General features: G+C 32.1%; 2 protein-coding genes across 2 annotated transcripts in view; one reads left to right on the forward strand and one right to left on the reverse strand.

Annotated features, from left to right (window-relative positions):
- Positions 1 to 13,409: 13,409 nt before the first annotated feature.
- Positions 13,410 to 41,033, forward strand: LOC127698195 (neuroglobin-like). Its single transcript, XM_052201551.1, has 3 exons — positions 13,410 to 13,726; positions 28,547 to 28,784; positions 40,480 to 41,033. Exons 1-3 carry the CDS (start codon positions 13,563 to 13,565, stop codon positions 40,651 to 40,653), a joined length of 576 nt encoding a protein of 191 aa, XP_052057511.1. The 5' UTR covers positions 13,410 to 13,562; the 3' UTR covers positions 40,654 to 41,033.
- Positions 41,034 to 64,080: 23,047 nt separating this feature from the next.
- The window catches only part of LOC127739443 (uncharacterized), a 17,148-nt gene continuing 9,139 nt past the window's right edge, over positions 64,081 to 72,089 (reverse strand). The window contains exons 2-3 of the mRNA XM_052251214.1: positions 64,757 to 64,885; positions 64,081 to 64,329 (exon numbers count right to left, since the gene is read on the reverse strand). Of these exons, the coding sequence (XP_052107174.1) occupies positions 64,146 to 64,329; positions 64,757 to 64,885 (313 nt within the window). The 3' untranslated portion in view covers positions 64,081 to 64,145. The remainder of the gene's footprint in view (positions 64,330 to 64,756; positions 64,886 to 72,089) is intronic.

Consider the following 72,089-nt stretch of genomic DNA (forward strand, 5'->3'; position numbering starts at 1 on the left):
ACTGGAATGTTGCTACATAATAATCTCTTTTGTCGTAAAGTGCGGTGCTGTCACATTCGAGGAAATGAGGACGGGATTGTGATAACGACAATTGAAACAAGTCGACAAGAAGAGAAGCAAAGTTGGTTCCCATGGAGATGCCGATTGTTTGTTGAAAAAAAAACACGTCATCCAAACGTAACAAATATGTTGTCAAACAAGAATCAAGCATTTTAATAAAGTCAGTTTCTGAGATTTTTTGTTTGATTGAGAGTGAATTTTGAAAAAGTATGATTTATCCCTCCCTTAAACAAAATATTTGTATCTAAGTTGGCCATTCTTTTCTAGAAAACAAAAAATCTTTCAATTTGTCAAATTTGAAAGGGGGAGTAGTTTTTTAAAGGATAGAAAAGTCAAATGTTTTAATAGTATTAACTTGTGCAAACGCCGCCTGGTGATATAACCTACATGTGTATGTCTCATATTTTGCATCAGTCGTCGCAGCTGAGACAAACAAAAAGGTAATTGAATAAGCAAATTATAAATATCAAATTTGAGTACGAAAACAAAAGAAATACTAACAGTATATGGAGCAAGATTTTGTGTATTAACTATATGTTGTATGCAATCCCTTGCTCAATACGAGATAGATGTCGTTTTTTATTCTCAATAAAATTAATTTCACAAAAGATATTATGTGCAGATGGTTTTCTACTTCTAAGAAACAGTTATGAAAGGAAACCCAATTCAATAGCGTCTATCTCTTACACAAAGTTTACGTATTATAAGTCTCCCTACGAGAACGTTAATACAGATAAAAGTACACGACACGGGTTTCTTAAAGCTTAAATTCAAAGGAATATGTAAACATTAAACATGTATCATTTATTTTCTATTTCTCATCACTAATGGCTGTAAATTGACATCCACCTTAATTCAGATGACATCATCGATTTAGAAAACTAAGAATGGAACAGCTTTGTTTACGCCTACACGATGTACAGACTATATTGAAATTAGGAACACTAATTAATATGCTATATATCAACTTTCATCATTAAGTTCTTTTGAAATGACAGCAGTTCTTTGAATAACCATTTTTCATCTCTTCTTTTCTGACAGTGTGTTTAATCTGATCATACAATATATTTGTGGCAAATAATTTTCCTTCTTGAATTGATTATTTCAGACAAGCTCTCGTATATGCTTGCTTAAAATATAATCTTAAAGCATTTAGGTGATTAATTTTGAAATCTATTTTAATCCTTTTGTCGACTTTCTGTCAATGTCCAACTTCCTCAAGTTTGGTTTGATTATTCCTATATAGCTGAGATAAAAGTTTGGGAAAATAACACGTGCTAATCTTAGTCATCTTCAGTAAAAGCTTTACTACGAGAAAAGACACCATGCTACTGCTCATCAAACACAAAATAGAATCTCACATAAGCTAATATAGAATACTTTGCCTCATTGTATATTGATTTGATGGTATTTATTCCGAGTACACTGCACCTAGTACGTACCTCACAAAGATCATTTTTACTTTATTTTGTTTTGACTGGTGTCACAGTTCTTTATAAATATTTCTCGTATATGTTCAGGAAAATACGCTCAAATCGGATATCACTTCACAGCTATCTTTCTTATGGAGTACTCAATTTGATTTCATATCCCCCACCCTCGGAGAAAACAATGAACTGAGTGAATACACAGTTTACGTGGATAATACTGTCCTTTATTAACATTTAAAAGTTTTTTGTTAACATGAAGGTCATCCATCCGTTATTTCTTTAATGTAGATTTTTAAATTTCATCCAATAGAGGTCAACCCTATGAAGGCGTTCCATCGTTCTGAAAAATGAGACAGTATATCACACACCATAATGGAAAAAACTACTATAAAGTGAATAACAACAAAAATGAAGTTGAAAAAGAGCGTTTGTACGGAAGCGTATTAGGGCCATCCTTTTTATTATTATTTTTTCAAATTGTCGACTTTAATCTTGTAATTATCAACTTTAGTCTTGGAATTTCCAACTTTAAACTTGGAATTATCAACTTTGATCTTGGGATTATCAACTTTAATCTTGGAATTATCAACATTAATCTTGGAATTATCAACTTTAATCTTGGAAATTCCAACTTTAATCTTGAAATTATCAAACATTAATCTTGGAATTATCAACTTTAATCTGGGAATTATCAACATTAATCTTGGAATTATCAACTTTAATCATGGAAATTCTAACATTAATCTTGGAATTTTCAACTTTAATCTTGGAATTTCCAACTTTAATCTTGGGATTATAAACATTAATATTGGAATTATCAATATTAAATTTGGAAATTCAAACTTTCATCCTCCGACCCTCGTTATTGCGATACTGGTTTTTCCAACTTTCATTAACCTAGTGACACTCTGAAATGAGAACATCGTGATTTTTGGCTCACTGGACTCTCGCCTCGGCCAAACAGTGCACTTATGTACTTTACTTTTCTTTTTGTTGGTAATTGCGATTGCGATTATTGATGCACATCCGCCTTTTCAGCAATATAATATAATAAATGCATGTACCGCATACATAATTACAAATGGTAGAGAGGGTTACTTCGAATTTTTTTGGTAGGGGTGTGCCATTTTTGACTAAAAAATGTACCCATTTTTATATAACGTTCACTAATATTTGGTACCGATATTTATTCATAAATTTATACAAAGAATGACCTTTACTTATATACAATGTTTTAATTTTAAAATGCATAAATTCAGGGACTTTATATTAATGTAAATATAAAGTCCCTGATTGATTCAATGTAACAAAATTAGCCATAAATAAGATTTTCAATAACATATTCATAAAAGATATGTAAAACAAGACTTGGATACACGTTTTTTTTCTTTTACATTTTACAAAATAATTAGCCGCGAAAATAATTATAAGTAGATTAAGTATATATTGAGAAACACAATAAACTTTGGTCTAGAAGTAAAATATCAGTCATTGTCAGGATTAAAGTTGATAATTCCAAGATTAAAGTTGACAATTCCAAGATTAAAGTTGATAATTCCAAGACTAAAGTTGAAATTTCCAAGATTAAAGTTGATAATTCCAAGATTAAAGTTGATAATTCCAAGATTATAGTTGGAAATTCCAAGATTAAAGTCGACAATTTGAAAAAAATAAAATAAAAGATGGCCCTAATACGCTTCCGTACATTTGACTGTACTTTAATAGAAAATCAATTAACTGAATATTTGGTTTCCGAAATATTATTGGTCTTTATATAGATAATATTATATTATCTATGAATTATTTTTTTATGCTGTAGTACACTGTACTGTATATTTAACAGCTTTATTGTTATTGACCAACAACTGTGCATGTACTGATTTTGTGTCATGGATTGATACTCATATCCTTTGTTTTTCTATTAATTTACAATGGGGAAATGTCGGCTTAAATCGAGTGACAAAAACCTATCACTTGTATTGGGATCGCAAATATTTCAAAAGTTCAGAGGATGCATTGTACGTGAATTCCAGACAAACAAAGCCTCAACCCTGATCGTTTATATAGTAGGATCAATGGTTTACTCCTGGTTTGCCCACTTTTAATTATACCAATTATCTATTAGTAAAGAAAACAAAAAAGACAAAAGGTTTAATGAGCATACAATTGTATAGTCTGTTCCAACTTGGGTATATAGTTTATTAGTGATTTCTATATATTCGGGTATTTTTTATTTTACATTTTCATTTGTAAAGAAAAAAAATAAATAAATCAAATATTTTTTCTCTCAATAATTTTATCAATGCAATCGATTCATTTGTGTACAACAGTTACTAATGATTAAACATTGACATTCAGTTATAAAAGTGTCTTAATAATTCCATAGTTTTTGAATGATTTTCATATAAATACATCAATACAAGTTGTCTTTTATTGCAATCATAATTTATATAATATATGAATCAAGTTTATATAAATGCATTGCATAAGGAAATAAATAAAGCTATATGCTACAATAAGTAATATGGGGCACTATATGTATAATGATGGGAAATGCAATCTTTTTTATATATATATTTCAAAAGTCACAAAATAATATATTCACAAAGTCAGTAATTACAATATTTAACGAAGTTGTTCAGTTCAAATGGAAAAGATGGGATGCTGCGTCAATCATGATTAGTCCTTGTTGGTATCTGTCTTTCAGTAGTTGGAGTCTGGTGTTTATTACTCTGTATATGTGTCTTTTTGGTGGGCGGGCTCCTCCTGCTGCATACTGGATAATGTTACATTCTGTCAGTACCTGGGTCTTCTTCAGTTACTCAATGATCTCGTACATGTTGGGGTTGACATGTTGGAGTCTCCTCTTAATTTTGATGTGCCATCCTTCCAGGTGATTGGTGGTGCGTGGTCCTTCTGTGTAGTTGTGATTCCTTAGAAAGCAATATCCTTCAACCCAGAACTCTGTCACGTCATCAGTAAATGTTGTTGTAGCGGGTATGTTGTCAGCTTCACCAATGTCTTCTGAAGTTTTAAGCTAAACAGCCTCAACAAGGTGGGTTGGAAGGTGTAATACCACCATTGATTTCCCCCTATTAGTCTTTGTAAAATTTGCACTTTTTAAAAAAATGTGCATAATTTATCTGTGTTTCAAATAAAAAATACTTGGCATGAGTAAAGTTTTATCCTGTCCACTACTATGGAAAAAAATTCACATAATGTTTCATTCATATAAGAAAATAACTACCACTGGAGGTTGACCAATCAAATTTCATCCTTTTACTTCCTGTGTACAAACTTTAGTAACCATGTAACCTCAAGTTTCCAAAAGATTCTATAGAAACACTTAATAAAAAAATAATGGTGCTTTGAAACACCATAGATATATATCTATGACACAGATTTTTTTTTACTGTCATGAAATGTAGGATACATTTCCTACAACTGTCAAATTCAAGGGAATATTTTTATTTCTACCCTTTTTCCGCATGTGACTGACTATGATTTGGTGATATTACACCAGGGTTGCGTCCAATATCGTAGCGGCTACGTAGTGCTACGTAGATTTATGACTATTGAACGAGTAGCTAGCCTAGCTGCTATCAATATCAATGTAGCAGCTAGGCTAGCTACACGTTCAATAGTCATAAATCTACGTAGCCCTATGTAGCCGCTACGATATTGAACGCAACCCTGGAACCAGAGGTAATACTGTGGCTCGTCGCATAAGTCGAGTGATGTCTTCATTTTCTTTATTATACGAATGTCTGTACGACTGTGGTCCACATTTCTGTGCCTTTCGCCAAATTCACTGGGTATAATGGAAGAATCAGCGTTTCATGGTTACCCCTGAGAAAACTGTCCGTGCTGCATTGTTGGTTTCTGTTTAGTAGTCAGTAAATTCTGTTTCTGGTGAAGTTGTAACTGATGTTGGTGTGTCAAATGTAAAGCTTGGCTACTGAACAGTTGCATTTATATTCTACATGTATTTGCTAAAATTAATTGGATATTTTTAATATTAAATTTCAGAACAGTATATTTATTAAAAATAAAAAAAAATAAGTTGAATAATAAAGAAAAATTTAAATGACATTTATTCTATTCTTCACTTTCATTATTTTACGTTTTTACTTTTTTTTTCAGAATGTACCAACAATGAAAACTATTTGCTGATAAAGTGTAAAAATAATATACATTTTCTATACACACATTGGTCTATTTTTACTTTTTTTTTGTCAAATACAATACATTTTCCTGCTAAAAACTATATAAAATATGAAATATTTTTGCATTTTTCCTTGATTTAAAAGCAGATTATAGTTCCTTTTTTTAAATTTTACAGGTATAATAAAAGGTAAAAAATATGACTATAATTCAGAAATAAACTATAATTGTTAAAACAACAAATCCCCCTATGTTTACATATGCATGTAATTAAAAGTGGGCAAACCAGGATGACACCAGGATCAATAGTTTGATGCTTTACAAGCCAGTGATAAGTACTTAAAACACATGAATTTAAAACAAGATTATCGAAGGAATTATGGATCAAAATATTCAAAATTTAAAATAAAAAGTAATGATATGCTGCGTTGAATGCACATTGCCCGATATATTTCATCTTATTCCTTGACCGAAAAGCTACGAAAGCAAATGCATATAATACACTGGGATACACATTTCTAGATTTAATCAGATTTTTTAAAGGTGAAATGTAAAGGTTTTTAAACGCTTTTTTGTTTTATATTTTAATCAATTGGCCAAAACAAATACTATACAAAATATTGGTATTCGTTTGTGTGTCCTCGTGTTGTTTCTTTTTTTTTGTATTATAGAACAATATTTTGGTCGACCACATGCAATTTCCAAATGGGAAAATCCAAGCAACAACTCCCTTTTTCTTTCAACAGGTAGCCAGTTTCGGTACTAGTCAACAGGTCTGTCATCCGCTCAGTAGTTAGTTTGGTCAACAGGCCTGTCAATCAACAATTAGTCCAGTTTTGGTACTAGTCAACATGCCTGTCAATCCGACCAGAGCTAGTTTCGGTACTAGTCAACAGGCCTGTCATTGGACCAGTAATCAGATTCTGTACTAGTCATCATTTCTACAATTTGAAATTTCCACAAAATGAAAATGCAATTCACAAACTTGAAGTTAAAGGGTTTCAACTCTCTCTGGCTTGATGATTTAGACTTTCCCGAGAATATATATTTTTCGAAATTTGCACAATTACGTAGGCAAGTTTAAAATCATTTAATGTTTTAAAATTTTTAAATTATAAAGAAACTAAGGTTTCAACTCCCACACGCAAAGTTGACATTCGATGGATTTGGTTATTTTTTTATGTCCTTTTTGGTCATATAGCCCTTCAACCGTTTCGGTTCTTATACATCCTTGGCTTTCAAATATTCGGCTTTAAGCGTTCCTGATCCAGAAAAGCGCTTCGGACGCATGAAACTCATAACGTGTTGGTTTTTTTTTAATTTTTAAAGCAATAGTAATGACCATCAATAGGTTGAGATGGAATTTAAAACATTTTACGTTTGCTGTTCCCGAATATACCATTTAAATAATTCCGAAAAATTGATAAGTTTGGAAGTCCCATTATACTGTTTGGTGTATATTTCAACAAAATTATTTTGAATTGAATATCAAATTTTAAGCACCCATAAAGTTCGAATTTGCCCTTTAGAAATTCATATTCCTAACTTGTTGGACTGTCATATTCTGTACTGAAGCTGGTATTCTATTCACTAAACATGAAAATTTACCTCTTTTCTGTTGCTTGTATTCATTCTAAAAAAAATACGTAGATTAATTGATCAAATATCTAGGTATGAAATATATAAGCTTTTGTTTGCTTCTGAACTTTCAACTGTTGAAACATATAATATAAAAATAAAAGATTGTGATATATTTTTTTTATTTTTAATGGTATTAAATCTAAATTTAAACACCCTACTTTCCCTTAAAAAATGAACGTGCCAAATAAGGAATTTTATTATTATACTTAAATAGTTCAAAGGTTGTGAATGTTAATTGCATCTAACTTACTGAACATGAAATTAAGGAAACCATAGATTCTGCTATGTTTCTTTACATAAATATGTCAAGTTTTACCAGACTTAAATGTCAATAAGTACACATCCGAAAGAATCATGAAATAGTATAATACGTCATACACAGCCCGAAAAAAGTACAAACTTGCGCAATGCAAAAATATTAGTATCGACAGGATATAGGTCAATAAGTTACGATATAGTTAAGTCGTAATATCGAGTTATTAAGTCGTTTTAACTAGTTAAATATTCATAATAACGATTTAGCTACGTCGTTGTAACGAGTTACTTAGTCGTTATTACGAGTTACCTTAGCCGTGATAACTAAGTCGTTATCAAATCAAACTACACCTGACACTAATCGGTTTCCGTATGCTTCTAATATGTCATAGAATCGATAATTTCTTATCTAAGACTACGATATATTTCTTACAAAAGATTTATTTCATTAGGCACCAACCATTCATCTTTTTTAGGGGGTATGGATTTTTTCTCTCGGGACAAACACTTTTTTTTAGTTTATTCAAAAACAAACTTTTTTTTCAATAACTCACAGGAACAAGAATGTTTTTGTTAAACTTGGTAAACGCAATTAATATTTATTTTCCCCCTAATTTGCAATCAAAATAAACAATTTTTCACTCCCCTTCTGAAACAGTTTTTCTTGTTTCAAGTAATTCAAAATCAAACAATTCATTTAAAAAAACAATATCCACACAAAAGATGAATGGTCAGTGATTTAGAATATAACAAAAAAAATTCTCGCATCTTTTAATTCAGCTTAAGTGTCCTGACTTTTTGTCAGAATTTATTTCCCTCAGATAGATGATGAATTGGTTTTTCACGTCCACTGCCAAATATAACTTGCATATCAGGACGAGAAAATGTTTACGCGATATCAATATAAACCTTGATTTGTACTAGACTGACACACTACCCGAATTTTTAACGTGTTAATTAATAAGGTAACCGTCCTCAGGAAGACATGTAATCCTATCCAGGACACATGATTCTGACTTCGAGCCGACCAGTCCTTGTTGCCACATGTTTAGCAGAAAAGCAGCAAATACCGCTTGTTAAGTCTTTGTTTGACTTGTTTGGGGAAAGAACCAATGACCTCCCTTTACCAAAGAGGCGGTTCTCGCAAATTAAAAAGCTTTAGCAAAATATTGAATTTTTTGAAGATACTCTCAGAAACCATATATAGGTTTATATTATTGAATTTCACGGAAAGACCATTAATTAGCATTAGAAAAATCGCTGAACGATTGATGTGTTGTTCTCTTTAAAGGAATTTATAATTTAACAGAGAAGTAGCTCGCTCCTCATGATTAGACTTGCAACAGAGTACTAGTATTAAAAAGTCCATTTTTCTATATTGTTTTTGTAAGGATTTGGGTTTTTCAATGCTTGCACATTATTTGCTCTTTGTATACGTAGTTTCCAGCCAAGTTATCTAAGATAATTCTTATTTGTCCCATTATTGTCTATATGTTTGTATTGTTTTTGTTTTTCATTGGGATTGTCGGATTTTTATAACAATATTTATTGAATTCCATCACGATTTGGTTGGTCGTTATTGGATATCTGTTTCACAGATGACGATGCATATATGTTCAAATTGTCATAACCACAATCCCGTCCTCTTTTCCTCGAAATTGACCTACCGAATCAGACTTATCACCGGTTTTGTACTTGCATTGTATTGTACTTACATGAGCAACACGACGTGTGCCACATGTGAAGCAGGGTCTGCTTATCCTTCCGTAGCAACTGAGAAAACCCCGGTTTTTGGTTGGGTTTGTGTTGCTCAGACTCTGGTTTTCTATGCTGTGTTTGTGTACTGTTGTTTGTCTTTTGGTCGTTTTTCGTTTTTTGTCATGACATTGTGATTCCGACTAATGAGTTTGAATATCACATTGGTATCTTTCGCCTCTCTTTGCTAAGAACGCTACTTGACAATTCTGAAGTTGAGAATAGAATAATACGTACCTGCAAATTAGATTAAATGATGTTACTTCACTTCTTAATCTAGAGTTTACTTTAAGCAATGAACCATTTTCCGTCGTGTAATATGATATGATGTTTATTGCATGACAATGTAATTTAGTGATATTTTCAACAGTCACTCGTGAAAAATATTTTCATAAAGTTTGTGTTTGTGGCAATTTGGATGCGAAGCAAATAATTCATTTATTTTCTCTACTTTTCAAAATATTTTCTTTTGAGAAAGTTGATCATCCTGTAGACAGAAAACATCAATACTACATGATAATGTTTGATCATTTGACTGATTATACAACCACACATGAAGTTCTGCCTTCCAGGTCTTTTTTATTTCTTCGTTCAAATGGTATTTTCACAGATGTTAGAAATTTGAAGCCATCTGACTTTTACAGTCAACCTAAACAAAATCAAAGTAATAGTAACTAGAATAAATTAATTTAAACAAATTGTGTTGTGTCACATATGACATTTATGTTTATCATATAAGTATCATGAATCAAACGAAATGTTGGATCGACTCAATGAGACCACACAATACAATAAAGCTATTTTGAAAAATAGACAAGTGTATGTTGATGAATGAGATAGGGCAAATTTCCCTAAATTTATTTTTCACAAGGCCAGCTTTCAAAAAGTCTTTCGATCTTTACTTATAATATAATAAATTCATAGTATGAAATCCTCATGTGTGTATGTTGAGGTTCTAACATTATTATAGCTTATTTCAAAACGGGATCACTAAATTAACTAGATGTGTCAGAACGACACGAATGGCCCCACTCGCAAAAAACCTTGAAACCATTTTTAGGAGTGGAAATTTTAGGATAAAAGTCCATATAACTGTTTTTTTAGCGAAATTTTCAAAGTCCAAAGCCCATAATTTCAGCAAAAATCAATGGAGCGGAACCAAACGTAAATTGGATCTGTAACTCATCATAGTAGACTCACATTCTCAAAAACAGCTCAATATGTGAAGGCGTTTAGAAAAAAAAAGTCCGTATAACTGTTATTTTCACAAAATTTTAAAAGTCCAAAGCCCGTTGTTTTGGTAAAAATCAGCAGAGCGGAACCACACGTAAAATCGATCTGCAACTCATCATAGTAGACTCACATACTAAAAATCAGCTCAATATGTGAAGGCATTTAGAAAAAAAGTCCGTATAACTGCTATTTTCATGAGACTTTCAAAGTCTAAGGCCTGTAATTTCGCCAAAATTCAGCGGAGCGGAACCAATGTAACTCATCATAGTAGACTCACATACTAAAAATCGGCTCAACATGTGAACGCGTTTAGGAAAAAAGTTCGTATAACTGCTATTTTCATGAGACTTTCAAACTCTAAGGCCTGTAATTTCGGCAAAATTCAGCGGAGCGGAACCAATGTATCTCATCATGATAATAGACTCACATACTAAAAATCGGCTCAACATGTGAACGCGTTTAGAACAAAAGTCCGTATAACTGTTCGTTGCGGAATGACGGAATGACGGATAAGGGTAAAACTATATGGCCCCGACAACGAGCCATAAAAGTGTATGAAGATAGCCCAAATCCCAAATTTTGACATATTTTGAGTATACGTTATTAAAAAAACTAAAATAATGTTGTAAGTAAAGCTTTAAAAATGTCTTTCGATAAAATCGATTCATTTTAGTTCACGAAAAATTATTATAAAGAGAAATGATATGAACTTTATGTTGTTTCAAAGAGATAATGGTAAATTCGCAAATGGTATTTTTGTTCGACATACCGTTATTCGGATAAAAATAACTTAGGGGACGACCATTTGATATGGAGGAGAGGGTTAGGATGTTTTTAAAAATTAATAATCTGGTTTGTTTAGAACTAAATATAAATAATCTTTAACAAAACATAATGCAAATGAATATTTCACCCAATATAAGTGTGTAAAAAAGGGAAAATAAATTTCGCGCTGCTAAAATAAATATTCCGTCAGAAAAAACTCCTGCCTGTCCGAACCCCTGCCCCCTCCTCCTTTCTCCCTTTTTCCCCTCCCTGGAGTATCAAATGATCGTTCCCGGTTTCAAGACTTAAAACCTCGAAAGACTTGCATTGATCGACGTAAAAAAGCAAATAGCAAAACTCATTATGCAAGGAGTTTTCCCACCATATTACTAAAATAAAACCATTCACAAATAAATGAACTGTCACAGTTACTAAATATTTCAGATTTTTACACATGCATATATACTTTCTCTCTTTCAGTGAATAATGTTTTGATATTTCCTTCAAATTATGTAATCTTTACAAACCATCTTATCATTAGATCAAAATTGATGACAGCAGAATTTTGCATTTCGAATTCCTTTTCCTTATCTTATTTTATTAATATAAAGATAAGGAGATGTGGTATGATTGTTAATGAGACAACTATCCACCAGAGTTCAGATGAAGTGGATGTAAGCAATTATATGCAACCGTACGGCTATATAACTAAAAGGCCCCGATATGAAAAATGTGAAGCAATTCAAAAAAGAAAACTAACGGCCTAATATATAACAAAACAATTTACAAAAAAAAAACACAAATATAACAGACACGAACCAACGACAACCACTGAACTATAGGCTTCTGACTTGGAACAGGCACATACAGAATGTAGAGGGTTAAACATGTGTGTGAGCGCTCGACCCTCCCCAAACCTTGGTCAGCAGTATAACATTCTGACTTGGGACAGGCACATACAGAATGTAGAGGGTTAAACATGTGTGTGAGCGCTCGACCCTCCCCAAACCTTGGTCCGCGGTATAACAGAACAACTTAGGAACAAACTATAAATATCAATACCAATTGGCTTATCTCGAAATATCGGTATAGGGAACAAAAACAACTACATGTAGCATAAAAACAAAAGACACCAAGCACCGAAATAAGAGTACTGGCAGTTACTGAAAGCTATATAAGTACTGTACTCGCAGTTACTGAAAGTTATATAAGTACTGTACTCGCAGTTACTGAAAGCTATTTAAGTACTGTACTCGCAGTTACTGAAAGCTATATAAGTACTGTACTCGCAGTTACTGAAAGCTATATAAGTACTGTACTCGCAGTTACTGAAAGCTATTTAAGTACTGTACTCGCAGTTACTGAAAGCTATTTAAGTACTGTACTCGCAGTTACTGAAAGCTATATAAGTACTGTACTCGCAGTTACTGAAAGCTATTTAAGTACTGTACTCGCAGTTACTGAAAGCTATATAAGTACTGTACTCGCAGTTACTGAAAGCTACTGAAAGCTATTTAGTTGTTTATATGTAGTGTTTTGCAGACTGTTGTATGTCTTTTATTCGTTTTTCTTTTGTTTTTTTGTTTTTTTGTTTATTTTTGCCATATGATTTTTTCGCTCTTTCTTTGACTTCTGGGTTTCGAGTCGGTATCTTCCGCCTCTTTTTATTTGTTAATCTTATTATCTGTAAAGATAAAGGGAACGCTACCACATAAAAACAGGTTAATGTTTTCGTCAGAGTACTTCTGTTTGATTAATCTCTCAGTAGCACACGTAAAAAATTACTTTGGTTTTATGTATTAATTCTGTTTCATTCATCCGGAATTTAATAAGAAAATTATATGGCGGAAAATTATTCTCTTTATTATGCAGGACAAGTTCTATCAATAAGATAAAATAAATACATGATCAATGGATAAAAAGTTAATTAAGAGCCCAGCTCCTAAACGATCATTCTATTTATTTGTCATATAAAATTCTATACAAACAAATACAATCGCATCAGTTTATTGGTTGCTTCAAAATCACTCACATAATATAAATATAACACTCGAATCATGGTATTCTTTGACAACTATCCAATAACAAGGAGTTCTGTTAACTTGAACATTGTTTGAATCTGATTTGCAACGATAACGTACAACATTGTAATTATGGATGGAAAAAACAGCTAATCCGTCAATGAAAACTTCTGTTTTATTAGAAGTGATAGATAATGGATATTTGAAGCGATAAGATAATGTTAACTTATTTGTTAAAATGGGAAATAATATTGTGAACTGTCCCTCTGTACCAAATGGAGGCGGAGGTAGAGGAGGACAACTGAGCACGTATTTAACACTACATCAGATTCACCAAATTCAGGACACGTGGGATCTAATCAAGGATGACTTGGGAAAATTAGGAGTCATAGTTTTCATGAGGTAAAATTCATGATTTCATTTTACTTTTTACCAATGTTTCTATATTTTAACTGCTCTGATTTTCGTATTTACAATTCCCTTTTTTTCTGTTACATTTTCAAAACAATGTTGCTGTAAAATTTCTATCAAAATATCTCGTTTTCAACAGTAGTTATTTATTGTTCGGTATCTTTTACATCGTGGAACATAACGATAAATACAATATCAGGAAAAAGCTATTTGTAATTTAATTGTTTTCGCTGTCCAATGATTTTACTATCCTCGTACCCTTCAGGTGCGATAACCTGGCTCAAGCGTATGGCGATCACTATTTAGGAAAGTCAAAGGAGAAACTGCATGTAAAATCAAAATTATTAGAAAACAGTAACAATTTGAGAAAAAAATCCAGTGACAAATTTGTACAGAATTCTACTACTTATGTCATTTTGTTGAATTTAATAAAAAAAAAAAAGCAAAATAGTTTAAACCGGGAGAAAAATAAATTTGGTAAACTCCAATATATCGCAGTTCTAGTGTTGCAAAAGTTGACCTTAGATGGATTTGACAATTTATTATGCCCTTTTTGGTCATATATCTCTTCGACTGTTCTTCTACATCCTTGACTTTCAAATATTCGGCTTTGAGCGTTCCTGAGGAAAGCAAATCCAGAAAAAGCTCTTCGGACGCATGAAATTTATACTTGTTGTTTTCATTTTTTGTAAGTAAAAGAAATATATACTTGTTGATGAAACTTAAGCATATTCGTATCTCTTATTAATTTTAATCTAATTTCATTGAAAGATTATGTTCTTATACATGTTATATCATATCTGAAATAAAGGAAATCAATGGCAGTCACGAGGATAATAGTTTGCACTGACAGCAGAGTTTCTGATTCTTTTAACATAAAAAGGGAGAAATATAACAACAAAAAGCTTATTCCGGTTAACAAATCAATTATTGATTTCATAAAATTCACAAGAAGTTAATCCAAATTATTCAGAGAAGCTATTTCAAGTATACTGACGGACTTACCACTACGGAAGTGTTTAACGACATTGACTGGCTATAAAGCCCTCGCACGATCGGCTCGGTACCCTGAGGGCGCTTTATGAGCATTTAGATATGTTTTTGTTGTCGAAAAAATGGTCAAGCAGGAGGCGGCTATTTTGGTTTTAGCCCGTTGACCACGTTGATGTTATACTGGTCCATGAGTCGCAGACGTAGTACTAGATGATAACAGGAAGCCTGTTTAGATCTGTTATGTCCCATACCCAACACCCAAATACAAGGTATCTGTACGCCAGTCGGGAAAACGCTCCCCAGTCCACAATGGTTTTTGAATGCAGTTCCTCTTAAATAAAAAGGGTTTTGGTGTGTAACGCCAAATGAAAACGACTGGATAAACAGTCTTATTAATAACTAAAGATAGAATAAAGATCATAAAGATAGAACGACATCCTCCAATTTCTAGATATTACAAGAACATTATGTTGACCGTCCAGGCTGCCTTGCTTCTCTCAAGTTATTTAAGATCATATTTCGCAATATACAATATATATATCAGTGTTAAAACAAACTCAAACAAGTTCACGGTGAGTTGTATACAAATTGAAGTTTTAACAGTTAGTAAAACAAATATGACATTTTTTTGAATATCTAAAATACCACACGCGCAATCCGTATTTTCTTACTGTAGGAAAATTTTCATATTAAATTTTGTCAGTTTACAACATTAAACAAACAAATAATGTGTACTCAGACTACATAAATGATTAATTGAAAGGTATAGCTTCAGCTGTCCGTGATAGTATGTGTGTGTGTACTTCTGCAAAAAACGCCAAAGTGTTGCAGTTCAGAAAAAAATATTGACCTCGAGTTCTTCCTTGTGCATTGCAAAGTTGTAATTGTCAATCATGTGCAACTTTTTGAGTATCAAAAGGAAAAATAATAGGGATTATTTGGCACTAAAGTAATGCTTACTGTGAGAGAAAAAAAGACATCTTGAGGTTCGGGATTTAGATGGAACATTATATGGACATGCCGCCTTTTAAGGATTTTTTTGCTTTTCCCACTCTTCGTAAAACGAAATAAATATTAAAATCTAAAACTACAACGTTTTAATAGTTTTTGAATTTTAAAGTTGCTTCGAAACTGAAGCGAAAGGCAATTGCTACATCAAAGTTGTTTACAGTCTCCTTGCATTTGGCACATTGACTGGTAATTGAACGTTTAAAGAATTATTATTCACGACTGGTTTGAATTAAACTAATTTAAACGCTGTTGTCATTGACTATATTTCAATGTAACAAACAGTTTCTAAACGCTCAAGAGATAATACTTAAAACTGTCAACGACATGAAGGAGTGTATTCATGTCCTTGAACATTGTTAACTTAAATCATTCACTCTAAATTTCCATGTTTGAAGGTGACATTCTAGAAATAATAAAAAAAAATATGTGCGATATTAGTACTTTTTTATTCTGTTTTAGAAATTGTAGTCAGATGGTGGAATGGCCATCTTCATATCGAACTGTATTATAGTATCCATGTCATTTAACATCAAATTAATGAAAATTTTGAAGCCTTTCTCAATTCTCAAGAAAATATTTTCAGGTGTTTCAAAATTATATTTACTACACACAGCAGTTATTCATAAATGAATAAAAAATATATATTTTACCCATACTGTGATATTCCTAAAGGTTAAAATATCATTCCAATACACAGTGTATAGTCGTTATCTAACAGTTGTATATGAGAGAGAGAGAGAGAGAGAGAGAGAGAGAGAGAGAGAGAGAGAGAGAGATCTTTTATACGTCTAAAATCTGCACAAATGTATTTCAAAACTGAACATAATGTGTTTTAAACCAACCAAAAATATTTCAAAAAAACTATGTTGTTTACACGTCTTTACAGCCGGGTACCATTAATGTGCCTATTAACTAAATCTGGGTTACTGCATCTTCTGTTGTCTTCCAATTGATTTTGGGACGGAAACTTCCTCGAAAGCACTGACATGAATGGATTGCAAGGAAACTTTTAGAGAATTTTCATTATTTAATGACATGGTTCTTTTTTTTCAGTTTTCGGAATGATTTCCTTTAAAACTAAGAATTTACCAAAGCACAATAGTGAGTTTTTTTTCTAATTGATGTGTCATTATTTTGAAGATAACGTGTTATTTTTTCACAGAACACAAAATATCAAAATGTCAATTATTTTTTTAGTATTCATTTTTGATGTCACGAAAACGATCTTCTATTGAGATCGCATGATACAGATTGCTAAACTTAATTCTATATGACAAACACTTATTAAATGCGTCCGTGCCAATCATATAAAAGCTATACAAATATCATCTGAACCTGATAGTTCCGTTTGTAAGTGAAATCTCCGCTAACAATATATTCTCTATCATCACGCTACTTCTATAGGTATGTCTTTCATATCTTCATTGATGAACATCAGGAATCAGCAACACGAAGTGTTGATTAAACTTTGTATTGATTACAGACACTAATATGTAAGGGAATTATACCGTAATTATCTTAATAATTTAGTTTTAGATGAAGGACGACTGGTAACAATTCGCACAGTGACATTCCAAATGTTCATCCGTGTTTATTATTAGATAAAATCATAATTTGCAAGTGGATCACGATTTTCTAGAAGACTGTCATCTGAACTGAATCTAACCCTTCTATCAATTGACGTAGTGAGTTTATTAAACAATTACTGTAATGAAAATACTTCTGGGAATGTCTGTTTTAATGTTATTTCGTCCGGGTTTTTTAACATATTTCTGTCAATGTATTGCAAAGCGACGACGATGATTGGCTTACTCCTTCGTGAATACGAACGATTTACTTGCTCCCTCATGGATACGAATTGTTGGTTTTCTCCCTTAGGATACATATCAAATAATTGAAAACTTAAATGCTTGTGTCATTTGACCTTTGTGCAGTTCTATTAATGTTGGCAGTCATGTATGCCGACGAAGGACATGCTTGTCCGCAGAGAGGTTAACTAAGATATTAAAGTTCTACATTCATTTAGTTCAAAATTAGTTTAGTTGTACGGTTATCCCTTTTCTTTGAAGAAACAATTAGTTTCGATGATTCTTAATCATGAAGATAATCTAATTAAGAAATGTAGGTTGATTAATATCTAAACCCTTTCTATTCTTTCCTGGTTTTACAACTGTGTGTCTTCATTCATTCTGAAACTCAAGACAGAAATAGTCTTTATAAATATGATCTCATGATCTGTGTTGTGTTCTTTATACAGGAATTACAATATTCTGCTTCGATGCATATATACAGCTCTTGTAACAAAACAAATATTTTCATTTTGGCACATTGAAATCTCGCAGAATGATATTTTAAACTGTCTTATTAAAGTTTTGTGTGTTTGTTGGTGTTTAACACAATCTTTAGCGACATTGCCTTTATCATTGCGGCCAGTTTTTCTTGGCGGAGGTAGCCGAAGAGAACCACTTTCATTCGACCGGAAAAACTGTAATCCTTGTCAATTAGATTTGGAGTCGAACGATAATTACTTAGAGGACAACCACCTGATTTTCGGGGAAGTCTGAAATGAGTATCCTGGCATTGTTAGGACTGAAAATAAATATTCTGCCAAATAAAAAATACGAAAATAAATAAGCTGGCTGAGCAAAAGGTGAAAATGAATATCCTGTCTGCCAAAAAAACGTTCATCGCATTTCCCCCATTCAACGCAAAATGCAGGAAACAGCTGTGTTTTTAAGTGAAAATAAATTTTCGCGCGGCGAAACCACTGAAAAAATAAGCATGTGTAGCAACAGATGAAAATGAATAGTCAACCCACAACAATTCCTCAAGCCCCTCTCCGATTATCAAATGATCGTCCCCTTATGTAATGAGAAAAATGTAAAAGAGAGGTAGCATAATAGAAATATCGCATTGCATATCCACAACTAAATCCAAGTAGCAAAATGCATCAACTTTTATATATGACACACTAAGCCGAAAGTTTAAAAAAAAATATAAAGTCGTCTCTTTAAAGTTTTTATTAGATTTTGGACTTTCATTTATTTTTGACTTGAGCACCATTGAAGAGACATTAAAAATGCGCATCTGATGCAGTAAAATTACTACCATTAATGTTTGTTAACCTTTAAAGCTATAATGAAAATATTATGAGAGATCACATTGAAGCAAATATTATTGAACTAACTATTACTGTTCTTGATTTGTACCCTTGATTTTCATGAAGTTACTCATATTCATTGAGTTTTTTCTATTACTTTAATGATGCCTAATACTCTTCTAGAAATAAAACACAAAACTGATTACGTATCAAAGACGCTTGATGTATCTGTGTTATTGATGTGTTTATTATTAGTCCAAAGCAGACAAGGAAGACATTCCTATATTCCTGTGAAAATTGCAAATTTCAACAAAAAAACGATATTAACTGTAGAAAACTATTTGGATAAGTAGATTTTGCATGCAAACTACTCGGAAATTGGTTTAAGACACATTTTGCGTGAAAAAGGACGATGATCTTTGAATCGTAAGTCTTCTTTCTTCTAAGATTATAGTCAGGATAGATGATTGTGTTATTATCTGCAATATTTATTTGGTGTCTATCCTTCAATCTTTTCAGAAATTAGATTGGCAATACACATAATAATGATCAGCAAGATAGTTGTTATGTCTTTATTAAATAATTGAATTATCACAAGGTTCTTGAACAAGATTTAATCTTGTTTCCACTGATTAAAATACAAAACAAACATATTTTTTCCCTACAAGTTACAATCGAAAAGAATACTGTATATGCGTAAAGTATTTTCTTTTTCAAAACATTTTTAAATACATTTAAAAAAAATTCCAAGTTAATCTTTATCTAATCTTTATTGTTAGCAATGCTTACCATTTTGAAAATTAATTTGTTGAAAAAAATGTTTGCTGACGAAATAACAATTTTAGTTAATGTGCTAGAAGAAGTGGTGAGTAATGAGTACACTGGACAAAAAGGGCTTGGCAGAAAGGATAAAACATATTGCATTACACCAGATTCATAACAGACTACCTTAAATACTTTTTTGTTGGGTCCTCTAATGTGCAAAGAACACAGGATTATCTCTACACATAGCTTGAGTTTATCGTCCCGAGTCAAAACTGACCTACCTGCATATTTATACATTCTGCACTGCCATCATCAAACTAGCACTGGAGTTAAGACTGAACTTTCACATTTCTTTGCCTCATATGCCCTTTCAAGCTCACAATTTAGATATAAAGTCTAGTTTGAATCATTAGATATGCAATTTAAATTGCCGGAGGTAAATTGTAAAATCAAAGAGGGCTCTTCAATATGAATAAACGGAGATGTAGGATTTAATTCAACGAAACAGCACTTTATATCATCTGAACAATAATTCCAGTTTTAAGATCGAATCAGCTAACTTTATTTTGATCGTAGTAAATACGTCGTGTGTATCCATTGTAAATTAAACACTACATTATAATTCGGTAGAATCTACAACTGGGACCAAGGGATTGAAGGGTGGAACATTTGAACGGAGAGTTACTGAGATTTTGTTTTAGAATATGTAACTCAGTAATTGCGGGTTCTCTTTAGTCGATTCCTTGTATTTTCTGTCCTTTTGTTAGAATTATTTGTCTGCTTAGTGCCGATCTTGTGTCTACAAACACATTTAACTCCACCACATTCTGTATATGCCAGTCTACTAGTCAGGAGCCTGTAACAGAGTGGTTGATGTTGGTTGCTGTCTGTCATATTTGTTTTACGTTTGTTAACTTAAACATTAATCAGGCCGTTGGTTTTTCTTTTTTGAATTATTTCACGGTTTGTCGTCAATCAGGGACCTTGTATATCTTTCTATACGGTACATGGTGTGCTCATTGATAACTACAGACCTTTTCAATGGAGAGTAAAATAGTCTTTATACGTGGAGGGGGCCTGACATCCTATAAATATCGGGCAACTGAATTTGATCGGACTTGACAGTGTGTTTATGCATCCCGTACGCGCAAACGAATAGCATCCTCATCACTAGTCTAACTGTTGGGCAAGAAAAGTCCATGTGAAAACATTTGTATACCACAGTTTACCATGGGGTCCCTTATAGTGATGCAAAAATAACCAAAGAAAGCTAACATATTATCTGTACCTACTACAGAAAGATGTAAATGATACAAAAGGGGAATTAAAAACAATAAGTCAAATAAAAATAGACCAAACCATGGTAGAAAAGATAAACAAACAATAGGCCACAAAAACAGACCAAACCATGTTCGAAAAGATACACAAACAATAGTCCATAAAAAAAACCAAACCATGGTGTAAAATATATACAAACAATATGCCACAAAAACAGACTAAACCATGGTCGAAAAGATATACAAGCAATTGTCCACAAAAACAGACCATACCATGGTCGAAAAGATATACAAACAATAGTCCCAAAACAAACCAAACCATGGTCTAAGAGATATACAAACAATAATCCACAAAAACAGACCAAACCATGGTCGAAAAAATGTACAAACAATAGTCCACAAAAACAGACCAAACCATGGTCAAAAAAATATACAAACAATAGTCCACAAAATCAGACCAAACCATGGTCGAAAAGATATACAAACGATAGTCCACAAAACAGACCATACCATGGTCGAAAAGATATACAAAAAATAGTCCACAAAACAGACCAAACCATGGTCTAAGAGATATACAAACAATAGTCCACAAAAACAGACTAAACCATGGTCGACAAGATATACAATTAATAGTCCACAAAAACAGACCAAACCATGGTCTAAGAGATATACAAACAATAGTCCACTAAAACTAAAGAAAATATCGAGCAACATGAACCCAATAAAAAACGGAGAGATGTCTCAGGTCCTCCGAAAGGATACGCAATTTCTGTTCCACTAGTGGTATCCGTAGTGTTTTTTTAATTGGAAGTAAAAGTTCGATACATAGTAAAATTCGGTGAATCCAGGAAAAGAGGACATGAATGTGGCTTCAAAGTGGTGTCATTGACCTTGTCATTTCTAATCCTTGGTTCAATGGCTTCAGAAAACTTTTTATCGAGGAAATTGTTTAAATATGTATAGAGTTTTAGTCATTCTTATAGTTAGCTTGGTTTGATCTTATATGGTTATTTTGGGATTAAAATACTTCAGAATATGATTTCTTGTTGGCTTTTAAAAGAAGCTCTTGTAAGCACCGTTGGCGTGAAAAGACTTGTATACCACAGTTTACCATGGGGTCCCTAATAGTGATGCAAACACCGAGAAAAGTTTACATACACATGTTATCTATACCGACTATAGAAAGAGATAGATGATGACATTTAATTTGTAATTACATTTTTTTCATAATTGTTTTAATTGAAAATTAAAATTATACACTGAATCTAGAACAAAATATTAGTGTATACTGATTGAATCAATTAAAACATAATTACTTAAAAATTTGTGTTATAACAACTCTGAAGATTTACAAGAAAATATATTTTCTTTTTCTTAACAGTTATTAGCTCATCCTCAAGTTGAATTGGACAACAAAAAGGTTATTAGAGACTTAAGGGTAATCGTTAGAAACATATGCTAACATTTCTAGCAAACCTATTTAACTTTGACTTTAGTTCACTTTTAAACAAGAAACATAAAGGTTCAAACTTCAAAGCAATTAAGGAGTGTGTATATTCAATCTTATTTTAAAGATTTTTGTAAACTACATCAATAAATGTATAGTTTAAGGTTAAAAGTGCACTTAAATAATATTTTCTATCATAAAAAAGAAATCGTTTCAAAGAATGTTGTCTATTTCTATTTTAAATCGTCCAATGTCTTCCACTGATGTTTAAGAATACATTGTAAATCATTTCCGGCCAAATACATCCAATATGTTCATTAATTTGTACAATTATGTAGTAGGAAATAGAATTTTAAATACTACAACGGATTTGATCCTTTTGTCAAAAGGTTTGCCCAGAGTTCTACTAAAATGTGTGAGCTTTTACAGCAACAGCATTATTCTGAGGTACAGATGCTACATAATTAGAATGGACTGCCTGCTAATTGCTTTCCTTTATAACTCACCTGACCAAAATTCATAGTGCGAATTTCTTCGTCCATTGTCCGTTGTAAACTTCTGTAAAATATCCTCTGGGTAGTTGGAAACCAAAATTTTGCCATACTCATTCTACTGGATGCCTTATTTCAAATATTCTTTTGGATGTCGTATTTCAAAAAAACTATCTATTGATGAAACCAACGAACTAACTATGACCCTCTCTTTTATCAGTATACGTAGAGTTTAGAGGTTAAACAAGCAAAATGGTCTTTTCTGGTTTTTTCTTGTAAACATGTCGTTATCATTTTCACATGAATTTCGTTTAAAACGAATGTCCATTGTTTTGACCTTATTTTGGTATTTGTTATTAAAACGTCATTTTTCTACAAAGTATTGGTTCTATTTGCAAATACTGAGCAAATAATTGGTGTATGCGGAAAATTCTTCAATGGGAAATCATTTTGCAGATGTTTTTTTCTTGTTATTTTACAGAGCATGGTGTTCCTTTCTCTATTGAAAAGATAAAATGGTTGTCGGGTGTTTAAAAAGTCAGCTAGTATTTAAAAGTTCAAAGGTGCAAATATTCAAATTTGAATGAAATGTTCTTTTGTAAAACAAATTAACAAAAGCACGATGGCACAGAACTGCTGTCATTCGTAGTTGTTCTTTTCACTGATGTTTGAACCAGATTACGCATAAGATTTTTATATAATTTGTCTTTGGTTTATTTGTCTATGGTATATTTTGTGCCCTGTATAACACAGAAGTCATTAGTATTAATGAAATGCCCCTATTATACAAGCTAGGTATTTCAAAAGATATAACTAATTTGTAAGGTCTCGTCTAAGTGTTTTTTTTTTTCCAATTCAAAATAAAATCGTTTTTCCGAACTGCTAAGATTTCAGTAAATGTCTAAAATAAATTAATTGACGTTGTGATGTAGGATTTTCCACTGAGATTGGTATTAATCTAAAGAATACAGATTTTCTACATTTGGTATTCCTTTCTAAAAATTAAAAAAAAATATGAATAGAATTATTTATCTGGTTTCGTTTTTCAACTGTTTAACCATTGTGTTCCTTGACGAGATAATTGTTGCAATTTACGATGGAAACCCCATGGGCATGTAAGTGAATGACAGTTTTGTAATGGATCCGTAACGGTAAAGTCGATATTGCAATTCAAGTTATGAAAAGATCCATTTTGTGGTTTTTAAAAGGTCGTTTTTTGTAAACATTTCAAATATCAGCGACGTTTAACTTAACTTGAAAAATTTGTGTCACACATTGTTAAAAATCTATCACCATTTTGAAAGTGTGTGTCTATGTGTGTAATATTTTTCAAAATGTTGTAGTGTTCAATTACCAGATTACCACTTTTATGAAAATATTAAATGCTAACTATTTCACGGTTGCCAAGTGGATGGAATCTAGTGAAATCATAAAATAAAAGTGCTATTATATACCCCTATACATTGCTATGGAAGACAATTTTGAGAGAATGTTGCAAATATTTTTTGAGAGAATGTTGCAAATATTTTTGCATGATTCTGTAAAAGATTGCATTGGAGAGTATTAGGAAAAAAACTTATTAATTAACAATACAAGGACAATACATAAATACTCGTTTTTTATAGTATTTTTAGATGAAAAAAGTAAAATAACAAAAATACCGAACTCAAAGGAAAATTTAAACGGAAAGTCCCTTATCAAATGGTAAAATCAAAAGTTCAAACACATCAAATGAATGGAAAACAACTGTCATATTCCTGACTTGGTACAGGCATTTCCTCATGTATGTAGAAAATGGTGAATTAAACCTGGTTTTATAGCTATGATTTTCTAATTTATTTTTTTAAAAAAATATAATCATAACTTTTCCAAATATATAAAAAGTGCAATTATGGGTCACCTTTGGACGTCCTCTGTGAAACAGATATTCTATAACGGTTAACCAACTCGTGGTGGTGTCCGTAACATTTTCGAATGGATGTATTTCAGAAGTATACCACTTGGAACCCTTGGTGTAATACCTCAATTATAGCAGTAATCCCATTAAAGACGTTATAATAGGAATCCAGATTCTTGAATATCGTACCAACTGGGCGATAAATACTCCATATGCAGGCGCTTCTGCTCGAATGTTTCTTCATAGAAATAGAAAGTTCACAGTTGGGAAGCTGAAATCATCTCTTTTGTCGTAAAGTTTTGTTCTTAACCGACCCTCGTTGTTAATCGTCAATTTTTTAGATGTAATTCAAGCAAATCTTATGGTCATCATGTACTCAAATGAACATGCAACTGAAGATTCATAGTAAATAAATTTGTAGCTTGAATTATATATTGAGAATATTGTATGTGACCTGTTAAGATTTTAATTTAAGATATTGCTTAAATATTCCAGTCTTACAATTATATTTTATAATTGGTTCTAAAATACCATATTTTTTTCAGCCCATTCACAGTGTAAATATAACAAGTAATCTTCTTCATTATGGTAGTATTTCGTAGATGTTCATGAGCGATTATACAGACTTTAAGAACATGCAACTGAAGATTCATAATGAATAAATTTGTAGCTTGAATTATATAATATTGTATGAAATGCCTCCTTACAGATATTGTATGAAACGCCTCGTTACAGATATTGAAGTATTTGAGGCAATCCCATAATACAATTAATGAAACATATTTCTTGTTAATTGCAGAAAGAACGTTCTCAAATTTACTATCATGCTTCATAAAAAAATCCTCATTAAAACGCAACCAAATTTTTCTTTTACACAGGCAAACAATTAAATCAATCCCCTCGGCTGGGTGTTACTACAACATCTCTAACTTCGGAGAGACTTCTAGATTGATAGGTGCATATCTGTATTATCATAAAGCCAATGCATAACATCAGCATTGAGATAACAACAACATCGTAGACATGACAGTAAATGAATTTACATTAAATAAGTGATTTTGAATTTGAAATGTTTTTTCAAATAATTTTCTTAAAGCCCATAATTATGTGGAGTAACGTGCACTTCAAATCTACGCTTAACCTGAATTAAGTGATTGAGATCCACATGAAAAAAATTCCTTCAAAGCTGGAAAGTACAATTGGATTTTAAAGTTCTTATTTGTGCTAAATACTTTGTGTAAATTATTACAATGCATCATCTATTTAGTAAGCAATTGCGCGATTCATGCAAATCTATATTATACTTTTTAATGAGAAATATTCATTGTAGCGCGATCATGTTAAACCGTTTCATTTACATTTTGACTATCAGACCCTTTTGTAGACTAAATATTCAACATTTCTTATTTCCTTTTGTGTACTGCTGATATTAAACAAGTTCCGGGTGTTATCGGGTGCGGTTGTAATTTATGTGATTTTTTTTTAATGCAATCATGTGATGGCTTTGTCGTTTTACTTAAAATGAATAACAGGACATGTGAGTGATACATGTAAGTCAATGAGTCAGAAACGCAACAGCAAAAAAAACAAAAAAAACTAGAGGCTCTCAAGAGCCTGTGTCGCTCACCTGTATTTACTGATGCTTTGGAAATCATGTAAATAAGGTTAAAATCATAATTAATAGTATTAGATATTAGATATTATAATGATATCTAAGATAATAACAAAAAACTGCAAAATTTCTGTAAAATTACTAACTTAGGGGCAGCAACCCAATAACGGGTTGCTGGATTCGTCCGAAAATTTCAGGGCAGATAAATCTAAATCTGATGAACAATTTTGCCACCTATCAGATTTGCTCTAAATGCTTTAGTTTCAGAGATATAAACAAAAAACTGCATTTTACCCCCATGTTCTATTTTTAACCAAGTCGGCCATGATGGTTGGAAGGCGGGGTCATCGGACATATTTTTTAAACTAAATACCCTAATGATGATTTTGGCCAAGTATGGTTAAATGTGTCTCAGTAGTTTCAGAGAAGAAGATTTTTGTAGAAGATTACAAAAATTTACGAAAAATTGTTAAAAATTGACTATAAAGGGCAATAACTCCTAAAGAGGTCGACTGACAATTTTGGCCATGACGACTTATTTGTAGATCTTACTTTGCTGAACATTATTGCTGTTTATAGTTTATCTCTATCTATAATAATATTCAAGATAATAACCAAAAACTGCAAAATTTCCTTAAAATTTCCAATTCAGGGGCAGCAACTCAACAACAGGTTGTCAGTTTGTCTGAAAATTTCAGGGCAGATAGATCTTGACCTGATAATCAGTTTTACCCTGTCAGATTTACTCTAAATGCTTTGGTTTCAGAGATATAAGCGAAAATCTACATTTTACCCCTATGTTCTAATTTTAGCCATGGCGGCCATCTTGGTTGGTTGGCGGGGTCATCGGACTCATTTTTTTAACTAAATACCCTAATGATGATTGTGGCCAAGTTTGGTTAAATTTGGCCCAGTGGTTTCAGAGGAGAAGATTTTTGTAAAAAGCTAACGACGACGACGACGACGGACGACGGACGCCAAGTGATGAGAAAAGCTCACTTGGCCCTTTGGGCCAGGTGAGCTAAAAAAAAAACTCACGAAACAGTCCTATTTCAGAAATACAACAAAATTTGGGAATTCCAGTTGTCCGTGTCTATTTTTTTTTAAATATTGGATCAGCCACCAAGAAATTTTGCATATATTCGAACAAAAAATAATTGAAAATAATGAAATAAATAATTGCTCCTCCTTAAACATTTGTACACCTACCAGGGTCAACTTCTTATCAGTGACGTTGGAAATACGAAACTTCCGTTATTTATTTATGTGTTTTTTAATTCAACGTTGCATCATTGTAAATATTAAAACATCGTTCGACCTTTAACCAACCAATTTCATTAAACCCAGGCAATTTTAATAGGTGACAAAGCAGTTCTTTTTGATCTCAAATATATATTCATTTGTTATATTTACCTGTGTTTGAGGGTTACTAATTAATTTCTTAAAACATATTATTATGCTGCATATCAAAATGCCAGATTTTGATTGGTTAATACGAAGTAGATGATTTACTCTGTCCCATGGTAAATTCTCTATTACCCTTCACGGAGACGCTTGATCAGGTGTGCGCTTTATTAAATACGAATGGTTTTTATGTACAAGACGTCATAGTTTATTACTTTGAATTTGAAAATTTAATAGACAGTAAAAACAGAACATTCAGTATAACAAATTGAATAACACATACCTGAGAGGGTGATAGAGCAGATTGTTACCCCTCGAAAAGACATTGTCAACCTTGGCTTCGCCGCGGTTGAAAATGTTTTTTCGGGGCATCAATCTGCTCTATCACCCTCTCAGCTATGTTTTATTTATATATTATAACCCAAAGAACAAGTCTACAAGATATTGTTATTGTATCATTATATAAGAGAACAACTGCATGTATTTACATGGATAAAGACTCTGTCGTCTTATTTTAACCATGCATGGAAGTATTATAGTCAATATAATACTTCCATGTTTCATCGGATTTGCAAGATTAATTAAAAAAAATCTGTCAAATTTTTCCGATCACTGTAGTTCAAAATTCATGAAAAATTTCTGAATTTTTTTGGTTTAGATGAAATACTCCTCTTACCTACAGGAAAAGTGATTTTTTTTATCAAAATTAATATTCTGTCATTATGCAAAATCACCCGCAAAGCTAACGTTTGATTTTTTTTTACCTCAAGTTTTTGTAATTGTCTGCTGATATTGTCTTTTGTTTTTTTTGTAGATTTTTCGAAACTGAACCTGATGTTAAATCCTTATTTCCTAAAATTGTGCGCATGAACAACGAAAATCAGTTGGAATGGGAAATAGACAAGGATATGTTACAAAAACACGCTATATCTGTGATGGAAGGACTAGGGGCAGCAGTAGAGAGTTTAGATGAATCAGATTTTTTAAATAATGTTATGGTGTCAATAGGACAAACACATGTGAAAAGGCACATCAAACCACAAATGTTGAAGGTGAGTCTACAGTTATACATATTGAGTTAAGTATAGAAACATTCTTCACGTATTTAGGTTCTTTATATACATCCCTGGATTTCAAATTTGTACGTAAATCCCGAAGAGCGCTTCGGACGCACGAAATTATTCAAAAGTACAAAAACAAAAATTCCGAACTTCAAGTAAAAATTCAAAACGGAAAGTCCTTTAACAAATTGCCAAATCAAAAGCTCAAAATACATCAAACGAATGGAAAATAACTGTCATATTCCCGACTTGGTACAGACATTCCTTATGCAGAAAATGATGGATTAAACCTGGTTTTATAGCTAGCTAGCAATTATGTATGACAGCCGCATAGAATTCCATTATATTGACAACAATTTATGAGCAAAACAAACAGACGTAATAGGTAAAAATGTCAAAAATTGGGGTACAGCAGTCAACATTGTGTTATAATCTTAATCACTATAAAAACAAACAACTATGTCAACCAAGAAAAACAAAATGGCATATAGACACTCTATAGACAAAGCACATAAGCTAAAATGAAAGACAAGAATACAAAAAATGACCATAGCACAATAACACAATGGCGGGATGTATAAATACCGAGCCACGCCAAAAGGATATTACCAAAAATGGACTAAACAGTAAGATTAAAAATGTACAAAGACAAATAAAAAGAACACTATAACATGTAATTAGGATGATAAACAACGTCAGTACCTATAATCTAATAATAGACCATCATGTATTATTTGTGATACGGAATATTTATCAACAAGGTCTTGGTATCTTCCGATGAACTTAGAAAAAGGACGAGACGTTCTTTGAAATAACCCTGGTTCATCAACTTTCTGCTCAGACACTTGTGACGTTTTAAAAAGTGTGAGAGGCAGCTGCAATCTCTTGAAAACCGAATGAGTTGGGAAATGTATATCCCATATGCAGGTGAAGTTGGTATATTGCTGCTAAGGTGGAGGGAGGAAATTTAAATCGTCTCGTTTGTCAAAAATTCTGGCACTGAGATGACCACTTATGTCGTTAAATAAAGCATTATTATCAAACAAAGTATAAACAAATTATGGTGTTAGCCCTATATAACCATGGGATATTCGACGGAGATCAGAACGTCTGGCATAAAGTTGTCACATGTTTAGACGTATATAATAAAATTTGATGTGACGGTGTCCTATAGCCATGTCCCCCATGCCAATCTTTCCGGGGGGGAAACTGAATCGATCCAGTTTTTCCCCAGGACAAATTGGCATTATTCCAGTTTTCCCCCTCAGCGTGATTTGGGGGGGGGGGGGGGGGGGGGGGCAAAATCAGGCCTATTTTTCAATTTTAGTTGCACGAGGAGAAGGTCATTTTCTCCCTCTTGTAGTAACATCGGCGACGTCAGTTTGAAATCAATTATCATTAAAGGATGGAACTATTCTTTTCATTCACACCATTATCGTATCATTATACATTCAATATGAGATGATTGACTTATACTGTATATATATTAAGCATAGTCTGATGTGGTGATCACATCACTTCTCCTCCGTTGGTATGTGTTACGTGACTTTCTGTAGTAGGTCGTACGGTCCAATGGTCAACCCATGTTCTAGTTCATTGAACATGACGAAGCCAACATTTAGAAGGAATTTTGTCGGATTGTAACAGTTGTTGTAGGAATGTTTGAAACATATGATATGCCCTTGGATATTATTCTTTAAATATTTTTCAAGATCGCCCAGATATGACTGCTTATTATAGGAAGGGTCTTATCTCATTAGATGTACTGAAATCAATTGATGTCTTGTTTGCTTGTTGCATTAGGTAATATTGTGCGGTCTTCGTACCATGGCCCCATATCCATTCCATTTCACCCGCAAGAGAACGGAATTGCACATCAGCGTAACATGACTGAATAAAACCATGAAATATAAGTGTGATTTTCATGTCAGCCATCCCCCAAGGGTGACCTGGAAATAGAAATATGGCTACTACAGGTCTTCCTCCGACCGGCAGTAAAACCCTTGCCAAAGAGGGGCGTCCGTTTGGTTGTGCAGGATGTACAAGTACGCAGCTACGTCTGGTCAGATTAGGGACGTTAAGTCCGATACCTCGTGTAGAGAGAGTGCCACGCTCTCTGCACGTTAAGAACCCTTGCAACAGCTCTTTTAGGGGTCCTGTTACAAGGCAAAAGTTCTGTCCTAATCCAATTTACCCTCATTTTTCAGTGGCAATCTAAATTTTCCCGACATTCATCCCGGACGGCCTGTATTACAGGACCTACCTATTGTATGTATTGTTGATTTGTTCTGGTCCTTAACATGCTAAAAATATTAGCCACTGGGCGTTATTAAGCAACCAACAATCATTAAATCATTCATGTCAGTCATACGATATGTTCGGATTTGTAGACAGAGTCAATGTATGAATGCAAACGGTACCCCTGTAACAAAATATAGGTGCCTCACATCCATTCCTTGACCCTAGACCTTTAAAGTGAGACGCGTGTCGACTAAAAACACAGTTTGTACCAAACATTTTATCTATGCAACTCAAGCCGGAAAACAGATTATTTCATCATTCCAGAGATCAATCATTTCTAAAGAAAATACGGAAATTATATGCAATAAATGGCAGTGCAATTTTGATGGTCATACATTGTAGGGGAAAAGTGGCTATTTGTATACGTATTGCTAATTTTTCGCGCGGGAAGAATGGCAAAGATCCAAAATTTCCCCGGTGAAAAAATGACATCATGCCAGTTCTTCCCCCGGGAGAAAACTGTCATGGGAGGAAAATGGCTATATAACAATGGCATGGTAATTATATTATCATCCTTTACGATAGACAAAACATAGCTGATCTGGTACACCATCTACTACTTGCCGCTATACAACATGTAATGTGTTACAACACGAGATAAAGCCAACGAGGAAAGACATTACTCGACTAGCTAATGAAAGCAATATTTGATATAGCCTACTTTGTCATGTAGTCTAGGGCGCTGGACAAAGTGCAGGAGGTGTTGTCATGTCACAGAAGCAGGGGTTCGAATCCCGCTTAGGAAAGAACAAAAATTAGCTATCGCAAATTTGTAGATCTAGCATTGTTGGACTAAATTTTTAGACGAAGTATATATAAATTATGCTGTTAGACCTGTATAACCATGGGTTATCCGATGGAAAAAGTCTGTCACATAATTAGACGTGTATATATTGGAGTAACATATGCGCAAACATTGGTAAAGTAAAATTTGCTACATATTGGTTATTTAGTTGTGTGTTGCTGAAGTTAAAAAAAAAACATTTAATAGAATTGTATTTAAAGACTATCAAGTTTAATTATACCAACTTTTTATTATTATTGTACAAATAAAATGTCTGATCTGGAGAATTTATATCAATTGGCTTAAAGAACGAATCATTCGTTATGTTTGTTGTAACTTATCTAGAAGAATAACAATATAACTACGATGTATAACATCGCTGTATAACAGTGGAATACATTTGTCAGAAGAATAGAACTCCTGAAAGAATTATTAAATCGAGCTGATAGTATAGTTTTTTCAACTAGACATGATGACACAAAAACCGTACCTAGTACGAAAAGCTTTTGTCATACGGTCTCAGGTCAGTTGCGTGTACAATGTGTTCGAGTCAAAAATGGTTTAAGATCCACAACTACCTCGTTCATAAGATGCCATTGTGTTTAAATAGTAAAAAATTGTCACAGTCCTACCAGTCTTACACGACTTGATTGATTGATTGTTGCTTACTTAACGTCTCGAAGTACAGGAATTGACATATAAAAATGTCAGCATAGTATGTCATTTACTCACAAACATTCCTACCGAGGACAAAACGATTTCAGGTTAATTCTAAAGAAAATACGGAAATAATATGCAATATATAAATTAGAAAAATTGGCAATACGTATACATATAACCACTTTTCCCCTACACTATATAACCATCAAAATTGCACTGCCATTTACTACATATCACTATGTTACAATTGTGAAACAATCAGCTACTACTTCAAGCATTGTAAAATCAAAATACCTACAATATTATCAACATAAATCGACAGATAATCTTATCAAGCATGAATTATTTCATGCAAACTGTCTCTGAGCATTAGTGTCTAAAATGATGGACGGACCGATGACGACCATTACTACGTCCCCGCGGCGCGCGTCGGGGGACAATTGTCAGTTATAAACATGAATAAAAATAACATCATATGAAACACAGACTAAATGTACTACTATAAATCTAACATTATATCGTAATATTTTCTAAGGTTTCATGAAACTAACAACTGTTTGAAAAAACAAAAGGAGTTGGTGTATTCTTGGTTATGTTTCTTTAAGAATAAACATAAAAATACTCTAGAATATCACGAATAGATTCTTCTTCTTCTTTTTCATTGTTAAAAAAATATGTGTATTTTATTTTCCTTTGAGAAATATTTCAGAATGACCAAATATCATGCAAGATACTGGAAATCACTTCATCGGTTTTTTTCTTCCGTCTTTCTTTTCATATAAATAGCTAATCAAGAAAGTTATGCAATATTTCAATGAAAAAAATGTTGAATCATTACGAAAATCAAAAGTACAAAAATGCAGCTTAAATCCATGTGATCTTGTTTGGTTTAAGTGAGGGAAGACATTGATTTCTAAAGTCAAAGATAAAGTTTTTATAGTATACTTTCCTGTAAAGTATGAAAACAGAGGCAATGCGATTACCACCTTCGTAAAAAAAGATCAATACTGTGTCTGGAATTGCGTCGTATTTATGAATCAAATTTATACATGCATTGCATAAGGAGATAGATAAAAAAAAATATGGTAAAAATAAGTAATATGGGGCACAATATGTATAATGTTGAAAAGTGCAGCATTTTATATATATTTCAAAAGTAACAAAAAACTATATTTACAAAGTCACAAAACATTTTGTTTACAAAATCGCAAAACATTATATTCACAAAGTTACAAATCACAATATTTCACAAGGTCATTCAGTTCAAATGAAGAAGATGGGATGCTGAGTAAGAGTAGTCTATCGCGTTAATGAGTCCTTGTTGGTATCTGTCTTTTAGTAGTTGGAATCTGGTGTCTATAACTCTGTATCGTCGTCTTTTTGGTGGGCTGGCTCCTCCTGCTGCATACTGGATAATGAATGGTACATTCTGTTAATTCCTGGGTCTTCTTGAGTAACTCGATGATCTCATAGATGTTAGGGTAGGCATGTTGGAGTCTCTTCTTAATTTTGATGTGCCATCCTTCCAGGTGGTTGGTGGTGCGGGGTCCTTGTGGTTCCAAAAAAAAAATCCAAGATCCTTCAACCCAAAACTCTGTCACGTAATCAGTAAATGGTGGTGTTGCGGGTATGTTGTCTCTTCACCAAATGTCTTCTAAAGTTGTATGTCAAACAAGGTGGGGTGGAACGAGAGATACTATTGTGGCTCTCGTATAAGTCGTAGGATTACTTCATTCATTTTTTGTATAGTATGACTGTAATCCACATTTTTGGGCCTTTCGACATATACACTTAGTCTGGGTAAAGTAGAAGAAGCAGCCTTCCAATGTTACCCCTGGGAACACTGTCCGTGCTACGTTGTTAGTTGCTGTCTCGTTATCGATAACTACTGTTTCTGGTTGAAGTTGTAACTGATATAGTTGAGCGGTGTAACGTAAAAAAGGTGAATGAACAAAAATAATTTTAAATGACACTTATTTTATTCTTAAGTTTTATTATTCTACTTTTTACATTTTTTTCAGAATGTACCAACAATTTAAATATTTTGTCGACAACGTTTTTATATATATATTTTTTTAATATTTGTCAAATTCAATACATTTTCCTGGTAAATTTATGAATGTATTTGCACATTTTCCTTGATTTAATAGTAAAATTAAGTATCTTTTATAAAATTTTACAAGTGAAATAAAGGTAAAAAGTATGACTTTTATTCAGAAATAAACTATAATTGTTAAAACAACAAAACACCTTATGTTTATATAAACAATTAAATGTGGGCAAACCAGGATGACACCATTCTCTACTACTAGTTTTAATGATGACCCGAGGAGGTAAACTTCATATTCTTACATTACCAAAAAATTGTATCAAGGAATTGTATATTACAGTCCACATAGAAATAATCAAAATTGTGAAAAGATTGAAGGCCCTTCAAATGCTAATTCAATATTCACTGAACACATGTAGTGGTAGTTACAAAATGCAAATTGTAAGATTCTAAAATTAATTAAAGTTGTAGCGGTTCATGACTCTCTCTGCTATAGCTAAAAGTTCTAGTTTATTAGATTGACATAACCCTTATGAATCATTTTTTGAATTATCAAAACAACAATTTAATCTTGTAAGTATTCACAGCTCAGTTCTCGGTGTAATAGAATGAGAGTTTAATTAGCTAATGTCTACAAATGTATTTATGTGATGTTTGATCTCAAAAACGTCAGACAATTTAATGTAAGTAGAGTGTTAATTAGTTTCTTAAATATATTTGTTACAAAAGAATGTAAGGATTCTCTAACCATACACTTTTCATCTTGTTTAAATATTCCTTCAGAGAATAACATGTGTCAAAACTTTTCAATCCTGTCAATGTTAACTAATGCAATGACCACGAGCTGTCTAACAGCATAAAGCAGAAAATAAGAGTTTTGAATGACTTGGAGAAAACTTAAACTTGAAGTCTGGTAAACGCCGTTGCCACATTTATTAACAGTAAAATCACCTTTGGTATGACGATTTTTTTCTAATAGTCTACTGGCCATAACACTTCACTCATTATTATGTTTTGTGATGTCTATATTTGTCATTTCCACTTTTTCAAAATCATTTAGTAACGCTTTAGATATCTGACGATCAAATCACTGCCCGATTTGTCAGCACTTCAATTCATTTTGTAATTTCCGAGATGTATTCTAATTGTGCTAGAGATGTAAGCAATGTTTAAACAACCGGCATAATATCAATATTGATTGTATCAATATCTAAATGTATTTAATACACATAAGATTTAAACAAAACTTAATGGATATAATATATCTCATATTTCAACAAGACTCATATGTTCCTATCCTATCTCCATAACAAATATGTTGTTGTGTTCCCGTAGACAAAACCCCCAAAATAAACAAATAAATCCATTAAACTGCTAGTGGATTAAGGCATTGACAGTTCACTTAGACGGTCAATATATAAACATACATTTTACTCCCACAAAATCCTGAACAATCAAAGGTCGGTTTTTGTTTGTTTGGAACTTCAACCAAAGATGAAGATCTAGCTCTACCTCCACACTGCTCAGTACCAATATTACATAAGTGTTCTTATAAGCAAAGCCTGGAAAATTTCATGAAACCTGTTTCCAAACTATTAAATTTATATTTTATCAGTATTTTACTTCAGGCAGCATAAATCGATTATGACATGTATGAAGACAAATCAAGGTAACGAACAAAAACTGAGAGAATCGAATGAACTCTAACTAGACATGGTGCGTTAACTGGGTAAACGTCTCACGCTATGTATGCATCATCCGCCGTGTAAATCCACACTCAACATGTCACAATCGGGAATAGGACACACTCTGTAAAATGACCTGCTTATGCTAATGAAGTCTGTATAGTGTGAACATGCATGAGTGTCCCGTATCAATTGGGTAATCCTGTATGTATTAGATGTAGGCTTCTCATAAACGCCCATCAAACATGGGATGACTTCATCTGATTCACATAGAAGTAATAAATAGTTATTTTATCTTTTCTCTTGTTCTTAAAAGAGTAATTTGTTTTGATAAAACAGGAATAGTGGCATTATCTCAAATTTTCCAGATGCAATAACCCTTTCAGAAGATGTGTCATAGTTCTGGATTTAGAATGAAATCTTTATTGTGTCTATTTTTCTGTCATCAAATTGATAATATCATCACTGCTTTTATATGGCTATATAAATACCTGTACTATCTTGTCTTTTTCTGGATTAATTACCAAAACCTGAACTTTTTGCTGATAAATGATAACACTTCTATGTAAATAATTTTGTGTCTAACCACCAGCTGAGGACATTTCTCCTCGGCGTAAAACTTTTGTTGGAAAATAGACACTTTGAACTATTTTTTTTACATTACTACCTATTGTGTTTATAAACGGATATGACTTTGATGTTCCAAAAAAAATCCATCTTGATAGAATAGTAAATTTTCTGAAATTGTTATATCTATAGTGCCTTTGATTATGTTTATACATATGGTACAAATGTATTTATAGACACAGTAAATATAGAGATGTTTAATGGATATAGCAGACTGTTCGGTTATTGAACTATAACATACAAATTCTTCATGCGTCTTGTAAACTTGGATTTTGATTCTTGCATGTGAAATATCTTACTCGTATAATACAAGGTTGTCACTTGAAATCAAATGTTTATACAAGTATACCACAACTTCCTAATAGCTACAAAGACTAAAGAAATACATAGCAGAAGCCATATCTCGTATATTATTTTATTTAGTTTGAATAATTACTTCATTTAATCATGTATTTTCATGTGTCACTTTCAGAACTACTGTGTAATTACTCTTTACAATTGAAAAATCACCAACAATCCACTTTGATATGATTGTTTGTAGAACATTGATACGGCTTCTGTAATTTTTCACTAGAAGTACGTATTTTATGTACAAATCATGAGAGTAAGGCAAGATGTTCTTTACAAACACATTAATAAGGTAGATGATATATAAGGGAAAGGACAAATAAGAGTCAACAGGAGTTTACCTATGTTCAAAACTCGTTTGACATACATGGAGTATAAAGCTAAGTCTTCACCTTAGACTATTCTTCGCCTTTTATCCCAGTTGACCAGCTTTACAAACCTACCAATTGGATTTATTTTTTATTTGTTCTCATCCTAAATATGCATGATAAATTTACCACAAGACTTTAAGCCAACAACAATATATCTTTCTCACTGTCTCATACAACCAATTGAGGCAATAGAGCAAACAGCTTTATGATTGTTCATTTTTTGACTACCCACCAGGAGACGGTATTAAAGAGTTAAGAAATTAAGACAGCAAAGCTTTCAACTGTCATCGGTTTTACCGTGAACCATGCGTAAAACATCCGCCTTATAACTTACGTTTTTCATCCGTGGTAAGAACAAAAATCAGAAAAATCAAAGACACCAGGATTATAATTTTGTACGCTATACGTGCGTTTCGTCTACACAAGACTCATCAGTGACGCTCGAATCATAACAAAAACAGACGGTGCTATTTTACCTGTAAATGATTAGCTTTAAAAAGGCACCTGGGACAGTGGTAAACACTAAAACATAAGAATAAACTGTACAAATCAGTTTCAAAGGGCTTGGCTCATCAGATCTGTATTTAAAACAAAAGCAACTAACCAAAAAAGACAAAAGACACAAAATACCGATCTAAGAGTACTCCCAGTTCCTAAAAGATTGTTTAAGTCCTAATTTAACAAATTCCAAAAAAACATTTACTCCAAGACTCAAATGTGTTTGACAGCATTTTTATTATTCAATACGTTTTTGCCGAGAGTATCAACACAATTCTCAAACTCGACTGATCGATGTGATAAGTTATCATCAAAATTGACGTGTAAAGAGAAATTTGATTCATTCCGATTAAAACACAGACTAATTTCAGAGACTGCATTCTTGAATATTGACCCGTTAGTTTGACATTTCCTTAATACTGTAATTGGAAAATAGAATGCAAGAGCTAACTAAAATAATTTTCCACAATAAAGTGTAGGTCTTCTTCGACAGATACAGAAACACTTGCGTTATGTGGAGACTGCCGAAAACAGGAAGTTTGAAAGATTTCTCGGATCTAGTTCAAACTTAAATTTACATATACACAGACGTCAATGCCATTCTAGTATTCCACAACGGACAAAACCTTTAACTACGATTTAAAACCAACACTACCATTAACATGTGACGGATTTAATTTGTGTAGATCGGTGAAATACCAGAAGGTTATGTATAGAACAACGTACACTGTTCAGAAAACCACTTACCTCTATGATATGGATAACAGACAAGACAAAAACACAGACACAAAAAAAAAACAATTGCAAACGATACGTGTCAATATATGCTCACCAGGCAAGTGCCAAGTATTTAACCTGTTAATATGAATTCATGGCGAACTACATTCTAATCTCTCCATGTAGTTTCATAGAGAAACGTTTAAAACAGTGCAAAAGAACACGATTTTTTTAAATGCCCAAAGTAAATTTAAACATTCACTCTTCTAACTATATATAAGCGAACTGATAAACAATTAAAATACCAGACGGATTGATTGAACATGAACAGTATAATCATAATCTTTATCATTAAGTCTATTCATTCAAATGAGTTGAAGGACACTTCCTAAACATGTCTGATTAATAAATGATATTACCGTCAAAAGATTTGTTTGAAATATACTTTTTTACCAATGTGTGCTATCATTTTCTCTGTTGTAAATAATTACTGTTTTTGGGTTTTTTTTATTCATATTTGTATGGTTTTTTTTTATAAAGCAAACTAATAAATGTAAACTCATTAAGAAACCTCGATGAATCAACACAATCAAGGACAGATCATTCAATAATAAGAAAGGATTAGTCATCCCGTTGCAAATTGCATATTACAAACATTAAATATAAAATGTTTTTATTGTTTAATCATACAAAAAATATACGAGTTTTAAACAAATGAATATTGCAAAAATATTGGTATGCCCCAGCCAATTTGAATCTTTTACTTTGATATATTATGTTATAAACTACAGACACGGTAAAGCATTTATACTCAGTAAAAGAGTTAGGAATATAACGAGGGAAAAGGGGGGGGGGGGGGCAATCAAAAAACATATTTCAAAGAAATAACCGCCACGAGACAAAAAACGAAGTTAAATAACAGTTCACAAAACAATGCACAGAAAAGTAAAGTTTGGGAAAAAAGTAACTCATAAAAACTTTGGGTCTTCTTCGTGAGCTGCGTAAAGGTAAGCAGTTTTTATAATCAGATCACAAATTTTGAGTTCGGATTTTTGTTCTGAAAGTTCAGAAATATTGTTCTGTGTATATGTTGTGTACAAGATGCAAGTTTGTACAAATTATAATTTGTACAGGGTTTTTGTACAAGTTATAAGTTTTTTGACACATACCTTTTTGCACCAGGTGATAAAAGTTTACATTCTAAAATTTATCAGCTTAATGTCTTAAATTCAAATTTATACACTTCAACTTAACATTTAGTGCTATTCTCCTTGTCCTAAAACTGGAAATAAGGACACCTGAATGGTTTAAATTCTATTTTTATTTTTCTCCTTATACCAAAATCATATCCATAAAAAGTAATTTTGTGTTGATATAATGTTTTTTGTATCAATGCTCAGTATTAGACTGCATCATGTAGTCATGGAAATATGACAGAAATATGTGAAACAAAAGACTGTGTGCTTGTATCATGCATTTGTGTTAAGCGGTTCATAAAACACTGATAACTTGTACAAAAATTCTGTACAAATTATAATTTGTACAACATTACAATTTGTACACAACATATATATGTCTAAAGATATTTTCGAAATTTCAAAAAGATACTTCAAGATAAGTTATTATTGTTTTCATTCTATTTTAGAGGTTATGGCCTTCATTAAACCATGGCTTAAAAGAATCACTGGATGACAAATATACAAAAGAAGTAAATGAAGCTTGGAAAAAATTATACATGTACATTTGTTATCACATGAAAAGGGGGATGGAAAATCCAGATATGGACTTAGAAGGTTATAGTGTGTATGCAGACCGGTGAAATAGGACTAAGATGGTGTTTGTGTAGTAAAAGTGAACAGTGCTGTATATTTAATTCATTTAAAACAATTTTACGAACATAAGTGTCATGAGCTCTTTAGAAAAGTTTTCAATATATTTGCATTTTAAATATATCTGTCCATGTTAAATAAATTATGGAATTAAACTCTCCAGCATAGTAGTTTATCATTCCGTCTTTAACTTTAAGTTGGGTATTTTTTCTGTTGAAGTAGTTACATTAATATCCAATTTAATTGTTTTTTTGTGTTTTGTGGCTAAGAACAAGTTTAGACATATTGGTGCTTTGTCTGTGAAAATAATTCCACGGAGTCATTTAGATAAAGTAAACAGAATATTTGATTTAACATAATGATCGTTTTATTCGAATACTGCCATGAAATATGAAATACCATATATTCTATTCTTTCATGTTTTATTCATTATTCTAGTTTGATGGAAATGAAATCAGAGTTTTGGGACAGCCTGAAGTGCAACACCATTTATAACAATACATTTACCGTAAAGTGACAGGATAAATAAAGTAGTGTCAGTGTTTCAAGCGTTGTTTTCTAAAAAACTCAACCCAAATCTAGATTCTGGGGCACAACTATTGATACCACAGACAATATATATTGATCAAATTACTATATTGTACAATAATGTGATGTAAACGCGATGAGAAGAAAGAGGTCAACCCAGACACTGTTAACAATCCATTCATTAACGTAGTGTTATGGAAAAGACCATTTCAACGGAAATACCTATTAGTGTTTTATTAACTAAAACCCTTTCTGAAAAAATAGTGTGTCCTTATGTTCAAATTTTAATATAGGCTTTGATATTCATTGATAATTTGAATATCGCACATTTCTTACCAAATCAAACTAACATTCTTATTTATCAAAGATGCATGTAATTTAGTGGTAATAAATTAATCACTTCAAAACAATTTATGAAAAGTATTTGAAAATTCTAATATTTCGAGTAGGCAAGAAGAAAGTAAGGAGGGTATTTCACTTGATGATCAATAATACGTGTTGGCAAACATATTTATTTGAAGCTTATCATTAATATGTAATCAGTGGAAGTGTTATTCTTATTTTCCAGTACTGGTTCGATACCGCTGGTGATGAAATATTAGTCCCTGATGGTATCATTAGCACAAAAGTCATTGCTTGTGTACTGACATGAGTCAAAAAAGACATTTTTTTTAAATTTTACGTCAATAAATTAGTAAATATTATGAAACCTGAGGTTCCAGATCCCTCAGACAAAGTTAACCATAGGAGGTTTATATCCATTTTAAGCATGTACCTCAAGTATTTATACATCCTGGGGTTTAAATGTTTGGTTTTAAGCGTTCCTGATGAGGGTTCATCCAGAAAAACGCTCCAAATTTAAAGTTTTATTCTTTTTATGAAAGATAGGATATATTATATAATTGTACTTTTAAATGATGAATTATGACACATTCTTACATTGGTAAATCATAGGATTGTTTCTGTTTCATTTGGCTCTCGTATATTTAAATAACCGGCTTTAGTGTTTTCGCTCAGATTTAAAACTAGTGACATGGTGGCTTTCATTAAGATTAATTGCTATATAAACATAAACTTAACTCTAACATCAATATCTTCACAATTATGAATCAACAGTTTTACTTTTTTTAAATTTTGTTACTTCAGGGATAACTATCTTAATTAAATTTATTCTAATATTGACTTATCTTATTTTTTCAATAGGAGATCACTAGAAGACGGTATTTCACATCTGGCGTAAAAATTGTAAGCCTGGTATTTATGATGAGTTTATTTCCAACCACTGGGTAGATGCCACTCCTGATGGAGGTTTCCTTTCCGAGTGTTTCAACGGCCCAGTAGTCATCATTTCTGTGTTGACATGAATAATCATTGATATGGTCATAATTATCAATTAACTGTTTACAAAACTTTGAATTATCCTGAATACTAAGGATGTTCTACACCAGGAATGGATTACCTTAGCTGTATTTGACAAAACCTTTTGGAATTCTGTGTCCTCAATGCTCTTCAAATCCTTACTTTATTTGGCCTTTTTAACTTTTGGTTCGAGTGTTACTAATGATTTTTTGAATACTAAACTTGTGTCTGGCGTACAAAATGTTAAGCCTGGTATCTTTGATGAGTATAGTCACTTTGCTCCGCGCGTTTTGATCGAACGCCATATTGTAGATTTCTGTGGAAAATATCCGATGTAGTGTTGATGCGCGATTAATTGTCGATTTTATCTCTGCTTCTAAATGTAGTCTGTTGTTAGTTTCGTAATGGCTAAGAGAGGGGTTCATGAAAATGGAAAAGAAAATTTCTGGTAATGGTCTGACTTTCCCCCTTTTTTTATTTACCTTGGAAGTGAGAATTTTTGTTATACTTTTTTATAATCCATCGTGACTCAACAAAGTACATTTACATGGACTTATATGTGGACGCTCTATATATTAGATATATATTTCCAAATTATTGTGACCTTGGATGAAATGCACAAAAAGGTCTTAAAAAGGTCATAAATTATCCGAGATAGAAGAACTTTAACTGTCATTAACCGTTATATAAGCCATTATTGTTAGAGCTCGTGGACACAAATATACTCCGTCCGATGATTTGATTTGGTTGTCTTTTCAGCCATTATGCAGCGTCAGCGTAGTTGGAAATACCGTTGATTTCTCTGTTTGATTATTCCTCTTTTCCTTGCTGATAAAATTGTATGGAAGTCCCGCAGTGGTAACTCATACTTCATATAAAGAAACCTTATCCAAGATCATCAAAAGATCCCACTTCGATGTCTCCTTTTAAAACCATGGTCTATAGAGGACACGGACTCCCGCTGTTGGATATTGATACGATGCTTGTGATATGCTCATCAGTTTAGGCGGACACATAGTTTCTAATGTTACTAAATTATTCATGCTTTATTTCTGAATTCATTTCTTTGAGCTTTGACCATGTTTTGACAGATATCATATTATGCAATTATTGTATAAAAGTAGTTTAATGATTACAAAGAGATGTCGGATATACAAACTGTCGCTAACGTGGATCTATGTGAATCTTCATAGTTTTAATCGCAAAAATTGGTAAAAATCATTATTGAAGGACAGAAATTCCTATGATAAATGGACTTAAATTTTTGGCTTTGTTGACATATTTATTACCCAAAACGCAAAAAGACCTAAATAAATCGTTATCTAAAGGTAATAACACCTAAAAGGAGTGAACTGACAATCTCGGCTATGTTTATCTATTTGTAGATTTTGGTCTTGCTGGTCGTTTTTGCTTTAAAAGTTTCTATCTATCCATTGTTGTTTCCAAGAGAATAGGCAAACACAAAAAAATGGTAAAACTCATCATTTAAGTGCAATAAATCCTATAAAAATGTCTGCTGACGATTTCAGTCATGTTGACTTATTTGTAGATATATTGTCTTGCTGATCATTTGTGTTTCTCAAAGTTTCTATCTATTTATTATAGTTTTCGAGTTATAAGGCAAAAGTCCTCATTTAAGGATAATAACTCCTATAAGAACTCGTCTGACGATTTTTAAGCCATGTTTTACTTTTTTTATTTTCTTGCTGGTCAATTGTACTTAAAAAATTTCTCTCTATCTATAATGCTTTTCAAAATAATAAACAAAAGTGAAAAAATTATAATATTAGTCTTTTCAGATTAATAAATCCTACAAGAATTCGTCTGACAGTTATGATGTAAATAAACAGTATGTAGATCTCAACTTTCCGGACATTAATCTATGTCAGATTTCTCTTTGTAACGCAGTTTTCAAGATAATTGACTAAACTTAAATTATATCCTTATTTTCTATTTTTAGTCATGTCGGCCGTGTTGGTCAGCAGGCGGTATCATCCTACACATTCTTTAAATCGATATCCTAATAATGATTATGGCTAAGATTGGTTCCAATTGTCACAGTTATTTCAGAGAAGATTTTTGTAAAAGCTAACGGGCAACGACGACGACAGGCAACAGAAGCCAAGTGATGAGAAGAGCTGATTATTTGACCCTCTTGGTAAGGTGAGCTAAAGTATGCGAGTCCTTGAAATTTGAGGAGTCTCTGCATTACGCGTGTTTCGAACATGTACAGTCAAGAAGAAGGGAACAACGGAACATGGCATAAAAGGAAAATAAAAGGTTCCTAAGACTCTGAATCGCTCACCTGCTAAAACATACCTTGTATTACCGAGTCATTCATTGGTATTGGTCATATTGGAATTATTGTAGATCAAGCATTGCCGATCATTATTAGTGTGTCTAATTTCTACCTATCTATTATAGTTTTCGGGATGATAGACATAAACTGAATAAATTATAGTTTAAAATCGTTATTTCAGGGCAAAAACTACTATACGAACTCATCCAATGGCTTCTGTCATTTAGCATTTTTGTAGCCTTTATATTGTTCATCATTGGTCATTTCTGTTATTTACAGTTTCTACCTATCTATTTTAGTTTTCAAGATAATACACAAAAAACCGAAAATTTGTCAAAAATTGTAATTTAATGGCAAAAAACATATAAGGAGTCATCCAATACTGTTTGCCATATTGGCATTTTCTGTAGATCTTGTATTGCTGATCAATTTCTTCCTATCGATTTTTATAGTTTTCGACATAATAGACGAAAACACAAAAATAAGTAAAAAATCATCGCCTGAGGACAATAGTTCCTATAGGATATCATCTGAAAATTTTCAGTGAAAACGGGAAGTGGGTAGTTAATCCATGTTTATTGACTGACTGGCTTAAAAAGAACAACAAACTTTATACTAAATACTCTCAGGAGCATTCATCCTAATTTTAGATTGAATTGGTTCATTAGTTTCAGCGGAGAACATCTTTACAACATCGAGTGACGACCAGTAAAGGCAATATCTCACATAGCCCAATGAGCCAGGTGAACTAAAAACGAAAATATGTCAGAAAAATTCGTCTCGTGTCATGAAATAATACACTGAGGTAAGCCTTTTTTAAATCCCAGTCATATGAAGCATTGGACTAAAAAAGACACATAAAGGCAACAGTAGTATACCGCTGTTCAAAAGTCATAAATCGATTGAGAGAAAACAAATCCGGGTTACAAACTAAAACCGAGGGAAACACATCAACTATAAAAGGAAAACAATGGAACAACAGAAACACTGAAGTGCAACAAAAACGCCAATGCAACATACATAGAAACGAACTATTTCATAACAACTGCCATATTCCTTACTTGGTACAGGACATTTTAAGAAAAAAAATGGTGGGTTGAACCTGGTTTTATGGCTAGCCACCCCTCCCGCTTATATGGCAATGTTAAAAATACCGTTAAAATGACAACATTACGTGACAGGACATAAAATACCATTCAACAAGAGGCTGTCAGAGTGACAGCAAACCGGATGTTCCTGCATGAAAATGACCCCCAAACAGGATCAAGCAAAAAAAATAAATTAATTCTTGCAGGAGTTCAGAAATGGAAAGGCCAAAATCAATCTAAGTATCACTTTTCCCTACATAAAGGTGTAAAAACTAAAATCGTGAAAATCGATTTAGACCTTCATTTAGTCACAGGAAACAACATATCTAAATTTGAAAAGATTTCGGCAAAGTGTTTTCAAGTTATTGCACGGTTTTCAAGTTATTGAACAGACAACGGTCTAAGTGTCACTTTTCGTTACTTAAAGGTCTACAACTCAACAACGATAAAAGCTAAAATCGTGAAAATCTAACTTGACCTTCATTTAGTCACAGGAAACATCATATCTAAATTTGAAAAGATTTCGTCAAAGAGTTATCAAGTTATTGCACGGCCAACGCTCTAAGTATTACTTTTCGCTATTGAAAGGTCCACAACTCAACAACGATAAAAGCTAAAATCGTGAAATCAAACTTGACCTTCATTTAGTCACAGGAAACAATATATCTTTATTTAAAAAGATTTCGTCAAAGCGTTTTCATGTTCATGAACGGACACTGTTTGACAGTCGCCCGCCCGCCAGCCCACACGTACATCCCCAAATAAATAACCCGATTTTTCCTGCGGAAATCCGGTTAATAAAAGTACAGAACATGCATTTAAACTGTAACAATTATTGACTTTTGATGAGGTTGATCCAATAATTTATCAACCCAAGATATATTATATTCACCGAGGCCAACGGTTCCAATTTTAATTGTTTTTTTATACTAAGTATAGTATCTGCTTTGGCAGTTGCTAACTTTTTTAAGTAAAAATATTCAATAAAATTTACTAAAGCTAATCAACATCGAAAAGAAAGAAAAAGAAGAAACGCGGGAAATTTCGTGACGTCTAAACCTACGTTATTGACGTTGCCTAGGGAAAATACTATTTATAGGTACACTTTGTCTGTACCAAATCTTATATTAACCTATCGTGATTTTTTCCGCTGTGGATATAATGTTCTATCGAGGAAGATTCCCTATGTTTTACCCATATAATAAAACGGTATAATATATAGAAATAAATGGGTAATGTGTTCATGGGACACAGATGATGCCCCCCCCCCCCCCCCTTGTGTGCATTTTTAGTCCAGTTATATCATTATCTTGCATAGTACAGTGTACTTATCAGAGGTGGCTTTCAGTATTTAAGATTTAGAGTTCTCTAATGATATTGAACAGGTTTTATGAATGTCATATTCTGAGCTGAAGGCGATTGTTCTCACTTGTTTATGAACTAGTGCATTATGTCCAGTTTGTACCTTTTTTTATCTATGTTTATAGTCAAATACTGTTTAAAATAGTTAAGCATTTTCTTTTTAATAATAAGTTAATGTTATCAACTGTATCTTATTCAACTTTGTAAATGTTGTTTGTTACTGGTAAGTATGGATGATAGTTGTTTCATTGGCAATCATAACACATCTCCTTATTTATATAATGATCTATATTCAACGACCTCAGGTACAAACAAAATGTATGTAACTAAACTATAATGGGAAACCTTTGACTTCCTTTTTTTATATAAACTTTTGATTTGGTACCATAGTACTATGTAGAATAAATGTACATTGCAACATGTCAACTCTTTCAATGACAATACTTTTTTTAGAAACTATAACTCCAAGCAAAATTATATTTCCAAGTATAAAGTAATTTATGAATGAAACAAAAGGCTCTCAAGAGCCTGAATCGCGCACCTGTATTTCAGAGGAGAAGATTTTTAAATGTTAGCAAACTTGATGAACAAATTGTGTAAAATTGTCTTTAAAGGGCAATAACTCCTTAAGGGGTCAATTGACAATTATGGTCTTATTAACTTTTTTGTAGATCTTACTTTGCTGAACATTATTGCTGTTTACAGTTTATATCTATCTATAATAATATTCAAGATAACAAAATACTGCAAAATTTCCTTAAAACTACCAATTTAGTGGCAGCAACCCAACTGAAAATTTCAGGGCTGATAGATCTTGACCAATTGAACAATTTTACCCCATGTCAGATTTGCTCTAAAAGCTTTAGTTTTTAAGATACATGTATATGCCAAAAACTGCATTTGACCCCTATTTTCTATTTTTAGCCATGGTGGCCATGTTTGTCGATGGATCAAAACTTCGGATATAATTTATAAACTAGATACCCTAAGGAACATTTAGTTAAAGTTTGAAGGTATTTGGCCCAGTAGTTTCAGAGGAGAAGATTTTTGAAATAGTTTACGACGACAGACGACGACGACGGACGCCAAGTTTTATGAAAATCAATAGGGAGATTACATCAATAGCTATAAATAATTCACCAAAGTTTCATGCGAACTGCTTAAAGCATTTTTGAGTTGTTGTCCAGAAACTGGAAAATCCCCCCTTTTTTAGTGAATAAAACCCCACAACTCAGAAATGTAAAATCTAAAATTTATAAAATTCTAAAGGGAGCTTACGGATTGATAATTTAGTCTTAGATGCAAGATTTTTTTATCAGTTGTTAGTGGCTTTGAACTAGCTGTCAGTAACTGCAAGTACTCTCAGATCAAAGGGCTTGGTTACTCTCCATTTTTAAATTTTAAAAAAATAAATAATACAGATATTTTATTTAAAAGTAGAATTTTTTTATTATAATATTATTTTTTTAATAACTATAAAAAAAAAATTTATTATTGTAAACAGTTAAATATTCCATATTTTCTTTAAAAGGGAAGGCGCCCACCCTCACATTGTTCATTGTCTTGACGTGGCGTGAGGGCTCCACTTTGGTGGTCTAAAATGAACACGTTGAGGGATTGTATGCAATCATTCTTTTATTCTTCCCATTGTGTTTTCCTTGGTCGCCATGTTGGATGTACACACTAATATTTAATGCGATCTTTATGAACTTACCTGCTTTCTATAAATCATTTTTAAGTTATAAAATACACTTATAATACAATATTATTTAATTATCAATGTTTAAATGTCACCAATATGTGCTAATGTTAAAATTTCAAGTGTTATTCGGTGATTACAAGTGTTATTTGGCTAATAACGGTGTTATTCGGTCATTCGTGTTACCCCACATTGAATCGTAATCCAAAAAATTATGACGTCTTGAATTAACCACCCCCTTTTATTCTAAAACGATAATTGCGGTTGTAAACAGACTTTGGTTTATTCGCATGGCGATTACATATATAACTATATATTTCAAAAAGAAAATAGAGTTTTACCATGAATAGTTTCCTGCACGTAATCTTTTTCAGTAAAATGTGCCTTGCAAACAACAGCTCATTGAGATGGACTCCACGATTTCATCGTGTTCTCGTCCAATCTGCGTATGGGCCATGGCGTTGATCCAACTTTTCCTTCTTTTTAAGTCATTTGGAAATGCATGTCCTCCTCTTAAATGACACCCAGGTACACAACAACAAGTACTTGGCATCTTTAATTAAAAATGTCACTGTAATTGCTAGGATTTCAAACTCCTGTGGTAATAGTTGCACAGTGCACAAACCGGAAGTTGAGGAACAGGATCGGCTACCACGGCGCCACCTATTCAGGAACGATAATTTGCTACTTTATATAACTGCGAAATAACAATAACGTTAGACGGGTTCACGTGCATAAACAGAAATGCGCTTTAAATTGTATAATATAATTCATGTTCAGTCGACCTTTAATTATTATAGCAGCGACTGAAATGATTTATAAACATCTAGATTGCAGATAACACTCGAAATTAGTCCGACCTCTTTCCACACGGAATTCAAATAATTCTAGTTTGTCAATCGGTTGACTGCTTATAATGCAAAATACAAATATATCAAAAGTTTTTAAAACTAATAAAACAAAATGATCATTTCTCTATTTCCCAATGTAAATGAAATGAAACAAAAAACATTTTATATCACAATAAGAAGAGGAGAGAATTCAACATTTCCGGATCTACTTGGAGCCTAATGACCCCCCACGTAGATAAGTTGGATATCGCGGAAGGAAGGATTAACCCGGCAACCAAAAAGGCATTAAAGCACTGCCTTTAAAAACTCACAAGAACAAATACATCAATAATGTAATCAGTAGTTTAACGTATCTACAATGCACGCTGATACTGAAAACAAACTGAAGTTCAAAACCTGCTGATTAGAAACCATGTCGTTCTACACTCTAATATCAGTGGCTGATCAACATAAAGAATTTAAACAGCAACGTGATAATCATTACAAAAACACAATATTGAAAAATGCACAGAACAAACTGTTCAAACTTTAAATACAGAAACCCAAAGGAAACATGTTGCTCTTGCTTCGAATTTATACTAACGAATTGCAAAACACAATGACTGCACAACAATTATTTGAGCAGATATGAAAAAAGTAAATATTTGGTATTTGACCTTTCTATTTCGTTAGGTTTGAATAAATTCGGTTTCTCCAAGAATAAAATTTTCTATATATTATAAGCATCATGTTAACATTAAGTTTTCTGCTGGTCAAGATAATTTGTTGGCTGATTTATACCAAAGTAAGAACAAGCAATACTCTAAAAGGAACATTCTATTATATTCAGTTTCCTTTGAATGAATGATCTCTTGAAGATAACTGAAATACCAACAAATCAGGGAATTTTTACTCGTTTGAGCTATATTAATCGATACCAAACTTTAAAGAAGTTGTTTTTATTATCCTATGAGCAGCAAATGCTGCTAAAATGTGGACTCATTCTAACATAAAGTGTTAATAGGGAAATTCCAAATGTTTACGAAAGTCAATGAACGCATGATAGACGCCAATTTGTGTGATTTGGGAAAAGTGATCTAAGGAACTGAAGAACCATGGTATCATTTCAATGTTGAAAAAGTAACAATGTCAGTAGTGTCATAAGGAAAAACACAGGTTTGTAAAAATGCTACAACCAGAAAATAGCATCGTTAAAAAAAATCATTGTCTAACACAAATGAAACGACATGTAATTATTTTTTAATTTAAACAAGTGTGGACACAGATCAGTGTGGATAGTATGATTGGATGTTTGACAGTGTTTTATATGACAAAAGGAGTTCTATGTTTTATGTTTTCTATATATTAACTGTGTTGCACAATGACAACCAACATGAGCATTAGGGGTGTTGTTTATGTAATATTTAGTTTTTTATGTTCAACACGGGCATGGAAGAGATACTAATTGCATTAATTACCAAATGATTATGATAGAATATATATGTTCCACATCTTTGATTTTGGATACATTTTGTAGCTAGGAGAGGAACACATAATAGGTTCATTTTTTTCTTAATGTGATTTTTTTATATGGGAGATGGTGTCTGAGAACATGTATTTGCTTACTATTTGTATGGTTCTATTTATATTACTTTGTGGGGGATTGTCAGTATCATAAGTAAAAGATTTCGGTTAAATGTGGAAATTGTTTCTCAGTTTAGAAGACATTTAATGTTTTTTAGTAATGACAATGCCTGACATGATGATTGGGGCTAGATGAGCTAGAAAGTGAATTTCTGTGTTTCTGTGTGATAAAGTTTGTTAACTGTTACTTACCTTCAAAAAGGGGGTTGCATTCACTTTACTGCATATACATATAAATATAATCAACAATACTGAGTGCAACACCTAGGATAAATAGAGGATTGTTTTGTAAGAATAGTTGCTGAAATAAGCAGGCAATATTCAAAGTAGAATAAAAAGTATTACAGGACTGTGTTTTAAAGTAATAAGCATTGTGCTCACGTTACCATGCTACTGGGGCGACAAAGTCGCTTTCCCGGTCGCCACTTCGCTTTGACCGACCTTCAAAAGCGAAATCTAGTCGCCCTGTTGTTTACGATACTCAAATTCAGTCGCTTTCGTCATCGGCAATATTCAACATTTACCAAGTCGATGAAACAGCAATTTTTCATTTGAAAGTAAAGAAATTCAAAGACATAAACGATTTATTTTCTTTAGGAGGTTAAAGCATTGATTTTAAAGTTGGTTGCATGTTATTTTCATAAAGACAATTTTTTTATCACTTCTGATACTTGTTACTCAAGCGTAGATCAAATCATTCTAACTTTCGGCAAAATAAGCTTGTTACTTCATTAGAACGTGATGAAATAAAGATTTCTTGCTGTTGTGCAATACACTGTGCTGTTGCGCAATACTTAGTAAATCTGTCGTCAGACTATAAACAAATAAAGTTCAATTAATTCCCAGTCATATTAAAAGTTTATGAAAATGTAAAGGGAGCTTGCATCAATAGATATAAACAATTCACTTAAGTTTCATGAGAATTGCTGACAGCATTTTTGAGCTATTGTCCGAAAACTGGAAAATCACCCCCTTTTTAATGAATAAAACCCCATCACTCAGAAATGTAAATTGTCAAATTTATAAAATTCTAAACGGAGCTTACGTCAATATAGATATAAACAATTCACCAAAGTTTCAAACAAACTGCTGAAAGCATTTTTGATTTTTGTCCGAAACTGGAAAATCCCCCCTTTTTTCATGAATAAAACCCTGCAACTCAGAAATGTAAAATCTAAAATATATAAAATCAAAGGGAACTCATGTCAATAGATATAAACAATTCACCACAATTTCTTGCAAGTTGGTGAAAGCTTTTATTGACCGAAAACTGGAAAATCCCCCTTTTTTTTAATGAATAAAACCCCATAACTCAGAAACGTAAAATCTAAAATTTATAAAAAACGAAAGGGAGCTCATGTCAATAGATAAAAACAATTCACCAAAGTTTTATGCAAATTGGTTAAAGCGGTTTTGAGTTAATGTCCGACATGTTGATGACGGACAGACAGACGGACGGACAACGGTATACCATAGTATGTCCCGTAAACGGGCGTATAAAAATGACAGGGTGTCATACCACACCAAAACCTTCTGAAGGAAACACTAAGTTGGCACACAATTTTTTTTTTCATTGACAACCCTGTATAACCTTGCAGCAGTATCGAGTCTACATGCATTACCTTGTATATTTCATGTACATTGAACTTAAAAATATGTAATCATTGTCAAAGTTAGTTATCAATATGTCAGTTATAATTTACACATTTACTGAAACATGCCAGAGAAGTGCATGTACAAACTTTTGAATTTGATCTGCAAACTGGGAAAGCCATCCTTTTTTATGAATAAAATTCCACAATTAAATTGAAAGGGAGCTTGCATCAATAGATATATATAAACAATTAACCAAAGTTTCATGACAAATGCTTAAAGCATTTTCGAGTTAATGTCCGAAAACATGGAAATCCCCCTTTTTGAATGAATAAAACCCCTTACATTGTAACTGGATAATGTAAATTCTAAAATTCCAAAACAATCTAAAGGGAGCTCACATCAATACATGAATACAATCCCATATAACTCTGAAACGGGAACCCTAAAATTTATAAAATAATCAATTCACAACAGTTTCATGCAAATTGGTGAAAATGTTGAAGAGTTAGTGAACAAAGCATTTTTAGAGTTAATGGGCGTTAACATGAAAATCCCCCTTTTTTAATGAATAAAACCTCACATTTTGAAAATGTATATTATAAAATTCCTAAAAATCTAAAAGGGAGCTCACGTCAGTAGATATAATCAATTCACCAGAAAATATTACTGAGTTAGTGAACAACATGCTAGAAACAGACAGATCAGGGCAGACAGACGGACAAAGGCATACCATAATATTTCTCATGAACAGGCGTATGAAAACTGCAGGGTACCATTCCAGGCCAACACCCTCTGAAGGAAACACTATAAGGGAGCTTCCTTTCCATTTTTATGGGGGAAAAAGGGGGGTGGGGGGCTAGGATGAAAAATTTTGTCCTGCATTTTTTTTTTTAGTTCGAGATGTAATCTGTCCTGCCTTTTTTTCTATTAGTTTATCCCGACTTGTTTTTACATAAATTGTCATCCTGCCTTTTTTTCATATTGTCTCATCCTGCCTTATTTTCAAATTTCATCCTAGACCCCCCCCCCCCTAAAAATCAAATGGTAGCTCCCTAAGTTAGCTAACATATTATTTTATTTTTACATTGACAAACCTGTATAACCTTGAAGCAGTATTAAGTTCATGTATTATCCCGCATATTATTAATACATGTACATTGAACTAAAACAAATTGTGGTCATTGTCAAAATTATAATTTACGGTTTACTTTTCCAATGCTTTCAATTTAAGATTAGGGCATTTTTGTCATTGGAATTGAGTTTTGTAGTCGGAGATTACTCTAACCTCCAACGACTGTTTTGCGACACCAGCTAGGGCAGTGGGACTTCAGCTGGTCCCATATCAGATAGATGATATTTGCCCGTCCAAAGTGGATGTGCTGCTTCGTTGCTTCTGGAGGCGACTGGATCCATATAAATCAAGCCTCAATTTATTCATTTTTCTCTTCATTTAAGTAAGTTTGATCAACCTGCCACCCGTTATCTTCTCATATTTGGGCAGTTTTCACATTGACCCATCAATACTGGCATTTTAGAGGGTATGAATGCCCTTTACCGTCAGGCGTCAAACGGTCAATTCGGCTACCGTTAGCGTCAAATATGTTAACATTTTACCGTGATTCAACAACATATCCTTATCGTGATTCGTCAGAGGTCTCAAATTATTATCGTTACCGTTATTTTTGGGAAAAAATTAACGTGATTCATCAAAATCTGTCGATTTTTTTTATCGTCTTGAAGAAAGTCTTCATTTTATCGTCATGCACCAAAAATTACCGTTAACGTCATTTGGCAAGATTTTTTACCGTTATTCGTCATGAAGGTACCCCCATTACCACCCTCATTTTAACTTACACTTTATAAGAATGTCACATGACCAACATTATGGGATCAAGGGAAGCAAATGCTCTTTAAATTATGCATGTTTCAAAAATTGGGGAAAAATTACACAAGAGAGTTGAGTCATTTTTTTTTCAGACTTAATTTAAATAATGACTAATGTAGACATCAAATAGTGAAATATAAGATTGATTGCACATTGTATGGATAGTTCCGACACGTGTTACATGGGGAGCCCGTTTGTTTACAAATAATAATGTCACGTGATCACGCACTGATCGTCACAAATTTTTATCCTCCGCCATTATTCTTATTTACTGTACTTGCACAATTCAAAAATGCATAACCCATTTATCTTGCGAACATGCAATGGGAATGTACACGGTTATCAAAAACTACAAAAATATTGCATGTACAGTTAATGAAGAAGTTATTTCATCAAATAGATAAGATTTTCGCTCATGACACAAATCGACTGGGTGTCATCGCCATCGGCATCGGGGATAATTGATAAATGGGATAAACTGACCACCAAGAAGGTGTAGAGAACCACCTCTGGAGAACCTTAACATTAATAAGTAATACTCACCAAAATTAACGCTATTTTCTGTTGGAAAATTTCAGAAAGATGCTGATAAACTTATTTTGTGACACAGATTATTTTCTTGTTTTGGCGCGAAATATATTCTTACTCTTAATGCTTGACGTAACAAAATTTGTATAGAATTATATTTAACTAAAGCTCAGCGTAAATATGCAGAAGCATGACAATACATTAATGATAAAATGTGTAAATATTTCTGTAGAAGAATATAATTTTACTTTACCAGTATACTTCACTTAGAATTACATTTGAGCGCAAGAAAATCTCTATGTGAATCGGCTGAAGGTTACCTCGGCTGAATCCCGGGGTCGAGGTTCAACATATCAACGGAAATTTTTGCGTGTGCTTGCATTCTTCAGATCGAGGCCACAGCTTTTCAACCAATCGGGGAATGTTTACTTGTGGCATACATCTATTTTTACTGCAGGTTTCGACATGTTTAAATCGGGATTATAGAAAAATGGAATGTTGTTGGTAGATACAAAAACAGAAAATGATGAACACTTTTAGCAAAAGATAAATTGGATCGGGGGTCTGTGATTTCACATTATTTGTACAACTCTCCTTACTCTTGGGAAGCGTGTGCTTTACATCGAGGCTTGCGTTGCTTTACATCGACGCCATAGTAGTTCAACCAATCGGGGGATGTTTATTTGGGGCATACATCTATTTTTACTGCAGGTTTTGGCATATTTTAATCAAAATTAGAGAAAAATGGAATGATGTAAGGAGATATAAATTGGCGTAAGTGATAAATTTTATCATATATTGAAAAACATGTATGCCAATACTAAACTATGTGTCAAATCAGGTCATAATTTGACTGAATTTTTTCAATCTGATGTTGGGGTAAGACAGGGAGACCATTTAAGCCCAAATTTATTCAAAATATTTATTAACGAAATAAAGAATGATTTTGATATCTCTAGTGACCCATCATTATTAAATAAGAATCCATTGAGTTGTTTGCTGTATGCTGATGATATGGTATTGTTATCTTCAAGTGAAAAGGGACTTCAGACCTCTCTTAATAAGCTGTCATCTTATTGCTTGCAGTGGAACCTGAAAATAAACTATGAAAAAACTAAATGTGTGATATTTAACACGCCTGGTCGCTTATTGGGTTCAAAATTTACAATCAATAATATCACATTAGAAAATGTTAAACATTATAGATATTTGGGAGTTGTATTTTCAGCATCTGGTGCATTTACAGAGGCAAAATCTGAACTTTACAAAAAGGGGTTAAAGGCCTTTTTTAAACTAAGAAAATCATTTAATGATTCACTTCCAAAAATTTCAACCTTCATTCATATATTTGACCACACAATTCAGCCAATTTTACTTTATGGATCAGAAATATGGGGTGCTGGCAGTCCCTCAAAACTCAAGGATTCATCTTCTTTTTATAAACTATGTAATGATTTTATACTTGAAGAATTGAATGTAAAAAGTTGTAAATATATACTTGGTGTGAACAGAAAGAGCACAAACAATGCTGTCATGGCAGAAGTGGGACATTTACCCATACAATTGCCTATTTTAATAAGCATCCTTAAATATTGGATAACTTTAGAAAAATCTGAAGACATTTTACTAAAAGAAGCACTGGCACTGTCTAAAAACCTACATGAAAAAGGTCACACTTCATGGTATAGTTATATTATTAAAGTTTTGGAGCTTCTGGATCTCACTCCCAACAGTTTACTACATAAGAGTAAATATTGTATTAAAAATATAGTCATGGGAAAACTTAAAGGATTGTATATAAAAGAATGGAAGATTAACATTTTTAATGATGTAAGAAGTATTAATATCCAAAAAAATAAACCTCGTACATTTCGTTTATTCAAAACAAATTTTAATTTTGAACCCTATTTAAACCTGCTAAACTTTAAACAAAGGCAGGCATTAACAAAACTCAGAATTGGGGACCATCAGCTTGAAATTGAAACAGGGAGACACAAAAACATCCCAGCTCCTGAGCGTATTTGTAAACTTTGTGAGGAGGAGGTGGAAGATGAGATCCACTTTCTCCTTCAATGCAAAAAATTAGAAACTTATAGAAAAACATTTATAAAAGAACTTTGTATTTCTTATCCTAATCTAAAGAAGTGTAGCACCGAAAATATGTTTATATGGCTAATGGGTTGTGAGAATCTAGAAGTTCTAAAACGCCTGTGTAATTTAATAATCAGTCTCTGGACTGAGAGGGATAATATTATGTTAAAAAAGTAAATGTTGCCGGTTAACTGACCCAGTGAATCATTCATAGGCCAAATTTGAATTTTATGGCACTAATGATATCAATAAACATTTGAATATACCTCAACATTTCTATATGTTAAATATATATACATATCTGGGGTTTTGCTTTTTCTTTTGTGTTTATTTCTTCTCTATTCTATATTTTGTCATCATATATCATTAAGAATTAATAATAATCATTGTAATAAATTATTTGTAATTATACTGCTCTCTTAGGGCGTCCTTGATTGACAATAAAAATATTGTATTGTATTGTATTGTATTGTATTGTATAAAACAGAAAATGATAAATATTTTTAGCAAAAGATGAATTGGATCGGGGTTCTGTGTATTCACATTATTTGTACAACTCTCCCTACTGATGGCAAAAAATGGAATTTCCGTGACCTAAATGGTTCGCGAAAATTAATATTTTTATATATATATAGTAATGAGAAAATCATAAATGAGACTTCAACCAAATGTAAGAATTTATAGTTTTTTTCCCCAAAATTTACACTTTTTCGGAGAACAACGACGTTTAAAGGAGGATTAGCTGCGATTTGGGGAATAGAAAAACTTATCCATGTTTTAAATATTGGTACACTATGCAAATGAATGAAATAAGATTTTGGTCAAATTTGTTGAAATACGCGTAATGTTGATCGTCAGTAATATTAATAACATCCATACAAAAATTCTAGAAAATCGCTTAAAAAATTGATACAAAATTTTTAGCCTGGTATTTTTGGTGAGTTTTTACAACCACTGAGTCGATGCCAATACTGATGGACGTGTCGTCCCCAGGCTATCACCAGACCCGTATAGTCAGCAATTTTGTGTCGACATGAAACATCACTGTAATATTAATTTTCTGTTAATTTACTGTTTATAATGTTGAATTATTCGACAAACTACCCCTGAGGTATATATTGCCTTAGCCGAATTAGGTTTTAAAGCTCTACAACTTCGTATTTGATTTGGCCTTCAATCGTTTTTAATTCGAGCGCCACTGATGAGTCTTATGTAAACTACACGCGCGTCTGGCATACAAAACTATTAGCCTTGTATATCGAATATGTTTTTACATCCAATGAGTTAAAATTTGATATTAAATATTGAGTTAAACATGTTTTCATAAACGGGTTACCCGTTTAAGACCCATGTTTAAAATAGTATTAAAACAAAACAAAAAGGTATGGGTTTTGCTCATTGTTGTCTCATCGACAAAGATACCACATCCTCTTATTTTTACAATAATTATGAACTCAATGAAATAAAAACATCACAATTGGCCTATATTTACGCTGGATTGACAGTGCAAGTTCAAGTAGGACTTTAGTTTAATTATTTTTTCAAATCATAATGTTCTCGTGTCTGGGGATTTATATTTTATCGAATATACCGGCTTACTGAAATTGAGATCAATACAATTTTTCTGAAAGTTATAATGTTTTTGACTACATCCTTGTCAATGACATGAGTCTTCAATTAATAGCAGATAGAAAAATATTGAAATTATTATTCATTATAATAGATACTGTTTTCATCGACTAATAAGTAAAAATAAGTCTCCTTGAATCGAAGTAAATATTAAAAACAACCGAAAGTTAAATGCACAGACTGGTCTTCTTATTATTGTGTTGTCTCTTTCAAATTGCATACTTTTTTTTTCACTTCTTATTTTTCGAAGAATCATTCACTTTATATGAGCATGATAAATAAGTTTGGCTTCGTGATTGGTGTGTGTGTGGGGTGTGTGGGGGCGATGGAGGATGGTTCTTGATAAACTCCTTTTAATGTAGTACAGTGAAGTCAGGTATATTTTGTATCATAACTTCAATACCGATGTAATGCATTGGTTGTATAAGAATAAAACAAAAGATGTATGCATGTTTATCAGTATTTACCTGATTTTGATACCGAAGATCTAAACTTAGTGTCACATAAATTTAAAAAAAAAATACTTGCTAAATGCTCATATAATTACAAGTAATGGAATCAAGTCAAGTTCCAACCTTTCGATTAAGGCAGATTGGTATATGTTATGGTGTTATAATACAGCTAGATAATGATCCACAATACAGACTGATTATCTATGTCAAATTTGGCTCACCAATCTTCGATGTGACAATATAAAAAAAAGTCAAAGACCAGTTCAAACAATAAAAGAAGTAAGTATGAAATATGCAGTGAAAAAAATCCAGGATAATAATAACCTTCTTAGCCACCATCCGCTTCAACCCTGTTTTATCAATATGATAATCAAATGATTGCTAAGTTAAAGGTTTATATAATTATATTCTTAACCACCATCCGCTTCAATCCTGTTTTATCAATATGATAATCAAATGATTGCTAAGTTAAAGGTATTTATAATTATCTTCTTAGCCACCACCGCTTCAACCCTGTTTTATCAATATGATAACCAAATGACAGCTCTGTTAAAGGTATATATAATTTTCGATACGCTATGTCAGAAATTATCGATGGGTTCGGCATTGACTTTGATCATTTTTTTTTTCTCAACAAAACACATCAATGTGATAAACTGCTAGTTCTCACATTTAATTATCTGCTTTCGGAAATTCTAAATTAAATGTTAGTATGCAATATACATTTGTTTGTTACATGTTTATTAAATAAGTGATAATCAAAATTTCTGCAATTTAGTTGGTATCTTACTTGAAACTTTGAATCAAAGTGATGTTCATACAAAACCAAATCATTTTAAAAGTCTTTTCTTACATTTCAACAATTTTAAACCACCATATTTTATCTAGAAATGTCATATAATACCGTAAACCTTTTAAACATTAGATTAAAACATGACACAATAAGCAATTAAAATCTTTACGCTATACTTTGAATATCAAAACAAGACGCTGCATATATTTTATCAAAAGAAGATTCTCTTGTTTGCTCCTAAACATTTGCAATAAATCAGTAGATTTCTATGAAACACTGACATTTTGTCATTGGGTAAAAGATTTGTTATGCCTGCTCAATTCTAGTAATAGAAATCTTTAATCAAGCAAAAACATTGTTTCAAGTTGATTTTTCGTCAAGAAAGATGAACGGATGAAATATTTGTTTATTATTTCTGCTTTTTCCGATTTAATATTCTGTGAAGATCAATTGCCTTTCGTTGATATTATAAGATATAAATTTTCTTGAAAGTGTCTTAATTCCATCACTTTGATTAAATTATGCCCTGTTACTTCAAGGGTTATAACTTTTTAACGCCGTTTACGAAACAAGACGTCAATATTCCATCCCACTGTTGTTGATTTGTGTAAGCCAATTACACCAAGGATAATAGAATTCATATCAACCGTGTCTGCTGCAGCAAATTGCGTAATGAAATGTCAAATTGATAAATACTGTGGTAATAAAGATAATATACAATTGTACTTTCGTTTTCAATTTTAATGACAAAATACGTCAAACAGACTTTTTTAATGCTCATCACAAGAAACAAAAATCCCGTACAAAACATGAAAAGATATACATATACGAGGGCTCAGGAATTATTTTCCCCTAATGTTCAACTTTAAGTCTTGTTTTTTCAGTATGTTAAACTGTTGTTTATAGATATAAGAAGATGTGGTATGAGTGCCAATGAGACAACTCTCCATCCAAGTCAAAATTTTAAAAAGTAAACCATTAAAGGTCAAAGTACGGTCTTCAACACGGAGCCTTGGCTCACACCGAACAGTAAGCTATAAATGGCCCCAAAAATTACTAGTGTAAAACCATTCAAACGGGAAAACCAACGGTCTAATCTATATAAAAAACGAGAAACGAGAAACACTTATGAACCACATCAACAAACGACAACTACTGAACATCAGATTCCTGACTTGTTTCTTTTTTTTCAGAAATATTTATAGAACATATATTTATATGAACAATTACAATAAATATCAATAAAAAGCACATGTGAAAATACAAACATAAGGTATTAAACTACAAACTAACTAGGAGGAGTGACCCTCACATTTATATTTTTTTTATAAATCTACACAGTTTGTGGAGAACTATATGGTTACTCGAGCTCATTAATTGTTAAAAATATATATTTGGACAAAAAATACAATAGTGTGGTAACAACCTCTTTCTGCTTTGATTTAGAGCATGACATGACATGACATAATGATATTCATCACCGAATCACTTGATTCGCAAAGATGGCCTGAAATAATTCCGTCTTGCAATAGGACCAAATGTCATGCTACTCATTTGTATACATTGCTGTATTCACTGGTAAAACTATTTATCAAAAGTATTGCATTTCCAAATAAACAAATGCTTGGTACGTTCTCTGGTAGGATATTGATTATGACTTTGAAAAAAAATCCTTGTTTAAGAGGAGTTTTGAAAACAAATATCAATAAAACAGAGTTATCAAAAGGGCGCAGGACTTAATAAGTTTACCCGTACAGACCACAAAATCACAAACATTTTTTTAAAGTTAAACAGAGATAAAACGAAATATTAATGGATGGAACATTCAAAATTTTGCACCAAATTTTTAAGCAGCTTTATCACTGCCTGTAACCGAGTACGGCAGAAAGTGATTTTCTCCCGATTAAAGTACTGATTTTCCTTGATTTTGTACTGATTTTTTATGATAAATTCTACACTTTAGTTCTAAAATTCAATTTAAGTAGCTTGAACTAATCAATTGGTTAAAGGTCATTTATCCTGTCTGGTCAGCGGTCATTAGTAAGTGATATCCTGAGGTGGGATTGCCTTGAAGTTACATCATGACCTTCCTTATTCTTTGTTTTGATGCAGCTGATTTGAGTCAGAATTTTTCAGTTTTAGCCTGCTTTAAGAAAACTGTGAGTATGAATTTGATTTTTTTTTTCATGAACTTTTTTCAAATATTATAATCTAATAATTGTAAGTAGAAATTTGGACAGAATAAGCATTTAAATGAAAAAAAACATTGCAATTAAACTTGAACTTTGGTGTACAAATTGTCCCCGATCAGCTTGTGTTGAGTACAGATTTTCCCTGATTCCTATACAGATTGTCCCCGATTTTGAAAAAGCTAATCCTTTCATAATGAAGCTAATATCTGGATCTTTATTATAATTAGGCAGGTGCTAATAAAAAATAATGGAATTAATAAAAAAAACATTAACAAAAAACCTCATTTATGCAGATTACGGTCATTTTCCTGCAAAACCATAATTCTGTAATTTTATATATAAAATTGAACTAGAAATTTGTTGTTCATGGATATTTGCTGAAACAGTTTGATTTATGACAACCAAGAATCAACTCTGCATAATATAACTGCAAACTGATAATATTAAAAAAGTAAAAATTTGAGTTTTCTACAGAATTAAGTACCAGCTCCAAATTGTCAGCCTTCACATTTTCCTTTTTTAAGCATTTAGTGGGCAACATTTTCAAGCACTGGTTTTAAATTTTCTCACCTTGTTCTTGTTCTGAATATGCATGAAATATTGGTTACTGGACGTTAAACAAGCAATCATTCATCGTGTACTTTTATTTCGATCTCATTGAAAATTTTGAAATCAAAATATGTGTTAAAAGTGTAACATGCGTATTACCGGTACTCTTATTTCTTATCTTCAGAACATGAATAACCTAAAAGTCTGTACTTATGAAGAAGGAAATGAGACTCTAGCAGGGTCAGATTCCGAGGTTAATGTAAATCAGCAGTTGATTGTGGCACCTAAAAGCTCTGAGAAAAAACTGTTCATATGTCAAGAATGTCCATACAAGTCCTCTTACAAATCAAATTTAATGCGCCATATGAGAACCTCTCACAGAACGGCCGAAGGGATTGTGTGCAATGAATGCGGACGAACATTTTCGTCAAATGAACAACTAGATGACCACAAAAGAAGTCACAAACGTGATTATTATTGTGAGGTGTGTGGAAAAAAATACGGTTCCAAGAAAGTAATAAGACTTCATAAGAAGATAGTCCACGAAGGGGCTAAGCCTAAATATAACTGTTCCATTTGCGGGAAAGAGTTTAAAGAAGTTTCCCATTACTCTGGTCATATCAATAAACACCATGGACTTACCCCATTTGAATGCCTAAAATGTAAAAAGAGTTTTTCTTACAAATCAAACCTTCAAAGACATTTGAAAACGTGTGATGGTGAAAAACAGGATTTTACATGTGACATATGTCTTTCACAATTTACATCTAAAGCTAGCTTGAAAGAACACAAGATTTGGAGACATGACAAAATAAGACAGTATGCTTGTTCTTGTGGCGAGAAGTTTTTATGGAGATCATCAATGCAAAAGCATAGAAAAAACTGTAGCTTGTAAAATTATTTAGTATTAAAAAAGCATTAATATTCCATTCATTGTTTTCATTTATGAAAAAGTTTATCACACATCGGGAATATCCATAAAACCATGTCTCAAATGTGGTAAAATTAAACTTTCATCTCTACGATGGTATTTTCGAACACCTGATTCTCCCCTCGATGGAGCCTGATGAATGCTGACATCCCCCTTTTTCCGTTTAGGCTTGCTCTTTTTTCGGTCTGAATTGTCAAATATAAAGTGGTCTCTGAAATAGAAATAAATTTTCTTTAAGTTTTTATATACTTCTAAATAAATTGTTAAACCACACAACTGATTCATCATTTAATTTAAATCATAAGTTAACTAACCAAAGAACCCTTACAATAGACCATGGTGACATTTAGTCCTGACTTTTGAACAGTAAATTCTAGGCTGAAAAACTAAATCATAGAATATTAAAACTAAATCTGATCATATAGGGGTTACAAAATACTTTCTAGTTACAATACAAACAAACAAACAAAAAACAACAAATAGAGTAATTCATTTTATAAAAAATATATAATCTGACATTTCTCACCTTATGAATCGAAGTTTTTTATTTGCCAAAAAAGTTGTAACGATTAGAGCTAAATATGTTAAATCCATAATTTGTTTTTTTCTGATGTCAACATTTAAAAGTCCATACTTACAAAGGTGTGATAGCGTCAATTCCATTTGGAAATGGTGGTTTCCAGCCTTTCACAATATTTTCCTGGTTATCCATATCTAGAGGATGTATGGGATAAACTGATGATGCAGTTGTCCTAATGAAGAAAGGTCTGAAAAAAATATAAGACAAATGCAGATAAATGTAAAAAAACAAAAAACACTATTAATATATACCTTTATTGTTGACATTTAGGTGTAATACCACCATTGATTTTCCCCTATTAGTCTTTGTTAAATTTGCACTTTTCAAAAAATTGTGCAGAATTTATCTTTGTTTCAAATAAAGAAATACTTGGCATGAGTAAAGTTTTATCCTGTCCAGTACTATAGAAAAAATTTCACATAACATTTCATTGCATATAAGAAAATAACCATCACTGGAAGTTAACCAATCAAATTTTCCCCCTTTTTTAACCTGTGTACAAGCTTTAGTAACCATGTAACCTCAAGTTTCCAAAATATTCTATAGAAACCCCAAATAAAAAAATAATTGTGCTTTGAAATACCCAAGATATATGTTTATTACCCAGAAATGTTTTACTGCAATGAAATGTAGGATCAATTACCTACAACTGTCAAATGCAAGGGAATATTTTTTTTCGACCTATTTTCGTATGCAACCGGATGTGACGTACTATGATTTGCTGGTATTACACCTAAAGAAGACTTTTTTGTTAAATAAACTGAATGTGACTTTTTTCCTTTGTAATACTGGTTATTTCAAGCATTCCTGTCAAGTTTTGTCATAATCAGTTCAATAGTTTGAGAAAAATCTAGTATAATGTAAGACGACATCTACAGCGATTCGAGCAAAATTTCTTCGAAAAATCCAAACCAAGCCGCATCATGATAGAATATAGTGTGGACCAATAAATTATCAAATATTTATCTCATCTGCCTACAAACAGTTGAATATGATACAAAAGAAGACTTTAGGATGATAAATACTACTAATGGACCTCTTTTTCTTCCTTATAAGGTCTCTTTTGGTCCATTTATACCTCTCATTTCCTCAAAATTTCTACTTTTTAGGCCAATAAATAAAAAAATGTGGGGTAACTTTCACTCATTTATGATAGAAATGTTATAATAAATGATTAATTGAAGTATTTAAGCTGAATGAACTATCCGTATAAAAGTTTACTGTCTCCAAGGAGGTTTCAATAAGTCCTTACGTAAAACTTAAATTTACGCCGCGTTCCAGAGTGGGACATAAAAAGCTTCTCTTTTGGTGAATAATTTGTTGTTACTGCTTTAAAAATAATTTCATTTACTTAAAACTATATATTTATTAAAGTATTTGTTAGGAAAAATTTTCTTGTATAGCAGAATATAAGAAATAAGGAGAAAAAGCTCCCAAAAACTCTAAGTATGGCTTGTTCTGTCAACTAATATTCATGGTAAAGTCCTATTTCAAGGAAATTTTCTCATAAAATGTGTTTTGGAGACTCAATCCACTCAGAATATTTCATTATTTGTAATATTTCACTTAAATAGCAAGAAATTTTAACACATGAGAGTACTCACAAGGTCAAAGGTGCATGTACAGCTTCCCATAAAGAAGACTTTTTTGTTAAATAAACTGAATGTGACTTTTTTCCTTTGTAATACTGGTTATTTCAAGCATTCCTGTCAAGTTTTGTCATAATCAGTTCAATAGTTTGAGAAAAATCTAGTATAATGTAAGACGACATCTACAGCGATTCGAGCAAAATTTCTTCGAAAAATCCAAACCAAGCCGCATCATGATAGAATATAGTGTGGACCAATAAATTATCAAATATTTATCTCATCTGCCTACAAACAGTTGAATATGATACAAAAGAAGACTTTAGGATGATAAATACTACTAATGGACCTCTTTTTCTTCCTTATAAGGTCTCTTTTGGTCCATTTATACCTCTCATTTCCTCAAAATTTCTACTTTTTAGGCCAATAAATAAAAAAATGTGGGGTAACTTTCACTCATTTATGATAGAAATGTTATAATAAATGATTAATTGAAGTATTTAAGCTGAATGAACTATCCGTATAAAAGTTTACTGTCTCCAAGGAGGTTTCAATAAGTCCTTACGTAAAACTTAAATTTACGCCGCGTTCCAGAGTGGGACATAAAAAGCTTCTCTTTTGGTGAATAATTTGTTGTTACTGCTTTAAAAATAATTTCATTTACTTAAAACTATATATTTATTAAAGTATTTGTTAGGAAAAATTTTCTTGTATAGCAGAATATAAGAAATAAGGAGAAAAAGCTCCCAAAAACTCTAAGTATGGCTTGTTCTGTCAACTAATATTCATGGTAAAGTCCTATTTCAAGGAAATTTTCTCATAAAATGTGTTTTGGAGACTCAATCCACTCAGAATATTTCATTATTTGTAATATTTCACTTAAATAGCAAGAAATTTTAACACATGAGAGTACTCACAAGGTCAAAGGTGCATGTACAGCTTCCCATAAAGAAGACTTTTTTGTTAAATAAACTGAATGTGACTTTTTTCCTTTGTAATACTGGTTATTTCAAGCATTCCTGTCAAGTTTTGTCATAATCAGTTCAATAGTTTGAGAAAAATCTAGTATAATGTAAGACGACATCTACAGCGATTCGAGCAAAATTTCTTCGAAAAATCCAAACCAAGCCGCATCATGATAGAATATAGTGTGGACCAATAAATTATCAAATATTTATCTCATCTGCCTACAAACAGTTGAATATGATACAAAAGAAGACTTTAGGATGATAAATACTACTAATGGACCTCTTTTTCTTCCTTATAAGGTCTCTTTTGGTCCATTTATACCTCTCATTTCCTCAAAATTTCTACTTTTTAGGCCAATAAATAAAAAAATGTGGGGTAACTTTCACTCATTTATGATAGAAATGTTATAATAAATGATTAATTGAAGTATTTAAGCTGAATGAACTATCCGTATAAAAGTTTACTGTCTCCAAGGAGGTTTCAATAAGTCCTTACGTAAAACTTAAATTTACGCCGCGTTCCAGAGTGGGACATAAAAAGCTTCTCTTTTGGTGAATAATTTGTTGTTACTGCTTTAAAAATAATTTCATTTACTTAAAACTATATATTTATTAAAGTATTTGTTAGGAAAAATTTTCTTGTATAGCAGAATATAAGAAATAAGGAGAAAAAGCTCCCAAAAACTCTAAGTATGGCTTGTTCTGTCAACTAATATTCATGGTAAAGTCCTATTTCAAGGAAATTTTCTCATAAAATGTGTTTTGGAGACTCAATCCACTCAGAATATTTCATTATTTGTAATATTTCACTTAAATAGCAAGAAATTTTAACACATGAGAGTACTCACAAGGTCAAAGGTGCATGTACAGCTTCCCATAAAGAAGACTTTTTTGTTAAATAAACTGAATGTGACTTTTTTCCTTTGTAATACTGGTTATTTCAAGCATTCCTGTCAAGTTTTGTCATAATCAGTTCAATAGTTTGAGAAAAATCTAGTATAATGTAAGACGACATCTACAGCGATTCGAGCAAAATTTCTTCGAAAAATCCAAACCAAGCCGCATCATGATAGAATATAGTGTGGACCAATAAATTATCAAATATTTATCTCATCTGCCTACAAACAGTTGAATATGATACAAAAGAAGACTTTAGGATGATAAATACTACTAATGGACCTCTTTTTCTTCCTTATAAGGTCTCTTTTGGTCCATTTATACCTCTCATTTCCTCAAAATTTCTACTTTTTAGGCCAATAAATAAAAAAATGTGGGGTAACTTTCACTCATTTATGATAGAAATGTTATAATAAATGATTAATTGAAGTATTTAAGCTGAATGAACTATCCGTATAAAAGTTTACTGTCTCCAAGGAGGTTTCAATAAGTCCTTACGTAAAACTTAAATTTACGCCGCGTTCCAGAGTGGGACATAAAAAGCTTCTCTTTTGGTGAATAATTTGTTGTTACTGCTTTAAAAATAATTTCATTTACTTAAAACTATATATTTATTAAAGTATTTGTTAGGAAAAATTTTCTTGTATAGCAGAATATAAGAAATAAGGAGAAAAAGCTCCCAAAAACTCTAAGTATGGCTTGTTCTGTCAACTAATATTCATGGTAAAGTCCTATTTCAAGGAAATTTTCTCATAAAATGTGTTTTGGAGACTCAATCCACTCAGAATATTTCATTATTTGTAATATTTCACTTAAATAGCAAGAAATTTTAACACATGAGAGTACTCACAAGGTCAAAGGTGCATGTACAGCTTCCCATATTAGGTGTAATACCACCATTGATTTTCCCCTATTAGTCTTTGTTATATTTGCACTTTTCAAAAAATTGTGCAGAATTTATCTTTGTTTCAAATAAAGAAATACTTGGCATGAGTAAAGTTTTATCCTGTCCAGTACTATAGAAAAAATTTCACATAACATTTCATTGCATATAAGAAAATAACCATCACTGGAAGTTAACCAATCAAATTTTCCCCCTTTTTTAACCTGTGTACAAGATTTAGTAACCATGTAACCTCAAGTTTCCAAAATATTCTATAGAAACCCCAAATAAAAAAATAATTGTGCTTTGAAATACCCAAGATATATGTTTATTACCCAGAAATGTTTTACTGCAATGAAATGTAGGATCAATTACCTACAACTGTCAAATGCAAGGGAATATTTTTTTTCGACCTATTTTCGTATGCAACCGGATGTGACGTACTATGATTTGCTGGTATTACACCTAAAGAAGACTTTTTTGTTAAATAAACTGAATGTGACTTTTTTCCTTTGTAATACTGGTTATTTCAAGCATTCCTGTCAAGTTTTGTCATAATCAGTTCAATAGTTTGAGAAAAATCTAGTATAATGTAAGACGACATCTACAGCGATTCGAGCAAAATTTCTTCGAAAAATCCAAACCAAGCCGCATCATGATAGAATATAGTGTGGACCAATAAATTATCAAATATTTATCTCATCTGCCTACAAACAGTTGAATATGATACAAAAGAAGACTTTAGGATGATAAATACTACTAATGGACCTCTTTTTCTTCCTTATAAGGTCTCTTTTGGTCCATTTATACCTCTCATTTCCTCAAAATTTCTACTTTTTAGGCCAATAAATAAAAAAATGTGGGGTAACTTTCACTCATTTATGATAGAAATGTTATAATAAATGATTAATTGAAGTATTTAAGCTGAATGAACTATCCGTATAAAAGTTTACTGTCTCCAAGGAGGTTTCAATAAGTCCTTACGTAAAACTTAAATTTACGCCGCGTTCCAGAGTGGGACATAAAAAGCTTCTCTTTTGGTGAATAATTTGTTGTTACTGCTTTAAAAATAATTTCATTTACTTAAAACTATATATTTATTAAAGTATTTGTTAGGAAAAATTTTCTTGTATAGCAGAATATAAGAAATAAGGAGAAAAAGCTCCCAAAAACTCTAAGTATGGCTTGTTCTGTCAACTAATATTCATGGTAAAGTCCTATTTCAAGGAAATTTTCTCATAAAATGTGTTTTGGAGACTCAATCCACTCAGAATATTTCATTATTTGTAATATTTCACTTAAATAGCAAGAAATTTTAACACATGAGAGTACTCACAAGGTCAAAGGTGCATGTACAGCTTCCCATAAAGAAGACTTTTTTGTTAAATAAACTGAATGTGACTTTTTTCCTTTGTAATACTGGTTATTTCAAGCATTCCTGTCAAGTTTTGTCATAATCAGTTCAATAGTTTGAGAAAAATCTAGTATAATGTAAGACGACATCTACAGCGATTCGAGCAAAATTTCTTCGAAAAATCCAAACCAAGCCGCATCATGATAGAATATAGTGTGGACCAATAAATTATCAAATATTTATCTCATCTGCCTACAAACAGTTGAATATGATACAAAAGAAGACTTTAGGATGATAAATACTACTAATGGACCTCTTTTTCTTCCTTATAAGGTCTCTTTTGGTCCATTTATACCTCTCATTTCCTCAAAATTTCTACTTTTTAGGCCAATAAATAAAAAAATGTGGGGTAACTTTCACTCATTTATGATAGAAATGTTATAATAAATGATTAATTGAAGTATTTAAGCTGAATGAACTATCCGTATAAAAGTTTACTGTCTCCAAGGAGGTTTCAATAAGTCCTTACGTAAAACTTAAATTTACGCCGCGTTCCAGAGTGGGACATAAAAAGCTTCTCTTTTGGTGAATAATTTGTTGTTACTGCTTTAAAAATAATTTCATTTACTTAAAACTATATATTTATTAAAGTATTTGTTAGGAAAAATTTTCTTGTATAGCAGAATATAAGAAATAAGGAGAAAAAGCTCCCAAAAACTCTAAGTATGGCTTGTTCTGTCAACTAATATTCATGGTAAAGTCCTATTTCAAGGAAATTTTCTCATAAAATGTGTTTTGGAGACTCAATCCACTCAGAATATTTCATTATTTGTAATATTTCACTTAAATAGCAAGAAATTTTAACACATGAGAGTACTCACAAGGTCAAAGGTGCATGTACAGCTTCCCATATTAGGTGTAATACCACCATTGATTTTCCCCTATTAGTCTTTGTTAAATTTGCACTTTTCAAAAAATTGTGCAGAATTTATCTTTGTTTCAAATAAAGAAATACTTGGCATGAGTAAAGTTTTATCCTGTCCAGTACTATAGAAAAAATTTCACATAACATTTCATTGCATATAAGAAAATAACCATCACTGGAAGTTAACCAATCAAATTTTCCCCCTTTTTTAACCTGTGTACAAGCTTTAGTAACCATGTAACCTCAAGTTTCCAAAATATTCTATAGAAACCCCAAATAAAAAAATAATTGTGCTTTGAAATACCCAAGATATATGTTTATTACCCAGAAATGTTTTACTGCAATGAAATGTAGGATCAATTACCTACAACTGTCAAATGCAAGGGAATATTTTTTTTCGACCTATTTTCGTATGCAACCGGATGTGACGTACTATGATTTGCTGGTATTACACCTAAAGAAGACTTTTTTGTTAAATAAACTGAATGTGACTTTTTTCCTTTGTAATACTGGTTATTTCAAGCATTCCTGTCAAGTTTTGTCATAATCAGTTCAATAGTTTGAGAAAAATCTAGTATAATGTAAGACGACATCTACAGCGATTCGAGCAAAATTTCTTCGAAAAATCCAAACCAAGCCGCATCATGATAGAATATAGTGTGGACCAATAAATTATCAAATATTTATCTCATCTGCCTACAAACAGTTGAATATGATACAAAAGAAGACTTTAGGATGATAAATACTACTAATGGACCTCTTTTTCTTCCTTATAAGG

This window comes from Mytilus californianus, unplaced genomic scaffold (genome assembly GCF_021869535.1).
Source record: "Mytilus californianus isolate M0D057914Y unplaced genomic scaffold, xbMytCali1.0.p SCAF_4, whole genome shotgun sequence".
Lineage (NCBI taxonomy): Eukaryota > Metazoa > Mollusca > Bivalvia > Mytilida > Mytilidae > Mytilus > Mytilus californianus.

Coding starts and splice junctions, on each gene's coding strand:
- LOC127698195 (XM_052201551.1), top strand. CDS start 13,563: ATGGGAAATAATATTGTGAACTGTCCCTCTGTACCAAATGGAGGCGGA. Junction 13,727..28,546: donor GGAGTCATAGTTTTCATGAG/GTAAAATTCATG, acceptor TTTTTTTTGTAG/ATTTTTCGAAACTGAACCTG. Junction 28,785..40,479: donor TCAAACCACAAATGTTGAAG/GTGAGTCTACAG, acceptor ATTCTATTTTAG/AGGTTATGGCCTTCATTAAA.